The following is a 72,089-nucleotide window of genomic DNA, read 5'->3' on the forward strand; positions in this document are numbered from 1 at the left end:
GACCACTCCTTTCTATTCCCTCCAACCAATCTATCGAAAATTCTTTTTAATGCCCAATTTGTCACTTCAGTTTGTCCACTTGTTTGTGGATGATCATATGTCGAGAATCTATGGTGTACACCATATTTTTTTTAACACCTTAGCTAATTGATCATTTTCAAAGTGGGTACCCTGGTCACTAATAATAGCTTTAAGAACTCCAAACCTCGAGAATAATTTATTAAGAAAACGCACCACCACTCGAGCATCATTAATAGGTAATGCTTGTGCTTCTGCCCATTTAGATACGTAGTCAACTTCCACCAAGATATATTTATTCCCTTTCGACATTGGGAATGGTCCCATAAAGTCAATCCCCCAAATATCAAATATCTCACAAACTTGAATGCTATTTTGGGGCATCTCGTTTCGGGATGTTATGTTCCCCTTTCGTTAGCATGAATCGCATTATTTAACATATTGAGCAGCATCTTTAAAAATTCTAGGCCAATAAAACCCAATATCAAAAATCTTTTTAGCCGTATATTGTGCTCCATGATGTCCTCCAGTGGGCCCGCTATGGCAATGTTCCAAGATTTCCCGACTCTCTTTCCCGAACACACATATTCGTATCATCCTGTCTGCGTAGCTTCGAAAAAGGTATGACTCATCCCAAAAGTAATACTTGATTTCTGAAATGAATTTATTCTTTTGTTGTTGGGTTAAATCATTTCGAATGTATTTAGTTGCTAAGTAATTGGCTATATACGCAAACCATGGTACCTATCCTGCTATCACCAAAAGATATTCTTTGGGAAAATCATCTCCAATCTCGTTTTCCTCCAATTGTTCCAAATGCGGGTTCTCTAATCTTGATAAATGATCGGTAGCCACGTTCTCCATTCCCTTTTTATCTCTTATTTTAATATCAAATTCGTGTAGAAGTAAAACCCAATGTATCAATCTTGGTTTGGCATCTTGTTTAGCAAATAGATACTTTAGGGCAGAATGGTCGGTGAAAACAATTATCTTGGACAAAACTAAATATGGTCAGAATTTATCAAAAGCATAGACCACCACTAGCAACTCTTTCTCGGTAGTAGTATAGTTCTCTTGAGTCGGGTTCAAGGTTTTACTTGCATAATATCTAGGCTGAAAATGTTTGTCAATTCTTTGTCCCAAAACGGCTCCTACCGCGTAGTCACTAGCATCACACATTAGCTCGAAAGGAAGATTCCAATTAGGCCTATCATAATAGGAGTAGTGGTCAAACTTTCTTTTGACATCTGAAATGCTTAATGACATTCTTTAGAGAAATCGAATGGAGCCTCCTTCAAAAGAAGTTCAGTCAAAGGCCTAGTGATCTTTGAAAAGTATTTAATGAAACGACGATAGAATCCCGCATGGCCAAGAAAGCTCCTTACCCCTTTTGCATTTGTTGGAGGTGGTAATTTAGCTATCATGTCAACTTTTGCTCTATCTACCTCGATCCCCAAACTTGAAACCTTTTGTCCTAAGACAATCCCTTCCTTCACCATGAAGTGACACTTTTCCCAATTTAGTACTAGGTTTGTCTTCTCGCATCATGCTAACATTAGGTCTAAGTTGTAGAAGCAATATTCAAAAGAGGATTCGAAAACAGAGAAGTAATCCATGAAAACCTCAATAAATTTCTCGATCATGTCATGGAAGATAGCCATCATGCACCTTTGGAATGTAGCGGGTGCATTGCATAAACCAAAAGGCATGTGTATGTATGCAAACGTCCCACTTGAGCATGTAAAAGTGGTCTTTTCTTGATCTTGTGGGTCAATTGGAATTTGGAAGTACCCCGAGAAACCATCAAGAAAACAATATTATAGATGACCAGAAAGTCTTTCTAGCATTTGGGCAATAAATGGTAATGGGAAGTGATCCTTGCATGTAGCATCATTAAGCTTTTTGTAGTCGATGCAAATACGCCACCCGGTTATTGTTCTTGTTAGGATTAACTCGTTATCTTCATTGGTAAGCACTTTCATTCCTCCTTTCTTCGGTACCACGTGCACCGGACTTACCCATGGGCTATCGGATATTGAGTAAATGATACCAACATCTAAAAGTTTAACCACCTCCTTTATAACCACTTCTTGCATATTTGGATTAAGTCTTCTGTAACACCATAAATTTCAAAACAATTTTTTTCATTTAAATATAATGATTTAATTCTTAAAAACACTTTCCTTAAAATCTCATTCATAATCGAATTACAAAACATAACTCTATTTTCACTTGCATAATAAACCAGGATCCTCAAAACATGACTCTTTCTTTGGTGTGTACAATCAAGCCGGTGCCGTCCCGTGATCCTGAGAGAAACCTAAAACACATAACACAAAACACTGTAAGCACGAAGCTTAGTGAGTTCCCCAAAATACCACATATAACACATATTAGCCACTCTAGGCTATAACTCTATGGGTCCGTGGACCCTACTCTGTGAACCTTCCGATTCTAACTCTGTGAACCCTCCGGTTCAAACTCTAGGAACCTTCCGGTTCTAACTCTGTAAACACGCACAGCATAAATCACATAGAATTAATGCAGTACAACACATAATATACATAGCACACAAATACTCTGTCACATAACTCTGGTTACCTACTCAAGGTAAAGTATAGTGAGAAGACTCACCTGGCAAGCAGGAAGCAGATATCCTCACGCTTACATCTCGAACTCGCCAACATCTATCACATAAGGCAAATGCTCTCTTGAACATAACTCTCGAGACTAGACTCAATCCTCTCTTGGCACCCTCTTAAGGGTAAAAGACCATTTTACCCCCTTCTTGGCCCAAAGGCCACATTGCTGACCAAACCCTAAAAGTCAACAAAAGTCATTGGTCAAACTTTGACCCAACTAGCCGAGCGCACTCCGGTGACTCGGCGAGTACCCACATGTCCACTAAATCTTTGTCCCACTTGGTACATAGAGTCCCTCCCTATGTTCGATGAGTCATACTAGATAGGAATCGCGGGGCCACCCTGAATCAACTCGCCGAGTACCGCCTTGAACTCCAGTCCTCTAACCCCCTCCTAACTCACTGAGTCATCCCCCAACTCGGCAAGTCTATTCACTGAGCAATTTACGTGAAACCCTAACCCTACTCGCCGAGTCTCAAGAACAACTCGGCGAGTTCATGCCATGCACAAACTCTACTGACCTCCTGAGGTCAGATCTGTTTCCCCAAACCATAGATATGGCCTCCCCAAGCATGAATGTCACATAAAGTTCGAAACTTGATACTTGTACAACAACAACAAGGCATCAAAAGGAGATTTAGTCCCAAAAACGGCAACCTAAGGCCAATAACCCCAAACTGGTCCATAAAGCTCCAAGGGTCAAGGTCTCTAGACCTCTTTGAGTCCAGATCCAAGGCACAAACTCGAAGAGGGATCCTTTGCTCCACATAATCACTCTCCAAAGGGGTTAGAAAACCCTAAATCTAATGATCAACACCAAATCTAAAGGAGGTTCGAACCGTTACCTCAAAATGATGTCTCTGAACTCTAGAACTGCTGGAATTACACCTCCTCTTTGCTCTTGTCACCTTCTTCTTGCTAAACCAAGGGTTCAAGGATCAAAAAGTGACTTCTTCTCCCTCACAACGATTTGGCTCACTTAGGGTTCTCTCAAGGGACTGGTAGCCGCAATGGGAGGCTATAAGTGCCCTTAAATAGGTTCCAAACCCGGGGGATTAGGGTTTCATTAAATAGCGTGGACTCGCCGAGTCCGGACGTGAACCCGGATGAACATCCGCAACCCTACTCGGCGAGTCTTGGCTCCAACTCACCGATTTCCTCCTCAAACTCCAAAATAATTAAATAAAATAATATACTTGGGAAATCAGGATGTTACAATTCTCCCCCACTAGAATCAAACTTCCCCCTCGAAGTCTCACTCTGGAAACAACTCCGGATGCTGCTCACACATCTCGCGCCCGGCTCCCAAGTAAGCTCTGACCCCTTCCGGCATTGCCACTGGACCTGCACCAGAGGCACCTCTTTGTTCCTCAGAACCTTGATCTTTCGATCCCGAATAACCACCGATCTCTCAACGTAGTTCAGGCCCACATCCACCTGAATATCCTTTAATGGCACTACTGCCGACTCATCGGCTATACACTTTCGCAGCTGCGCCACATGGAAAGTGTCATGGATCTGACCTAGCTCTGCAGGTAGCTCCAACCAGTAGGTTACCATGCCTACCCTCGCGATCACCCGAAAAGGACCGATATAACGGGGCCCCAACTTGCCCCTCTTCCTGAATCGGATCACTCCTTCCAAGGAGAGACCTTCAGGAGTACAAAGTCACCGACCAAAAATTCGAGCTCGGACCGGTGTCTGTCCGCATAACTATTCTAGCAACTCTGAGCGGTCAATCAACCTCTGCCTGACCTGCTCTATCTGCTCTGACGTCTGAAGCACGATCTATGTACTTCCCATCACACGTTGCCCTACCTCTCCCCAGCAAATGGGGTCCGATACCTCCTTCCTTACAACAGCTCAAAGGGTGGCATACTGATGCACTAATGATGGCTGTTGTTGTAGGAAAACTCTGCCAAGGGAAAATACGGGCCACAATTTCCCCCCCCCCCCCCCCCCTCTCGAAATCTAGTACACATGCCCGAAGCATATCCTCGAGCATCTAAATCGTTCGCTCGCTCCGAAGTGTCCACAGACATCACCATGGAAAACTCTAGCTCATTTCTCATACTCATCTTCGATACCGAGCACCAGGTCAGCTTTTGGCCCCACAGTTGAACCCCCAAAGGTCACACATAACATGATCCAAAATATCTCACTAACTTCCTCCCCGTGACCACTATCACGGCCCAGTGACACGCAAGTCACGAAATTCCCTTTCCCTCATAAAAAAAATACAATCCAATCGAAGATCGACTCAGCTCTAACCTCTGGCGTCTGCTGCGCATATTCTCCCGCGCACCTCGCTGACCCTCCCGACAGAGACGGAGACCCCTGTCTCGCCCCGGTTTAACCACTAGGCTCCATAAACTCAACACTAGGGCTACTCAAGCCTAAAACTCTTCTGCATCATGCACTTATCGTAGAACACTCCATCATCATACTCTCTTGCCGTCTAGTGGGTACTATGGCTTCCCACAATATTACGACAGCCTCTGACTAGTGATAATACGGCTCCCCGTAGTATCACAACACCAACTAACTAGGGAGTACTACGGCTCCCCTTAGTACCACTACTCCCTCCCTCTGACGTGTGAGTACTATGGCTCCCCTTAGCATCACAACACCCTCTGACTGGCGAAAACTACGGCTCCCCGTAGCGTTACGACTCTCTCCCTCTCTCTCTGACTTGTGAGTACTACGGCTCCCCGTAGTATCACAACACCCTCTGACTGGTGAATACTACGGCTCCCTGTAGCTTCACCCTATACTCTCATTCTCATTACAACACCACACTATGTTCACTAACTCATGCACCAAAGACTATCATTGATAGTTACACACACACTTGCCCCGATATGCATTACAGACTCTGGCGGCAACCGCCATAACACAGAACCTACCTCTGCGGAGATCCACTTCCTTAAATAATCCCTATTGATGACAATACACGAAGGGCTCCCACTGGAACTGTAGATACATGATACATCACTAGTCATACTAAACCCAAGACTTTAAATAACTCTGAAATCGGGACGCTATACGCAGAAACCACGGAACACCATAACAGAGCATCACAATGTCCTGCCTCAACCACTAATTCCTTTACTCCCAGCACCATACACATACATCAATACATTTCCTCTGAATCCCATAATAATTTCCTATTTCACTCAATGCGCAACTTCAGTGCATCCAAACACTCAATTGGAATACAAGGAAGGCATTAACACTTCAGTACACACTGATGATCCTCCGAAACCTTTTCCACTACTGCTCAAAATCCAAGCAAGAATACACATCCCAGCCCGGGAGTTGGCTACTCGACAATCTTCTACCCATATTTCAACCCAGAAGTTCTCAACTGCCCATACCATCATTACGAGTCTTCCACTTGAAACGACTCTGACCACCACCAGATTCCTGACCATTGACCACCCGCCGTGGAGACACCCATCCTTCTCTCAGACATATACCACATGCATTATCTCGCCCTGCACCTTTCCTTGATCACCAATGACCCTGATCTCATGAATTCAAGCCGCAGGTTTCTGTATCCAACCCCTAACCGCTCTTGCACAAATCTCTGGTTCTCTCAATAAACCACCCGGTTCTCCCCCATTTAGGGTTCAAACCATCACTATCTGACACATCAACAATCTCACAAATTATTTTCACCAGCAATAACGCACCTGCCCCTGGAAAGTGCTACGCAACGCCCGATAATCCCCTTTAAGGAAATCAATCGATCTCATATACTCTGAACCTCAGATGAAATCATCAAGAACTTCTCGTCACGACTGCCTCTAGTCGTTCCAAGTCTCGTACCAATCCAATACCAAACAACTCAACTGTCCAATAACATCACTGACTCATTGAATGGACCACGAAATCATCATGCTCCCCCACCTCGACTGATCAATCGACGTTCCAACACATGGATAGTCCCAAGAACAGGGACCCACTCCCATATTCAATACCCAACATAGATAGAAAAACCATTGCACTGATTAACTCAACTGAACTCCCCAATGATGCCTCTACAATACGCCTTACTATACTCAAATAGGTGTAACTTGGTCTTCGACTATCTCAGTCCCAACTGACTATCTGCTCATGGTAAATTACTGCCTTGCGGCACACATGCTACCTGATACTCTGATGGAAAATCATCCTCAATGACAACCTGCAGTGTTTACCCCCAAACCCAAAACTTAAACATCATGCCTCTCATATTTCGCACACAAGCATAAATAGCACCACCCAGGTCATAGAAGGTGACATCTCCTCTATCGACTGATTGCTCAACTCAGACCGAAATTCTCCCCTCCCCCTGAATCCTTACCAAAATACTCTGAAAAGCTCTCGACCTCCCTCTCAAGGGATGCCTCTTCGAACTCAATCATGGCCCACTGGCCTAAAACCCATAGCGTCCAATCTCTACCTCATCAATCATGATCGGATAATCGGAGAACCACGAGCATCATTCACTATGAACCATGGTACTCATCCCATGACATCTCTTCTCAATATGCTCCGGTGTATGGTACACGAACCATAGCATCACTCCTCCATCTGCTCCGATGTATGGTACTCGAACCATAAAATCTCTCCTCCATCCGCTCCGATGTATGGTACTCAAACCATAACATCACTCCTCAATCCGCTCCGATGTATGGTACTCGAACCATAACATCACTCCTCCATCTGCTCCGATCTATGGTACTCGAACCATAACATCACTCCTCAATCCGCTCATTAGAACCTTCAAAATACTCCTTGTATCAAGTATGGGTCCTCTACTTTCAGTAGTACTGGCCCATACTACCTGCCACATCTACCCATACTTTCCGCACGGACTATCCCGGAGCTCCTAAGTAGCTGCTCGACCTTCTCGTTCACCAATTCCATCACGCGTGCTCGCTCCCCAACGAAAATCTCTACTCTGCCAGCGCACTCATCTGGCTAAGGTTACTCCCTAGGCTCTTCCTAGATTCCCACACTTCTCTGCCATCAGCTGCTGAAGAGCTCCTAATGATGCCAGCCATCTACCTCCTGAATATCGTCATATTCACTTGGTAGATGACTCCCATCATCGAGAGCTCCACGAAGCACGAAGCAAGCAACATTCGAGCATCGAAGAATACTTAGGACTCACTCTGGGTGATAACTTCACTTGCTCTGCTCATCCCCGAAAGTACCACCGAACTCGGCAACTCTTCCCCTCGCGGGTTCTAACTATTCTTCCGCTAAGTACCACAGTACTCATCTAGGTATCTCCCCTAGATTACTCCTCTACTCACATCCCCTAAAGGATTCCAACTAAATATTCTCACTCATCACATACTCGAAAGCACATCGCATATAACAGCAATTCCTAGGCTAAGGCATCATAAATCAGGCCACTCTAGTCCTAAGATATGAAATACCTAGCCTCTCTCTAGCATGCAATAATATCTCATAAAGTGCATCATAAATATCTCATAACACAAAAGTAAGGGTATTTTGGGAAATGACCGTTCGGGCTCTGGCTGATTGTACACACTGCTCTTTCTCGCTTTCTCTTTGAACTCTTATTCACTTTAGAAAATTATTTCTTTGAAAACTTTTCTTACTTCCTCAGTTTGAGTCCAGATTTACCCGAAGGTGCATCCGAATCCCTCAAACCAAGGCTCTGATACCAACTTGTAACACCATAAATTTCAAAACAATTTTTTTCATTTAAATATAATGGTTTAATTCTTTAAAAAACACTTTTCTTAAAATCTCATTCATAATCGAATTACAAAACATAAATCTATTTTCACTTGCATAATAAACCAGGATCCTCAAAACATGACTCTTTCTCTGGTGTGTACAATCAAGCCGGTGTCGTCCCGTGATCCTGAGAGAAACCTGAAACACATAACACAAAACACTGTAAGCAAGAAGCTTAGCGAGTTCCCCAAAATACCACACATAACACATATTAGCCACTCGAGGCTATAACTCTGTGGGTCCGTGGACCTTACTCTGTGAACCTTCCGGTTCTAACTCTGTGAACCCTCCGGTTCTAACTCTAGGAACCTTCCGGTTCTAACTCTGTAAACATGCACAACATAAATCACATAGAATTAATGCAGTACAACACATAACATACATAGCATAGAAATACTCTGTCACATAACTCTGGTTACCTACTCAAGGTAAAGTATAGTGAGAATACTCACCTGGCAAGCAGGAAGCAGATATCCTCACGCTTGCATCTCGAACTCGCCACCATCTATCACATAAGGCAAATGCTCTCTTGAACATAACTCTCGAGACTAGACTCAATCCTCTCTTGGCACCCTCTTAAGGGTAAAAGACCATTTTACCCCCTTCTTGGCCCAAAGGCCACATTGCTGACCAAACCCTAAAAGAAAACAAAAGTCATCGGTCAAACTTTGACCCAACTCACCGAGCGCACTTCGGTGACTCGGCGAGTACCCACATGTCCACTAACTCTTTGTCCCGCTTGGTACGTAGAGTCCCTCCCTATGCTCGAAGATTCATACTAGACAGGAATCGTGGGGCCACCCCGACTCAACTCGCCGAGTCTCAAGAACAACTCGGCGAGTACCGCCTTGAACTCCAATCCTCTAACCCCCTCCTGACTCACTGAGTCATCCCCCAACTCGGCAAGTCTATTCACTGAGCAATTTACATGAAACCCTAACACTACTCGCCGAGTCTCAAGAACAACTCGGCGAGTTCATCCCATGCACAAACTCTACTAACCTCCTGAGTTCAGGTCTGTTTCCCAAACCATAGATATGGCCTCCCCAAGCATGAATGTCACGTAAAGTTCGATACTTGATGCTTGTACAACCACAACAAGGCATCAAAAGGAGATTTAGTCCCAAAAATGGCAACCTAAGGCCAATAACCCCAAACTGGTACATAAAGTTCCAAGGGTCAAGGTCTCTGGACCTCTTTGAGTCCAGATCCAAGGCACAAACTCGAAGAGGGACCATTTGCTCCACATAATCACTCTCCAAAGGGGTTAGAAAACCCTAAATCCAATGATCAACACCAAAACTGAAGGAGGTTCGAACCATTACCTCAAAATTATGTCTCTGAACTCTGGAACTGCTTGAATCGCACTTTCTCTTTGCTATAAGTGCCCTTAAATAGGTTCCAAACCCAGGGGATTAGGGTTTCATTAAACAGCGTGGACTCGCCGAGTCCGGACGTGAACGCGGATGAACATCCGCGACCCTACTCGGCAAGTCTTGGCTCCAACTCGCCGAGTTCCCCCTCAAACTCCAAAATAATTAAATAAAATAATATACCTGGGAAATCAGGATGTTACATCTTCTTTGGCATTGAACTATAGGTTTCGCTCCATCTTCTAGGTTAATCTTATGAGAATAATAGGCTGGACTAATCCCCTTGATGTCGGTTATCTTCCATGCTGTGGCACCTTGTCTTTTCTTTAGTACTGCCACAAGGATTTATTTTTCATGTTTAGCTAGATCAGAAGCTAGAATTACCGGTTTTGTTGACCATCTGCAAGAAACGCATTTTCCAGATGATCATGTAGAATTTTTAGCTCTAATTCCGTGTTCTGTATGCTGAACACGTCGAGTCCAATGAAGGAACTCGTCGAGTCCCGTGCAAAATTGTCGTCTGATCGTGTTTTTTCAACGGACTCGTCGAGTCAGTGGATGCTACTCGGCGAGTCAGGATTTCATCACTTCTGATAAATTCATTATATTCAGCTTTCTTGAGCAGTCTCTCTCTCTCTCTCTCTCTCTCTCTCTCTTTCTCTCTCTCCCCCATCAGGTCTCTTTCAGCATCAAATTCATCTTCAAAGGCAATGGTGGACTTGCTTGGCTTGTCTTCTTTCCATTCTTCCATTACTTCTTCCAACATATCAACCGAGAATGTCGTGTCATCACTATACCTTGCATGCTTCATGGTTTGATCAACTCCAAATATAACTGAATCATCTCCCACCCAAAGGGTAAGTTTAGAATCTCACATGTCTACTATAGCACTTGCGGTATTGAGGAAAGGTCTTCCAATATGATCGGGACTTGAGGATCTGCTTCCATATTTAGTACTACGAAGTCCGCGGGGAACACAAACTTATTAACTTTCACCAATAGATCTTTGCATATTCCCCTTGGAAATGTCACCGTTTTATTTGCTAAGAGAATTGTTATTTGAATTGGTCTTGGCTACGAAAGATTTAATTTCTTGAAGAATCATTATGGCATGAGGTTAACACTTGCCCCCGAATCATCCAATGCATGTATAGTTGCTAAATTTTCGAATAGACAAGGCTAGGTCAAACTACCCGGATCACCCTTCTTCTTAGTTATTTTTTCAACATGGCAGCTAAAACAATTTTCATTTAGAACCACCTTCTTCACTTCTTCCATCTTCTTTCTATTTGTAAGAAGCTCCTTTAGGAATTTGGTATATTTAGGCATTTGTGCAACCGACTCTATGAATGGCATATTAATTTGAAGGGCTTTATATGTTCCAGGAACTTTTGCTAATCAATATCGTGCTTATCTTGTCTGGCTCAACCTGGAAATGGAAATGGAGGATAATATGGTTTTATATGAGGTTTATTTTTCTTTTCAAGTGGGGGACTCGTCGAGTCCGTGTCTTCGACTCGGCGAGTCACATCGGGATTTTTCGATTCTTCCTTTTCTGCATCTTCCTCTTGCCCCAATTTAGGATCTTCTTTCTGGATTGGGGCCAAAGGAGTAATTATCTTCCCACTCCTAGTTTTCACTATATTTATATGTATGCCTTTCGTATTATTCTCTCTATTACTAGGAAGTCCATGTCACACTCCCAAACCAGACAGCAGAAACGTTTGTTTTGAGTCATGCCTTCTGTCTTTTTCTATAAGTTTTTACATGTGTTCAGTCACTGTATATTGACACCAAAATAGTTATAGAAAAAGACAAAAGACATAAATCAAAACGGATCCGTCTTCTCAAAAGCTCGGGGAGTACCTACCTACTGATTCCTTGAGAATACAAGTAATTTGAAAAGAGAGTGTCAACATAAAGCTGAGTGAGTGCATAAGTATATTCGTTTGAAAGTATGTTTTCTATTCTTTGAATATGTAAACTGTTCCAGAAAATCCTATATGTTGTATATCAAAAGTAGTTTTACTCTCATAAAACCGTTCTGTTTGTAAACCATTGTTATGTATTTGTATTCCTTTGTACGTAAAACTTGTAAAAGTGAGTGTGCTTGGCTCCACCAACTGTTCTTGTAAACTGTAATCTAACCTTTAATTTGTATCTTTGTAAACTAGTACTTTGAAAATGTACTAATGTTTAGTTAATTATACATTAACCATATTGTTAATTTTTTTTAATGAGTTATTATAACCATACTATGACTAGATAACCTGAAACAACGCTTTGAAGGCATCAAAACTGTTGATAACAATTGTCACTCGTAGGCGTGTATGCCCGGCTGTAGCTAACAGTCTGAGTGTGGGGTTTTCAATCCCAATATAGATCTATACACAGTTATTTTGATCCCCGACTGGAGATTCTGGTTATAATATCGGGACTTTAACTGTGCTGTTTAAATGAATAAACAACTTGAATATATTGTCTCATAAAAAACATATAGACGTTACGAGTATAATAGTAATGAAAACCCAATCATTCTTAAATAAATTATTGATAGTATGCTCCTTTTTTAATATACTTGAAATGTATTTGTAAGTCGTATACACTTGTTTAGTTTTGAATCAAACCCTTGTTCTTGTAAAATAGTGCAAACCTATGTTCTTGTAAAATAGTGCAAACCTATGTTCTTGTAAAATAGTGCAAACCCTTGTTCTTGTAAAATAGTGTACTCTAGTAAATTTGACTTGTGAGCTAGTGTTCTTGAATCATAAATTATACCTATTATAATTTATATGTGCTTTCTGTATTGATACTAACTGTTCATGAATTCAACCCCTTGCTCAACATGTTACAAAGGATATTGAAACTGAATGAAATAACCTTTATACTTATATACATATACAAATATATATATATATATATATATATATATATATATATATATATATATATATATATATATAACTAAAATTTAAACGATATTCGGACAAATAACCAATACCCTAAGTCCACATCCAAACAAGGAAAAGGAAATAAAGCGAGTTATCAGTCCTAAACCCCTTAAATCTTATTTATATAAATATCTTTATATATATATATATATATATATATATATATATATATATATATGTGATTTTTAGGGAAAAATATAAGTTTATAAAATATTTTAAAGAGTTTAACAATTTGAAGTACTTTTGATGGCTTGATGTCATTTTAACACAATTTGAAACCATTTGATTTGAAGACAATGGAAATCCATTTTTGCAAGATGTTTTGAAACCATTTGTTAATAAAACAAAATCCTTGTGTTAGACTTATATCCCCCCCCCCCCCTTTAAAACTCTAAAAACTATGAAAATACGGGGTGTATGAACTCACCTTTTAGAAGGTGATTCTATTGATGATTTGATATAGGTTGTTTATTTCCATAAGTGAAATATCGTAGTAAAAAACAAGTCTTATATAGAAATTTGTATAGTATATATGCAACCAATTAGCGAATATAATCATAGGAATTATTGGAAATTAGACTAATTTGTAAGTATAACTTACAAATAGGAGTATTAGAAACTAAAATGGAAGCTACAATGAGTTCACGGCCATGAGGGGTGTTCACGGTCCAAGAACACTCGATGTTCTTGAATTCACAGCCCAATGATCTTGAAGATCTTGCATATTTGAAGGTGAAACAAGCGTAATAGGGCTAGAAATCACTAGAATGAAGATGAAATACCTTGAAGATTCAAGCAATATTCCAAGAAAATTGAAGATTGAAGGATGATACTTGAGAGAGAATTCTTGATGTTCATGGCCAGAAGTGTAGAATGAGGAATAAATCAGTCTCTTATATATATATATATATATATATATATATATATATATATATATATATATATATATATATATATATAGGGAAGAGATCACGACTGAAGGTTCACGATCTGAAGGAGGTTTGCGGCCTCGGTTCAAAGCCGAAGATGGTTCACGACCGAGAACAAGATCTAAAGCGATAAGGCTCCTTTCCCGAAGGTGATAGAATCAGAAGTGTTTGCGGCCCGAGAAGGTTTACGGTCCAAGGGTTTGTGGCCCTCGTTTGCGGTCCGAAGAGAAAAGAAGAACAGAGGTGTGAAGTTTCTCGGATCCAACTTGTTCCCTTCTTAAACACATAATATTCTTAGGGTTTTAACATGTAAAGGTTATAATTCTAACCTTAATAAAAATCCAAACAATAAAGAGGGATTTAGTTGACCCAAGTTTGACTTTACAAGTAGAAAAAAAAACAGGATGTTACAGTCCACCCAGTCGTCACTCATTTATTTGTAGTGCAAGTTCGCCCAGATGTTTTTCAATGTTAAGAATGGAAGCTTGTTGATTCCTAATTAATGTTGCTTGGTCTTTCATCATGATTTGGTGCTCTTTCATTAAGGTTTGTTGCTCCTTAATTGTAGCATCGGTATCATTATGCCTTTTCTTGGATGTAACTGCAAATCTCGTAAGCATATCTTAAAAGTCCAACTTCTTTTCTTGCACCGACTCCTCTTTTTGATAAAAAAAAAAACAAACAAAAAAAAAACAAAAAAAAACAAAAAAAAAAAAAAACAAAAAAAAAACAAAAAAAAAAACTCTTCCTTTTTGCTAATACTTTTCCTCCTTTGCCTTTTTGTACTCATCATATGGTAGCCATTATTTCTTGGGATTTCACTAATCATCAGCATATTTATCACCACTTGAGTAACACACTTAGGCTTTCTGGTTCCCGTTCTCATCAAGGTCTCAATCTTCAGTAAGGTGGAGCCATCTACAGTTTTCACATCCCACTCTAATGGCATGGATGGATTGGTCCATCTTAGTCATTCTTCGATCCTTGCTTTCCAATTTTACCATCATTGCTGCCATGTCATCCGAAATAGCATTCACCATCCCTTTAGTTGATTCATTTATTGGGTTATGATATTCTCTAGAGTGTTTAGAGAATTATTCAATTAGTTCTTTTATCACTAGGGGGATTCTTTCAGAGTGGTCCTTGTGAATCAAGGAGCTACCTAGTTGTCACATTCACTCCATCATAGAAAATGGAGACTTCTTGTTGATTGTTTAGATCATGGTGTGGGCAGTTCCTTAGTAAGCCTTTGTATCTCTCCCATACCTCATAAAGTGACTCTCCAGCTTGTTGATCAATAAATTCCTCATGCATTTTACCCTAAGTGGTGATGGATCCTGGAGGGAGTGATTTCAACCAATCTTTCACAGCTCCCTTAAATGTGACTGGTACCATACAAAGCAAAACAGTATCACGAGTCACATTAGGAACATTGAAGTAGTCAGCTATATCGTTGAATCGTCTAGATGCTTGTATGCGCCTTTGTGATCTTTCCCGAAAAATGGGATTTCATTAAGTTGGGTAAGTATGTGGCCCTTAAGTTAAAATTTGGCAGTTGCAGGAACTGCAGGTTGCACGAGTCATGGGCCGGTATCATCACGCATCCTTTTCTTCCATTCACCCATGGGAACTTCATCGATGTTAGCCATGGTGTTAGGGAGTTAGCCTCCAAAGTCACTTTCTTCTTCGTATTCGGGCTCATATTCGTTTACTTTTGGAATTGGCTTTTCTTCAAAGTTTTCAAACTTGCTTTCCTCGCTCTTTTGACTACTAGAATCACCCGCTTTCTTGCTTATCTTCTTCCTAAAGACTGATTTAAGGTCCTTGAAAGGTGATTTCCTTGGCGATTTAGTGTCTTCAACGGCTTTGTCTTTGTTCTTTCTAAGAGCGGATTCTGGATCTTCATATGGAGGAACCAAATGTGTGTTAGAACCTCAGGTCATAAAATACTTGTAAGAAAACAAGAAACACGTGTAAAAATAGCAAAAATGAAATAAAAGAAGAAACTGGAAATTTGCCTTAGACTTTCGAATACCTGCGAATGGACTCAATGAGTTCGAAGGTAAAACAGAAAAAAAAAAAAAAAAAAAAAAAAAAAAAAAAAAAAGTATCAAAAATCCTAAAAACTTAAAACTTATACCTAATAACTTGATTACTAAAACATTAACTTTGTGCAAGATAGATCTCACACAAAGTATCGATAACACTATCAATTAAAATTAATTTTTGAACCGCTCTTCGGCAACGGCACCAAAAACTTGATGTGTATAAAATGCACTAGTTTTAGTCCTACTTCTTAAATATAATTTAGACACACAAAAGGTAGTGTACCTGTCTATTGGTGGTATAGTTAATCAAGCAGGGTATCAAACACATGCAACGGCAATTAAGCTAATTACTAGAATTATATAAAACAAGTAATAAAAGGTAAAGGTTTTCTCTAGTTTTGCAAGACTAGAAACTTAAACAATTAAATAAAACTCAAACTAAGCAACTAACAGCTAAAGCAAATAAACAGTCAACTAAATTCAATTATAAGAAGACTTCTATTTAGGTTCGATTCATTTACTCCTATGGTTGATTTTATGGCAAGCGCAATGGATTAATTGTTATTAGCTATCGATTAATGCAATTAGGTTCACGTTCGCTATTACTAATGCTTAGAACACAAATCAATTCAAGCAGTGATCAAGTGATTAAACTAATAAATTTCCTAGTTTATTGATTCGGGTTAAGTAAGACTTGTAGTTAGCTAATCAAATCACTAATTTAATTAACCTCTTGTTGATGGTTCGTCACACAAGCTCACAGATTAACTTACTTATTTTCTAGTTAACCCTAGTTTCACATTCACTATTCCTAGGCACAAAGCAATGTTTTCACATAACTCATATGAGATAAGTAATTAAGAGATGTTCATGCAGCTTAATATACTTGTTAATTAACAGAAAATAGTTATTGTTAACACATAAGGTTCGTCAACAAGCTTAACGAAACAAAACTCACCAAATTCAATTAATCCAACCACAAAATCAAACCCTAGTCATAAATTCATCTACCCTAAACAGAAGATATGAGTTTTAGCTCATAATTACAGCATAAAGTAGCTCAAAAAGGAGATCTAATAGTTCACACATAGTTCAAACAAAAGATTAAATAAAGAGTAAACTTAGATTGCCTTTGATCTTCTCAAAATTGAAAGCTAGGGTTGTTCCACAAGTTCCAGAGCTCCAACTGCACCTTTAGTCATACTTTAATCCCCAAGGGTTCGATAGAAGGGTTTCGTTTTAGGAAATTGACTTCTATTTATAGATTTCTGAAAACAAAGGCTACTCGTCGAGTCCAGTAACCGACTTGCCGAGTCCCTCATTAAAAATCCATGTATGGCAAGGACTTCTATTGCTTCGCGAATGTTCGTTTCTATTTGTCGAGTAGGCACCCAACTCGACGAGTAGATATGGTTTTTGACTCTTTTAACTTCTTTCTTTAACTCCTGAGCTTCTAATTGCATTTCTCACTTCCTTTTGCTTCCAAGCACATCTTTTAGGCTGAAAATACAATTTAAACATAATTAAGTACCTTTTGTCCTTAAATTGCAATAAATTAGCCAAAAAGTATTAAAATTCTATGCGAAATATATAGCTAAATATGCACATATCAGTCGTAGTCCTTTATATTTTTTTTATGCTTTCTTTATCACTATATATATGGGATGAGTAACACATTTAGAGAGTAGCATCATCATTCGCATTGTATTTTCTTAATATTCTTTATACTCCAAAAAGCTTAATCGAGCCAAACAGACTTTATTTAGTCATAATTCTTGCATAAATATGATCTCATAGATCATACTCAATTAAATCGCAACTAACAGTTTCAACCCCATTGATGATCCAATAAAAAAAACATTTTAGATCAAACCCCCAAAATCAAAATCATGTTCTTAAATTATTTTACTATTCATCAATTCAAGCCGATATGATTTTCGTTTTTGTTCATTCTTTAAGTGGGTGTTTGGGAGATCTTTTTCAGGCTAAAAGTCCTTTTCTAAAAAGAACTTTTTATAAAAGATCTTTTCTCAAAAGTATAAGTTTAAAATGTGTTTGGATGTAAAAAAGACAAAAATTGCTTTTCAAAGGGCAAAAGTTTCAAAAGTCAGAAATTGTGGCTTTTTGAATCAAGTTTCTTTTCCCTTTATCAAAAGTTGTTTTCAAAAGATCTTTTTCCCTATCCAAACAACTTTTCAAGCCCACACATCGATTGTAAGTCGGTAAATCAACTCGATATCTTCTATCTCGCATAATCAAGTATTTTGAAATTCTCAATCAAAGTCAACCACAATTTCTAATTTGAAAATCATGTGGAATCAATTTTGACAACAATCAAACTTAGCTTGAGTCAATAAAACCTATTATCGAACTCGATTTTGATCATATTTGATGATTAAGTCTTAGTCAAAGTTGATTTCGTTGATTTTCGTTGTTAGTTCGAATCGAAAGTTTGGATTCGACTGATGTTTGTTCTTGAAGTCAAAATCTATTTCGATTTCGACTAGTATGACTTGATGTCATTCAAAAGAGAATTTTATTGGAGTTGATTGAAATTGAAGTCAACTGTGTTCATTTAAAGTCAAAATCAATATAGTTGTTCAAGTCGAATGTCTACTAGCATGAATTAAGAATTGTAAGTTGAGTTCGTCGTTCTCATTCTATAATTCAATTTAGAGTAGAAGTCGTATCCAGTTGTTGTTGTGGTTAGAATAGATTTCACATCGAATCGAAAGCATGGTTGACTATTAGTTCTTGGAGTCGAAAGATGTTAAATTGAGGTCAAAAATTCATTCACTGGAGTCGATTTCGTCCATTCACATTTGATGTCAAGTTAGGATCGAGTTTCGCATTGATTGTGTTTGTAGGAAGAATTCAAATCATACTTTGCAATTTCGATTGATTTCATATCTACAGGGATGGTCGAATTGGATTTCGATGTGTATGTGTTTCTTTGAGTTGAACGACTTGGAGTTCAATATTTTTATATGTAGGAAGATTGTGAATTCGTTTGGGTTAATAGTCGATTTTGGAAGTGACTTGATAGAACTTGACCTGGGGACAAAAACAGATGGAGCGTTGGGGTCATTTGCATCTAGAATTGATTTGGGGTCCAATGCTTTCACAGTTTCATTTTAGGGTAGAAATCATTCGATGTGTGCATGATAATATTGATATGTGAAAATTTCAATTGGATTGAGTTTGCATATAAGGTTATGTTTTGGTTTTGGGTAGAGTTTCGCATTTGAGGTTTTTTTGATACAACAGGTCTTCGAAGAATTACAAAATTGACAATTTATACCCAGATTTTTAAATTCTTGCAACTGTCACCCAAAAGTCGGAAATTTTCACAAATTTTGGAATTTTTTTCTTGCCTTTTCGTGATTGTTTTATAATAACTTGTGGATCGCGCAAGCTCGTTTGGAAACTAAAGCCGGGACATCTAATCCTAACTTTGAGGGTAAGAATGTTAGGGTGAAATGTTCTCCTTGGATGGGGCTTGCTCTTTTGTATGTGTAAATGGATTGAGTCTTTCCTATAAATAGAAAGTAAGTGACTCCCATTACGATATACCCATTTGGAGAGTGAGTTTAGTGAAAGAATATTCAAACCCCACTCGTACTCTTACTATTCTCATGGAGCTTAAATGATTTTATTTGCTCCTTGTGTTCTTGATGTTTGTATGATTCTCTAGATCTTTTTAATTCTGCATGTGTCATCATAATCAGGGTCACTACATTTCCCTTCAAAGTTCTCAACCTGTCACAGTTGACCAAAAGTCAAACTAGTCAAAAATTCCATGTTCAACCTGTAGTTGACTTACACATGGCATACCCATGGCTTCTACACAGGGCGTAGAGCCTTATCCAGAAAATAGGTGAAACCCAGGCTACGTTGGGTGTAGCCCAAATTACGCCCCGAATACAACGCTATTAAGCCAATCTAAAACTTAGCTCTTAATCCGTAAATACTAATCATCTGCTACTCAGATCTGGTCCTAATAAACATCTTAAGTGATAAAGCCGAAAACTTTATTCTTTTGCATGGCTATATGGAACTCAAAATCAGTCCTTAGTCCCATAACACTCACTAATGATCAAATAATTGCATGGTTGAATGATGACAACCAAGATCCCATTTTTATGACTTTTTAACCTAATAAACAACAAGAAATGACAACCAAAAGGTCTGAAGTAGCTCATACTCACAATACTTAAGATTATAGGACAAAAGAATATGGAAACCAAGTAGATAATAAGATCTAACTCAAAGAACCATCAAGTTGAAAGCTTTATACCTTCTAGAGTTGGAAAATGAAATTGAAACTTTGGATCTACAATGAGCAGCACCAAACTTCCAAGATGAACTTCCTTTTCTTTAAAATGCACCAAAAACACATAAAAGGATAATGTAATACTCAAGAGGATTAGGGTTTCGAGTTGAGTGTCAAGGAGGGTGGGCTAAAGATAAGGAAGGATTAGAACTCCAAAAATTAAGGTTTACACCTTGTACAGTTACGTCCTGCGTAACTTGGGTTACGCCCTGCATATCACAAGAAACCCACATTCCTGATTAATGAAATACACTATACATAGTTTGCTATCTACCCCTACATAGATCCTTTATTCCTATAATTACAATTTTAAAAAGCAAAAGGAAATGTACCTAAGGAACGGGTGTTACTTTGTTATCCATGAATCATCTACTATTGTTCTAGGGATGGTTAGAGACATTAATGTCAGTGAGAATCTTTATAGTATTTCCTATAAATAAGGATTCCCTAACTTGAAAATTGCGTATCTTGGTGGTGAATGGGTTTTGATTGAATTCATAAAAATAAAGGCGTGTGATAAGTTCAAACAGAGTGATCAAATGAAACTTTATTTTCATGAGATTAAGCCCTTGTAAAAGAATTTTGTTTTAGATTATGTAACGTCCCGAAATTTGATGGCGAATTTCTCATTTTTATTTATTCAAAATATTCAATTACATATGAGTACAATGCGGAAAAAATTATTGCAAATTTGCATGAGTACAATCGAACTTTGCCCTTCTCATGAACCAATGAAATGCCTTAATAAACATTTATAACAATTGGGTAAGTGTTAGGCTTAGTGAGTTTCCCCCAATATATCATATACCACAATATGCATACATGCTTAAAAATAATATACGTATTTTAGACCTACAGCCTACATGTCATTTTCTCTTCAACACAGGTCTACGTGTAATTACATCCTACATACCATTTTGTTAACATGTATCAATTTGTACTTACGACCTACATGACATATCCTTAACACGTGGGCCTATAGGCTCCCTACCTCTTTGTCGTTCTATCATCATCCCCTAACTAATTTGCAATAAATTATAAGCATATCAACAATCATGCACATAGATACTACATATTTAGCTCTACATGCACATAGAAAACTATAGTATTGGCCCTATATCCTAACATACATGGGTATATACTAGGATACATAATATAATGATATAAACTCAACTGGATAGTTACTTAGACGATTGACAAGATCTGGGCAGTCCGATTGGTGATCCAATAGAAGTGTAACACACCTAACGAGTATTAACCTATAATACTATAACTTATTAATTTATACGATTAATCAGTTGGAGGCAGGATCATTTCTGCATATAGCTTTTTTAAAATCCAACAACCAAGCCAATGTGAGCATTCTAGAAACCTCTCCCGTAAGTAGATTACTCAGTATTATTACATGGAATTACTGATAAATCTTAATTATAGGTTCATAATAATGACTATGACTTTAATTATAAGTTACAGTAAAAGCAAAAGAGTGTAGCTTAACTTACAAAGATTTCCTAGACAAAATCTGGAAATTGCACTAGCAGAACTCCGACTTGATAGCTACTAGTTGCCAGGCTGTATGGGGCCTCAAAGTTTCACCAAACTATCCTAAATACTAACAATATTTCAAAAGTATAACTCGGAATTTCGAGAGAGAGAGAGAGAGAGAGAGAGAGAGAGAGAGAGAGAGAAATTTGGAGGGTGTGGGGGAGAGAATGAGGATTGATTCCCTTTTATAGGCAATTTTTGGGGTGTATGTCGTGCATTTTAGGGCTACGTCTCCCCATCCATTGTGTACCACGTGTCAGGATGTCTGTGGACCGCATTTTCACCTTCTAGAAGTGTGTGTCGCACACATGGTTCGTGTGGTGCGAAACATATATTTTGTAAATTCCGTAACTTCTTCATACAAACTCTGATTTTAACGTTCTTTATATCCCCGGAAAGCTCTCGACAAGATCTACAACTTTCATTCATACGGAGTCGGATTTCTATGAAAGTTAGATTTTCAGGATCAGGACGATGTGTACTTTCTATATATATATATATATATATATATATATATATATATATATATATATATATATATATATATATATATATATATATATATATTGGCGCACTCATTTTTACGATGCACAGACGATTCGGTTTATTTTTCCTCTAGTTTCCTGGGCTAACGAGTAATATATTTCTACTTAGAAATATATAAACATTTTTTTATATTGAATCCTGTGGAACGGTAAAAAGGGGTGTTAAAAGATTCAAGAATAATTTGGATTGAAGTAATTGGTTTGCCTTTGCATGCATAGACTCCTTCAGCTTTTAAAAAAGTTGCATCGTGTTCCTGAGGCATTTTCCATTGATGATGATGAGAATGAACCCGCAGGCTCTGGTAGGGTGTACATTAAAATAAAAAAATATGAACATGATAGAGGGTACTATTAATATGAAGACTGAAGGTTTCATATATGCTTATACGATAAGAAATTAGGAATTACGTGTCTTATTTATCCTATGAATCAAAGAATGATGATGAATAAAGTGATGCAAGCTCGGTGCAGGTCAGGTGGAAGATATTGAATGTGAGGAGGGTGAAATAAACAATTTGAAATTGAATAATAATGAGTAATTACCTAAGAAGGATCAAAATTTAAATCTTAATGATACTATGGTGAATGGATTTGAAAATTATACCAAGGAGGATGTAGTCCAAGATAATATGGTGGATGGATTACCGGAGGAGATTGGTTCGGATGATGATGTTGTAAAAAATGCAAAAGAAAAATGTTGAAATGAACCTGGTAACAATGATTTTGTGTTAGAATAGATTGCTAAATCTAGCTCGTCTACGTCTAAACCTCCAGGTTTTAGCTCGTTTATACAAGGTGGAGGTAGAGTTTTGCACTCTCTTAATGGGGGTGGTGCTGGTTTGGATATGCATGGTTCGAAATCAGGTAACTCAATTTCAAAAAATTAAAAGTTATCGAGAATTGGAATAATAAGGAATGTAAATGTGGATGGCGTATCTCTTGTTGAAGCAATGGCAAAATTTATCGAGGTTGGAACTACTCTTGGGTATAAGATGAAAAGATGTAATAAATATGGAATCAATTATAAAAGAGATGGGTTTAAGTTAGTTGATAAATGAATATTTTATCAATTAATATGTGTAGTGTTGAAAGCTTAATGAAGAGGGGAAAGATTGCAACTTTGTGTTATAGTTTGAGGGTCTCGTTTATGGGAATTCAAGAAACAAGACTTACTTATGTTGATCATTTTATTTTTCGAAGCATGTATGTAGGAAGACTTCACTTTTGATTTTGCAACTAGTTCATCTCAAGGTAGACCTGGATGTATCAATTCCGTTTGAGATCTTGCAGTTTTTACTAAAACCATGGTGTTCTCGAATGAAAATGCTCTTATTGTTCATGGAAAAAGGGTTGGTTACAATTTTAATTGTTATAAGGTTAATGTGTATACACCTCGGGATGATCGAAGTAAGAGGGGGTTGCGGTTGTTTTTGCAACAGTTCATGAATAACAATAAAGGTCCTTCTTTCTTTTTTAGTGATGTTAATGTCGCGATATCTTCGCTTGAAAGATTGGGGATGTGTGTTTTCTCAAAGGGAGACGGATGCTTTTAATTTGTTTATAAACTCTAGTGATATTTGTGATATTCCGTTGGGTGGTTTCTATTACACTCGAGTTAGTAACAATAGTTCTAAATCAAGAAAGTTGGATCGGTTTCAAGTGACTCGTGATGTGTTGACGAGGTTTCCTGATCCTAATGCTTTAGTGTTGGATCGCACTATTTTTTTTATCACAAACCTATCTTCCTTGCGCATGAGAAGTTAGACTATGGTCCTTCACCATTTAAGTTCTTTAATCCGTGGATGCTTGAAGAGGATTTTGATATTGTTGTCCGTTCATTTTAGGGCAAAAAGGGGGACAATGTGGGTGATAGTGCTCCTATATTTTTTTAAAGAAAAACTTAAAGGCCTCATAATAGAGTTGTGGTAGTGGTGGAACAAGGTAAATCAACACCATGTAGGGTCAAAATTAAAAAAATAAGCTTCTCAAAAGATTGCATGATATTGATTTAAAGATTGATGTAGGGATGGTCGTGTTGGAAGAAACAGAAGAAAGTGTAACCATTAAGACTCAACTTTTTGAGTGGAAAAAAAAGAGCTAGAAGATTTATCTCAGAAGGCAAAAATAAAATGGAGTGTTGAGGGGGACGAAAACTCAACATTTTATCATGGTATTATAAAAAAAGACGTCAAATGGCTATTCGTGGGATCAAGGTAGATGGAGGTTGGCTAGTTGATCCTACCATTGTTAAAAAAAGTATTTTTTGAATTTTTTAAAGCTAAATTCAAAATTTTCCATTCTATCGAGATTACTAGAAAAAGTCCAAAATTTCACAGCCTTGCTAGTGTTCATGCTCTCGGTTTGGAGGTGAAGGGGATCACGGATGAAAGAAAGAATGTTGAGTAGTCTTGCGGAGCAGAAAAAGCATCAGAGATCCTGATGGGTTTATGTTTTCTTTTGTTAAAAAGTATTGGTATTTGTTAAAAGAATATATTTTTGCATCGGTGGATGATTTTATTAAAGCGAGAATACCATGAGGTTGTAATTCCTTGTTTATTACTCTTATTCCTAAGATTAATAACCCGGTTGTCATAAATGATTTTCGTCCAATTAGTCTTATTGGAATCCAATATAAAAATTTTGCAAAAATTCTAGCTCTTAGATTGGCGAAGGTGATTCATTTGGTTGTTAGTAGTGAGCAAACGACGTTTATTAAAAATCGACATATTCTTGATGGCCCTCTTATGGTGAATGAAGTTGTTGAATGGTATAAGAAGAAAAGGAAAAAAAGGATGCTTCTTAAAATTGATTTTGAGAACGCGTATTATACGGTTAGTTGGTCCTATCTTGTTTGATGAAATTTATGATATTTGGAGATAAAAGGTGTGCTTGGATAAGGGCATGTTTGATATTGGTTAAATCGTCAGTTCTTGTTAATGGAAGTCCAATTGATGAGTTTCAATTGTTTAGAGCCATTCGTCAAGATGATCATTTGTCTCTTTTTATGTTCATCCTATTTATGGAAGGTCTTCATGCTGTTATGGAAATTGAAAAGGATGCTAATCTTTTTTCTAGTGTGCAGGTTGGAAGTGGTAGTCTTCGGTTATCATATTTTTTTTACGTTGATGATGTCATCTTTCTTGGAGATTGGTTTAAAAGTGATATCAACAATATTGCTATAATTTTGAGATGCTTTTTATCTAATTTCGGGTTTGAAGATAAGTATGCAAAAATCAAACATTTATAGGGTAAGTGTACCTTTTCAAGAAGTTGAGCAATTGGCTTTATTGGTTGGCTGCAAAGCAGATAGATTTCTTTTCATTTCTTTGGGACTTCCAGTGGAGAAGAATATATCTAGAGTTGTTGGGTGGAGTTCAATAAATGAGAAGTTTATGAAAAAACTTTCTAGTTGGAAAGTGTCTACTCTTAAGTCGGTATTGGGATCCCTCGGTATTTTTTATGTCTATGTTCTTAATGCGTGTGCATTGCTAAACAGTTGGAATCTTTATGAAGTCAATTCTTTTAGGGTGGTACTAAGGATAATTGAAAAACACATTGGATCAATTGGGATCAAGTGTTGGCGGATAAGAAACAAGGGGTGGTGGATATTGTTAACTTGGTCTCTTAACTTTTTGCTACTACAGAAATGGAGATGGCGGTTCCATACTGAAGGAAATGTTATTTGGGTTCAAGTTATTAAGCACTTACATGGAGATGGTGTCGGTTTTGATCAGAGTAGATGTAACCGGATAAGTGATGGTTCGTGGGCTAGAATTGCTACATCTAATGTTTGGTTACATAATAAAGGTGTGGTATTGGATTCGGTTTTAAAAAGACAAGTGGGAAACAAAATGTATACTCTATTTTGGAAGCAAGTTTGGGTTGGAGAAAACACTCTAGCTAAATGTTTTCCTAGATTGTTCCAACTTGATCTTGAAAAAAGATTGTACTATTGCTAGTCGTAGAAGATAGGATGGTTGAAATTGGAATTGGAGGCGTCCAATTAGAGGTGGTATTAAAACTTCTCAATATACGGGGTTGCTCAATTGCTTAAGGGAAGTTATTATCAATGATCGTAGTGATAGATGGGTTTGGATTATTGGAGATGACAATATTTTTACGGTTAACGATACTAGAAGATGAATTGACGATACTATCCTTCCACACTCAAGTATGGAAACTAGATGGAATTCTTTTATTCCTTGGAAGGTTAACATTTTAATTTGGAGAGTGTTGAGAAATAGAATTCCAACATCTTTCAACCTTTTGGAATTGAGGTTGGATGTATCTTCTATTATGTGTCTTTTATACGAGCTAGAGGTTGAACAATTAGATCATATTTTTCTTCATTGTGAGGTTGTTGCGAGAACATGGAATGTCGTGTTTAAGTGGTTGGATATTTCTCCGCCTCACTTCCCCTCGATTGTTGATTTGTTTGCGTGAATTGACCAAGTGTCTATCTTTACGAAAAAGAAAGTGTTGGTGGAATTGGTTGTGTGTATTGCTATTTAGTGTATATCTGTAGATTCAGGAACGATAAAGTTTTTGCGGGTACTACGATCAGTCAAAGTGATATATTGGATTATATTCGTCAATTTTCTTTTATTTGGTTTGCAAATAGAAATACAAAGTGTAATGTAGATAGGCTTAGTTAGTTTAAAAATCATTTGAACTCTGTAATTTTCTTGTTCTAGCTTCTTGCTAGTTCGTGATTTTGGTTTTGTTTCAATATATGGTTGGTTTCTTCTAAAAAAATATATGTAACCCTAATTAATAGGTTTCCGCACAATATATGTAACCCTAATTAATAGGTTTCCGCACAATATATGTAACCCTAATTAATAGGTTTCCGCACAATATCAAATATAAGTCTATAATATGAGTTACAACAAATTTATTATCAATTTAACGGTTGAACACTAATGGTCTTCACCTAAGAGACCAAAATGATGACAAAAGCAATTCAAGAGCATTAAATGTTAACATTGAAAAAATCGGGCTTGATTAAAAAACATATAACCACAAAAACTCTAATTTACTCAATAAATTAATAAAAAGAAATTTCCTTTATGAAGATAGAATATATTATTCAATAAAACCAAATGAAAATAAGAATTACGTAACCAAGTCACATGCAATTCATACCTTATTGACTGAATTCCATTTTTTAAAATTTAAAAATAAAGCTATTCGATATCCTAATTCTAATAAATAAGTAGAACTCGGTCACGTGGCATTTTCCCAACCCCCGAAAATAGAGTTTTCCCGCTCATTTTTTCTTCTATATTTACGTAAATGCCATTGAATCCGAAAATTGAATAAAAATTCAAACTGATGCAATATATCAGGAAATTTTAGCTGTCAACTGCATTCAAAATATTCATGCATTAATTTTAAATGAATAAAGATTATGGAAATAATTTGAAAAAATATGTTAATGAATAATCAGATTCGAAAATCACAATTAAATTTGAAAGTTTGTTTATTTTGATTGCAAATTCAATATATTGCAATCATTAAATCCCTAAAAATCTGCAGTATTTTTCAGCAAACGTAAATATCATTTATACGGTTATTTTGTTTTTACCATTCTGCTCCATAACAATTCTGCTCTATAGAAACCACAGCAAACGTATTCTTCTTCATTCTTTGTTATTCTGCAACGCTTCAAGAATTAAATATCAGGTTAGTGTATTCAAAAATCAGAATTACCAATATTTCTATTTCCTCCATGTTCTTATTTATCTGTATCTATCACGTTCTCATTGTATGATTTCTATTCTTCTTCTTTTTTGTAATTCTTCTTAATCGTCTACTTCTTCTACCTTTTCAGTTTAAAATACGAAAAAACTAATGAACATTACAAGTTCATTTTCTTTAAAAAAAATTAAAAATAGTCTTTTTCAGATGTGCACAGTAACTTTTTTTTATGGTATGAAATTTTAAAATTTGTTTGTTTTTATCTAAATACAATCTCAAAAAAAATTTAGAATTTTAAAATTTATGAGTACATTAAGTCAGTTGTTATTGTCATGTGTTGATTTTTAATTTTTCTGTTTTACTCATTGTTATGTTATCTGTTAGTGTTAGTATGTTGCAGGGGCATTTTCGGTATAATTATCGTTTTCATGTTTATTATATATTTGTGTTCCATCTTATTATATAAACTTTTATTCAATCTAAGACATTATTTCATATGAATTATTTGTTTTTGTTTGTATTCCATTTTATTATAAAATGAATTATTCAATTTAAAAATTTATGAGTACATTAAGTCAGTTGTTATTGTCATGTGTTGATTTATAATTTTTCTGTTTTACTTATTGGTTAGGATGTTTTGTACATTTTAAAAGGTTGCTAATTTTCCTTACAATTCTATAATGATTAAATTTATTGCAGAAAATGGAAATAGGAAATAAGGTTTACCTAAATAACATTGACCAGATAGATGAAAAATCGCATATCAAGGTTCGGGTGCTTAAAATTTGGAACTTTGTCAAAAATAATAAAGTTTGTTCCATTGAAATGATCATCATGGATGAGGAGGTTTGTTGTATTTAATATATTTTTTATTCATCATTCAATATTAGACATGTTTCATGAACATAATAATTTTTAATTTTTTTTTAAACAGGGTACACAATACCAAGCTCGTGTCTTCAATCAAAATTTCTCCAGATTTCGTCATCTTTTAAAGGAAGATGAAAGTTATATAGTTATAAAACCCAATATGGCTGCTGTTACTAATGGTTTTAGTTATACAGGTCATAAACAGACCTTAACTTTGGATTGGAAAAGCATCCTAAAAAAATGTGATGATTTCTCGGGGCCGGTCAATGGATTTATGTTTGTTGACTTTAATTCTATCATAGAACAAACATGCCCAAAAGACACATTCTTTGGTTAGTCATAAAATATTAATAAAATCATTTTTTATCATTTGTTTTTTTGGTTATACATTTTATTATTTAAATATTACGAATTTAATCCTAAACTTTTATTTTTTTGTGGTATCTGTTGTGTAGATGTTATTGGACATATCGTGTCATTTAGGCCTCTTGAAACTTCAAATCCAGTACCATCCAAGCATTATATAAAAGTCACTCTTAGCAACCTAGAGTGAGATTATATTGTATTATTTATTTATTATTTATTATCTTTAATTAATCACAAATTAATATTAATATACTATTTTATGGTTTATTTAGTTCTGTACATCTGAAGGTTACTATTTTTGGAAGTCACGCATATCAAATTTCAGAATACCTAAAAAATAACCCGACTATTAATTTTGTTGTTATCGTGATGCAGTTTTTGAAGCTAAACATTTGGAATGGTTTGTATTCAGTCTTTATATATAGATGTTTATAATTACTGTTTTTATATAAATTTTAATAATTGGATATACATTTTTTACAGGTCTTGGTGAAGCTAAAAGTCATTTTGAAGTAACGAAATTGTTCATAAATTCTGACATTTATGAAATAAATGAGTTTAAAAATAAGTTAGTTTCCAATTGTTTTTTATTTTTTTATAATGTATTTTAACTTAAAAAAAAACACAAAACCTAATATTCATGAATCTAAATTAAACATTACAGGTTGAAATGTCATGACAATTTCGGTATAACTGAAAAAAGCATAACTACACTTCAAAGCTACTCTTCTTCATATACAGATGACTTTAAGGGCAATTTTCCATTAAAAACAATCTGTGAGATCACCGAACCAATTAAGGTATATTGCATTATTTTATATGTTTTACATTTTATTTTTGAATAATTTATTTTAATAATTTTTGCATTTGATATGATACAGGAAATGAAGTTTTTATTAGTTGCTTCCATTGTTAATATAAGGCAGAATCTACCATGGTATTATGAAGCATGCAAAAAATGTGGAAAAAAAATTATCCCTGTTCCCAAAACCAATCATTCGTATACCAACCCTGAGGGAATTTCAGAAACTATGGTTGTCGAGTGTACAAATGCACAATGCAAAAAATCTGAATTTCAGTCAGTTATAAAGTATAGACATATTTATTTCTATTAATTTTGTCAATCTTAAAACAACACTAACAATGACATAATTATTTTTTGTTTTAGGTATATAATTCCAATTAACGTACAAGATTGTACTGGAACCATTGGATTGACTCTTTTTGATAGGGAAGCAAGGAGGTTGTTAAATATAAGTGCCTACGAGTTGAAAAAGATACATGATGCGGTATATTATTCATACCTTTAAAATCAGAAAACATTTACTTAATTTTTTTAATTTATTAAAATATATCTTACAGGCCGGAGACAGTGATGCCCTATTTCCAATGCAACTTAACGTGTTGAAAAACCGCAAGTTTGGTTTTGTTGTAGATATTACAGAATACAATGTCAACAACTATAATAACATCTACACAGTTCTCAGAGTTACAGAAGATATGTCCATTGTTTGTGAATTGGAAAGTAAATAGAACTTATGGTATGTAATTTTTTATTGTTGAAAATTTACAATTCTTTAATGTTAAAGTACATAACGATTAACATATTTCCATTTTATTTTTTAGAGTATTCAATCTGTCTCCTTAAATCAAGTTGCTTTGGAATCCGATGATGTTGTACAGCCTGTTCAAAAGGTTTTTCATTTTATTTTATAAACTTTTAATTATATTAGTTATTTTTTTTAGGAATCAAACATTTTTTTTTAAATTAGGATGTGATCTCACAAACAGACGAAAGTTTTACACCCTCAACAGTTGATAAGTCAACCGCAACAAGTCCTTGCAAAATATCAGGTGATTTGAAGCGCAACCTCCAAGAAATTTATGATGTTGATTCTGGATATGATTTAAGTTCAACTAAGGCTAAAAGAAAGTCAACCGCAGAGGAAACTCCACTCTTGATTCCAAAAATTGAAAAGTGAGTTTCTATCGGTTATAAGACACATTTAATATATTTTGATCATTTGTTTTGGTTATAAAGATATTTTAATTGCTTGGTATGATTTTTATTTTGGGGTATTTAGGATGTCAAATATTATTGGTTTTGAATATTTTTGGATACTTTTATTGTTTTAAATTGGACAAGTTAGTTGATTTTGGTTATAACTCAAATAAAATATATTGCCCCTAACTTGATAAGTATTTCATATATCGCAATTAACAATTAAGACAAATCAATCAATCAATCAATTTGTATAATAAAAATGCGAAATTCTTAGCTTTCTTCCCCAATTCCTATTCTACTGTAAAATTCGCATTCTTCATTCACCCTCTTTCTTCGCATGTTCTAGTCATTTTTTTTTTTAGTTCATTCGCATTTGAGTTGTTTGTCTCACCAAATGCGAAATGAATATTAACCATAATCACCTTCGCATCTTTAACCCCAATCCATACAACCTCATATGCGAAACCCAATTTTGATTTGTATTACCAAATGCGAACATTTTTGCTTTTACACGTGAACTGCATTTGACTCCAATATTGAACAAATCACATTTCACAGTCCTTCTTGACTTCGCATTTTTCTTCACGAATCGTCCCTCAATCAATAACCCAATTAACCCAATTGCGAATCCAAAATCAAAACTTATTTGTTTTCATATGCGAACCCAACTGATTGGCTTTTCAAAATCAAATTCGCAACTCCAAATCGTTCGATTATTCTCCCCAATTCCAAAATCAAATAACAGATCCTTCGTATGATTCATTTAATAACCAAGGCTTCGTTCCAGAAAACATCGAATTTAACAGTTATTCGTTCCCACAATCTTTAACCTCCGTTTAAAATCGATCCCTGTATACAAACCCAATAACCAATCGAACACATACCATTCGAAAACAATAATCATTACACCCTTCAACAGATTTGACATCGCATTTCAAAACAATCGATCTTACTTCATCTGCTTGATATATCGCAATTAACAATTAAGACAAATCAATCAATCAATCAATTTGTATAATAAAAATATTGCTATATATGTAAAGACCATATTGCCCCTAACTTGATAAGTATTTGATATATCGCAGTTAACAATTAAGACAGATAAATAAATCAATCAATTTGTATAATAAAAATTCTACTATATATGTATTCTGAATAATAAAATCTGCTATTTATGTATTCTGAATAATAAATCTGCTATATCAATCAATCTATGCCCTTAATTTGAAAACAAATAACTGAATGTATATTGCTATTTCTACTTTTTTTTTATGTATTCTGAATAAAAAAAATTTTACTATAGTGTATGATATACTTTTTTATTTTTTATAACTGTCATCTTACTCTTTTCCATTTCTTTTACTTCAAAAAGACCATATTGCCCTTAACTTGATAAGTATTTGATATATCGCAGTTAAGAATTAAGACAAATAAATCAATCAATCAATTTGTATAATAAAATTATGCTATTTATGTATTCTGAATAATAAAATCTGCTATTTATGTATTCTGAATAATAAAATCTGACCTATAATAATCAATCAATCTATTTGGTTTTTTATGTATTCTGCTATTTATGTATTCTGAATAACAAAAAATTCAATGTGTATTGCTATTTCTACTTTTTTTTTATGTATTTTGAATAATAAAACTTCTACTATAGTCTATGATATAGTTTTTTATTTTTTATAACTGTCATGTTACCCTTTTCCACTTCGTTTACTCCAAAACGACCATATTGCCCCTAACTTGAAAATGTTTTGATAAATGCCAATTAACAATTAAGACAAATAAATAAATAAATCAATCAATGGCTTTCGATTTTTCTTTTTATATTTTAACATTTTTGTTAACAAAACAATTATTTTTTAATTGCAAGGTACAATGGAACATATTACTCCTATAAAGGAAATTGACTCAATCAAGGATGATTTCACAATTAAAGTTCGAATCATACATCTTTGGACTCAAAAGTCGAAAACTAAGTATATTGCTATTTAAGTATTCTGAATAATAAAATCTGCTACTTATGTATTGTGAATAATAAAATGTAAACAAAATTTATATCTTTGATTCTCTAAAATTAATTCATACATTTTTGTAATGGTTGCAGCATATTTACTTATCTTCTGTAAATAACCTATATTCAACCAACTATTTCCTAATATTCTATACTCCCTTTTTAGATGAAATTTGAATATTAAACTAATTTTTAGTTGTAATCTTTTAAATTCCAAAAAATCAGGAAGAAAATTATATCTAATAAAGATCCAACAACAATAAAATCATATAATCGTAATCTTTTTCCAATATTCAAACATATAACTTTACCTCAAAACGTGAAATCCAAAATTTTGAAACACCTCATTCGTCTTCTTAATGTTCAATTGTTTCTGCGATTTTTTTTTCATTAAGCTTACATCAAACTGCTTCATTAAAGTTGTAATCCCCATTCCAGTTCTACCTGCAAGATTTCCATATCCATATGTCAGGTTAGTATTATCAGTTTAGATCACTTTGTTTTCTCTATGAATTTATGGTTGAAATTTACAACAATAATCAATATGCTGGAATAGATGTTTTTCTAATTGTAAAAAAATAATCTTGAATAGATACATAAGATCAATAAGCAATTTATAATCATCACGATTATCGTGTATCACACAATTTTACCTTCATTGATTCCATTGAGATCTAGGGTTTTAACCCCTGATATCATCCGAACCCACGATTGGTTGAAATTGGGGAAACAGTAGATTTAAATCGAATAAACCCTAGGTTGGAAATGAGGATGATGAGTCATGATGCTCATCAGGGAAATAATTGATATCAGGTAACTTTTTAAAATCTTCAATTTACTAATTTTTTTAAAATATATTATAAAAGAGTAAATTAATATTTGCAAATTTTGTTAAACATTTTAATAAACAAATTAATAAAGGTAACTTTTTAAATACATTTACTTTATTATCATTATTTATTTAATTCTAACTAACTTCAATTGTATTATATAAACATATTAGGTAATTTTTTTTTTTTTAAATATTTATTTATTTAGTTAACTATTTTATTTTTATTTACTTTATTATCATTATTTATTTAATTCTAACTAACTTCAATTTTATTTTTTTAAAACATATTAGGTAACTTTTTAAATACATTTACTTTATTATCATTATTTAGTTAACTATTTTTTTTTTAAATATTTATTTATGGTTTTTAAAATATACTATTATCCATTATGTAAATATTTATTTATCTAGTTAACTATTTTATTTTTATTTTATTCAGATAACATTGGTTTCGATAAATATATCACTTCCAAGTTAGCAAATAAAAGACAGTATCATGTACTTTCAAATGATATGACATCAAAAAATGCATCTACAGTGACAACTTCTTCATCATCAATCAAGTTAAATCCAGGATGTCATAAATTAAAAACAAAGACAAGACATTTATCCCCTATCCCATTGATTGATTTGACAGAAGATGTAGAAAATATACATCAAGTGAACAATGAAAATCGTATAGTTGGTATCTCAAATGGTAATGAAAAAATAAAATCCATTTTACATTTCAGATACTATGTTCTATATAATTATAAAATTCATTGATATTTTATTCAACGCTTTTATTTTACAGAATATTTGGATCATGGTGATCAAGATGTTGTATGTCAAACATGTCGTGCAAAGTTATGGAGAAATGAATCCATTAGAGGTAAAGAAAATGGGAACACGGATTATTCATTATGTTGTGGTTACGGCAAAGTTCAACTTCCAGACTTAAAGAATGCACCCCCTACTTATGAAAGAATGTTTCGAAATATGGATTCAAAAAGCAAACATTTCATGAAAAACATTCGACGTTACAATTCAATGTTTTCTTTCACGTCGATGGGTGGTAAAATTGACTCTTCAATCAATAGAGGAAACGCTCCTTACATTTTCAGATTGGGTGGTCAAAATTATCATAGTATTGGAAGTCTTTTGCCAGCAAAAGGATCGGAACCAAAATTCTCTCAGTTATACATTTATGACACTGACAACGAAATTACAAATAGACAAAGATGTTTTCGGTATTTTCTCAAACTTCTTATTCATAATCTATTATTATTATTATTATTATTATTATTATTGTTATTATTATTGTTATTATTATTATTATTATTATATATATATTATGTATATATTACTAATATTATGTATAAATTTATTTATTTTAGTGGTGAAAAAGATCAATCAACATCAACTGATAGTGATATTGTTAAAGATATTAAGGTGATGTTGGATTCAAATAATGTCTTGGTTAGATCTTATAAAATGGTAAGAGATACTTTTCAAAAAAATCCAGAAGTTGATATGAAATTACGACTTATCGGGAGAAGGGAGCAAGATGGAAGAACATATAACCTACCGACTGCTTCTGAGGTTGCTGCTTTAATAATTGGTGACATTTCGGATTCAATCGAAAAGAGGGATATCGTCGTTCAAACAAAAAATGGTTGTCTACAACGTATCAGTGAATTGCATCCTTCGTACCTTCCTCTCCAATATCCATTGCTATTTCCATATGGGGATGATGGTTATAGTGTTGACATTCTTCATAGAGGTGTGTCATTTACGACCAACAGCAAGCGTGCGAAATGTACAATGAGAGAATATTTCGCTTATAGGATTCAAGACAGAGATCATTCGTTCTCTCTCATACTTAATTCAAGAAGGTTGTTTCAACAATTTCTGGTAGATGCCTATACTATGATGGAAACGGAGAGAATGTACTACATACGTAGGCAACAACATGTTCTTAGATGTGATTCTTATGAAAATTTACGTAACCAAAAAGCTCAAGGAACGACTGATATCTCGAATGTCGACCAACGTGTCATATTACCTTCATCCTTTACTGGAGGTGCACGCTATATGCTGCAAAACTATTTGGATGCCATGTCACTATGTAAATGGTTTGGATATCCTGATTTCTTCATAACCTTTACGTGTAATCCCAAATGGCCTGAGATTAAAAGGTTTCTTAAGGATACTTCACTTCAACCAGAAGACAGACCTGATATACTATGTAGGTTGTTTAAGATCAAGCTTGATGCATTCATTAAAGACTTAAGGGAGAATCAAATTTTCGGCAAAGTTCAAGCATGTAATTAAAACTATATTTTTAATTTTTTTATAAAACATTGGTCTTATTATTATATTTTAAATATGTTTTGATATCTAATCAAATTCTCTTTTATTTTTTGTCAAATTCTTTTACAGATGTTTATACCATTGAATTTCAAAAAAGAGGTTTGCCGCATAGTCATATATGTCTATTTATGCATTCTGACAACAAGCTACCAACTGTTGAACTTATCGATCTAATAATTTCAGCAGAGATACCAGACAGAATTGAAGATCCTGAATTGTATTCACTTGTAAATGAGTTTATGATTCATGGTCCATGTGGAGCTGAAAATATGAATTGTCCATGCATGGTGGATAAAAAGTGCTCTAAAAACTTTCCAAAACAATTCATTAATCATTCGTCTGTTGATCAGAATGGTTTTCCGTTATATAGGCGAAGAAACGATGGTCATCTTGTAGAAAAATCAGGTGTAAGGTTGGATAATAGAAATGTTGTTCCATACAACAAATATCTATTGAAAAGATATCAGGCACATGAATGGTGCAATCAGGGATCTTCTATAAAGTATTTGTTTAAATACATAAATAAGGGTCCTGATAGAGCTACAGTTGCTGTTGTACCAACCAACAATGAATGTGAAAATAATGATGCGGTCGATGAAATAGCTGAATATTACGATTGTAGATATTTATCAGCAAGTGAAGCATCATGGCGAATTTTTAGATATGATGTTCATTGCAGATATCCTTCTGTTGTTAGACTACCATTTCATCTTCCTAATCAACAACAGATTGTATATGGCGAAGATGATGATATTGATGATGTTCTTGACAAACCTTCTGTTGCCGCTTCAAAGTTCACAGCTTGGATGGAGTGTAATGCAATCGACAGTGAAGCACGAAAACTCACATATGTTGAATTCCCTACAAAGTTTGTTTGGATATTAAATGGTCGGTTTTGGAAGCGAAGGAAAGTAGGAAAAGCCATCGGTAGAATTCATTCAGTTTCACCTAAACTAGGTGAAGCATATTTCTTAAGGATTCTTTTAAATAAAGTAAAAGGACCAACATCATTTGATGAAATTAGCACGGTAAATGGAGAAACACATTCTTCTTTTAGAGATGCCTGTTATGCACTCGGGCTATTAGATGATGACAAGGAATACATTGATGCAATTAAAGAAGCAAGTCATTCTGGATCTGGTTTTTATCTACGCTTTTTATTTGCTACATTGTTGATGTGTAATAGTATGTCTAAACCAGAGATCGTTTGGGAAAATACATGGGAATATTTGGCAGATGGAATTCTATATAGCCAACGACGAAGATTTAAGTCAGCAGGTATTACATTTTTTCTTATTTTTTAAAATTAATTTATTTTTATTTTTCAACACCCATTAAATAATTAGTAATGAAATTATTAAATATCAACCACGTATTTTATTAATTATTTAATATTTTCGTGCAGAATTGTCTCTCGGAGTAGATGAACTTAAGAACTTAACTTTGTTCGAAATACAACAAATTTTACTTCGAAACAACTCTACTTTCAAAAACTTCAAAAACATGTCATACCCAGATGTTGAATCCGTTTCTTCTTCAAACAATCGACTTATCACCGAGGAACTAGATTACGACATTCCCGTGATAAAGAATGACTATGATCGTATGTTTCTTGCATTAACAAATGAGCAATGGAACATTTTCCTAAACATCAAGAGTGTTATTCAACAAAATAAAGGAGGTGTCTTCTTTGTTTACGGGTATGGTGGAACGGGTAAAACTTTTTTATGGAAAACAATATCTGCAGCAATTAGATCTGAAGGAAATATTGTATTAAATGTTGCTTCAAGTGGTATTGCTTCCTTATTATTGCCCGGTGGTAGAACAGCACACTCTCGATTTATAATTCCATTTGAGCTTACAGAGGATTCTTTTTGTAACATAAATCCAGACGGTGAGTTGGCAAGCTTAATAAGGAAAACCTCTTTGATAATTTGGGATGAAGCACCTATGGTCCATAATGAAGCTTTAGATCGAACTTTGAAGGATTTATTAAGGTGCGTAAATTCAACCATCTCAAATATTCCATTTGGAGGGAAAGTTATTGTCTTTGGAGGAGATTTTAGACAAATTCTACCTGTTGTGCCGGGTGGCAGTAGACAGAACATTGTAAATGCTTCTTTGAGTCTTCATATTTATGGGAACATTGCAAAGTCCATAGATTAACAAAAAACATGAGGCTAACTGTTGGAAGGGATCAATCAGATATAGGAAAAATAAGAGATTTTGCAAATTGGTTGTTGGATATAGGAGAAGGAAAACTTGGTGGTCCGAACGACGGTGAAACGATTATCGATATTCCGGATGATATTCTCATTAATGATTCACATGATCCTATAGGTTCCTTAATTGAGTTTGTATATCCTTCAATTTTAGAGTACTATAGCGATATAAATTATTTCCAAGAAAGAGCGATACTTGCTCCAAAAAATGAAGTTGTCCAGGAAATAAACGACCGTTTACTTAAGAAGTTTCCAGGAGATCAAGTTGAATATTTAAGTTCAGACTGCATATGTGAATCCGAATTTCTCCATGATCAATTTGATGCAAATCTATACTCTCCTGATGTATTAAATGGACTCAAAGTATCCGGTTTACCAAATCATAAATTAGTTTTAAAAATTGGTGTTCCAGTAATGTTACTGAGAAATATTGATCAGAAAAACGGCTTATGTAATGGCACAAGACTACAGGTGTTATCATTGGGCAAACGTGTTATTGAGGCACGTATAATAACTGGAACTAATATTGGAAATCGGACTTTTATTCCAAGAATGTCTTTAACTCCATCAGAAAAAAAAGATTCCCTTCAAATCCACAAGAAGACAGTTTCCTTTGGCTGTATGTTTTGCAATGACTATTAACAAAAGTCAAGGACAATCATTGTCAAAGGTTGGTCTGTTTCTGAAAGATCCAGTTTTTTCACATGGACAATTGTATGTTGCCTTATCTAGAGTTCAGAATAGAGAGGGATTAAAATTATTAATTTTAGATAAAGATGGCAAACTCACAAATAAAACTTCCAATGTTGTTTATAAGGAAGTTTTTCGAAATTTGTAGCCAACTTTTTTGTAACGTCGTTTTATTCAATTTTAGGAAATCACACTTAATCCATCATATTACTGTATTTTTTTATAATTACGTATTGTTGTATTTTATGTTAATTTCATTACACACATTGGTATTGTATCATCTGCATATGTCCAATTAGAATGATGAATAAAAAAAAATAGTTTTCAAAAATCTTCATTCCTAATTAAATACTTCCCATTTAGTTAGTAATTAAATAATTACCAATAAAAAAATTATTTAAATATTCAATATTACAATTTATAAGTTATCAGAATTATTGATATAATATTTTATTAAATAATTAATTTTTAAATTCAATTCAAAAACAGCACCCGTGGGTTCCACGGGTTTTAACCTAGTCCACTAATATATAGCTATTGTCTCTAAGTATGAAGAAAATTAGAGAAAAAGAAATAGGGATGGTAATCGTATCAAATTGGTACCGACCCAATCATATGAATATAAAAATGATCAATCAAACCGAACCGAGCTAACTTTATAAATAATTATTCAAATTATGTCCAAATATTCTTCATACTCTACGTGAAGTTCCAGTCTAACTTTGTTGGTATTGTTTTAATCTAGTTGAATTCATAATATAAATAGCGTTTTTTTTTTTGTGTCATTTTTTATTGCGTTTAGACCAATTCCACCGAATCCTTATTCTAATAAATGAATAGTTTTAATCTCCATTTGACATGTGTCACTCTAATATAATTTCTCATTAATATCATGTCATATGTTAAAAAGATATATTAGACAACCCTTCAAAATTCAAATTTACTTTTTCTAATTATATTTAAATTTGAAGTTATAATAACTTTAAATTTTTGATATATTTTATAATTAATAATTTATTTAAAGTAATTGATAAATAATTTATGAATTTTTACTATGAAAATTTATTTATTGTAACCGTAGTTCCCACGGGTTATAAACTAATTTATATATCAACGAAACATAGGTCATCAAAGGCTTCTAGGCCACTAAATATCAAGAGGTGTTTTTCCTCTTTGATATCGAGTGTTCAAATTTTGTCGTAGACATAAATTAAATGATATTGAGTGTTCAAATTTTGTCGTAGACATAAATTAAGCTACATTACCCCGTTAAAATAGCGGCATTCTTTTCATCTTCTAATGTCTAGATAAATTATATATTATTTCTTGTTTTGTATTTTGCTTTATTTTATATATTGTTTCGATATTATAATCAAGATTTTTGTATTTTTTTAATCTTTTAACTAGATTATGACCCGCGTTATACGTGGGGAACATAAATTAAATACATATCACATTAATATGTGATTTTGTCTTAGGTTGAATTTTAATAAAAAAAAATGTTAGTTAGATTCAATTTTAGAGTTTTTGAACCAAACTTCTAAAATAAAAATATTTAATATTTATATTCGAGCAATTTGGTTTTTTAATACAGTAATTTCTAACATCAATGATCTATGTGATCTTTGTTTTATCACAACATAATGCGACTTCTTGATTAAAACATGTTGTGTAATAGTTTTATGAATTGACTTTGTTCGGTGTACCAACCCTCATGGAGGCTCATATGGCTCTTTTCATATTAGCCCTGTAAAAACAAAAGCAATAATAAGTTGTTACAAGTACCAACAACATTAAATTCTGTAAAGAAATTCGATAAACATTACAAATAAAGTGAATTGCCATAACCATAAATATCGAATTCAGACATTGTAATTTGGTGGATTTCAAAGTATTTTGTTCCTTATAAAAAATAAAATATGAATTTAGGCTACACCCAATCACATATACATATCTTCCGATCAAATAAATTATTACAAAAAAAAAAAAAAAAAAAAAAAAAAAAAAAAAAAAACATGTTATGAACAAAAATATAATATTAGTTTCATAATTTGCTACAGGTTAACACTAATAAATAATAATGAACTTTTACAAATCTTGCATTTTGGTCACTACATCTAACTAATAAATGAAATATGGTTCAGAGGATTGATTCAAAAAGTGCATCCATGATTTCTTGGAGCTGAATTTTGGGAAATGTTAAGACCTACTGAGATATGAGGGAATGATTTGTGAGACTACGGTTGGTTTCTATAGGGCAATACAAATTCAAAATCGTTAGTATATATATTTCCTACCTGCTTCAATTATCAAATTTAGATCAAACTTGTCAAAATCAAATTATAAAAATAATAATAAAAAAAAATAACCAGATACGTAACCTAACAATCAAACAACATATTTTTCATTAAAATAAATATCATAAATCTACAGTTTACACTTTATATATTATTCTTAAATTATATATTGTATTTTCATCTTTAATGGTCACTAACACCTCTTTCTGCTTTATAAGAGAAATAACTATAAAGAACAATGTTGACAGAGTGATACTTCATTGAAAACGCAGCAAAATACTTCATAAAGCCGCTACGATTCTTCTATAGACCGCTAAAAGGTCTATATAATGATAATCGGTGTGGCATCCATGAGAACGCACCACTTAAAATAACAGTTTTGATTAATGTAAGTGAAAAAATCATTTAGAATGCTTACCAGTTGTAATTGTTTCCACTTGGATGTGAACATTAACATTCCTATAGAGAAATGGAACTTCAAATGAACCATACATAGTCAAATCAGCAAATATGACAACACAAAAAGAAGCCTAACTTGACATATAACAAAATTTCCAACAAATTTCAAAATTTTATGATTTAGCTGAACAATTTTTTCATTTTATCAGAATTTTATTTTATTACAATCTTATATTAGTAATCAAGAATCTAAATCAAGTGAAAGAAGTAATTGTTCATCTAAATCCAGTAAATAAAATTACAATATTGTGAAATTGCATATAATTTACATGTTTCCTTATTGTCTTGGAGGTACCCGACCACTTGAATATGTACTATTATTTGATTAATTAGTGCATAAATTACATTATAAAATATGAAATTTAACGATTGTTCAAATTCATTTACACTTTATATAAAAATAGAAAATGGATAAATTTATAATCATAAAAGTATGCTTAATTCAACGAATTTGTTATCAAAATTAATAGAAAACTGAATTTCATGAAGAAACAAATCAAATACACAAAAACAAATAAAAAACAAAGAACATTTGAAGATCATATCAGAAAGTTATGACCAATAAGATTTTTTTGACACTTTTCAGTATAGACATGGTTAATCTTTTCTCATCATCAAGATGACAAGTACAAGTGAGTAGAGAAAACAAATTTATAAACATAAAAATATGCTTAATTCAAAAAATTTGTTATCAAAGTTAATGGAAAGTATTTTTTTTTTTTTTGAAATAATCAATTATTAAGTGTATAGGATATTATCACTAAGGGATTTTAAGTTTTGCATCATCCTCAAACTTCAATAAAAACATCAACTAATGATCATCACTTTCAAGTAAAAACCTCTGCAATTTAAACTTAATTATAGTAAATCTAATCAATAATGTTATAGAAAAAGGTAAGGTATAGAGAAAGGTAAGGTTAAGAATAATTAAATAAAGTTATTGGGTTAAATAGTTTTTTTTTTTTTTTTTTTTTTGAAAGGGAACTTCCCTAACGAGGGTTTCCGGGCCAGCTTTCGCGCACCGACTAATCCCCCGCTGCAAACATAAAGCTTTGCTTCATGCCCTGGAGTCACTGCAGACGAACCTCCATGGCCACAAGGGCTGAGTGGTGCCAGGATTTGAACATGGGTCAATAGGTTATCCACCATATCTTCCACATGCCTTACCAAGTCACCACAACCCAAGTGGTTGGGTTAAATAGTTGGAAATCGAGCAATTGTAATTTAACATGTATGAGATCGATTATTATCTTCAAAATTGGAAGTATTTACTATATTAATAAGAATTAAATAAAAGGTGATTGTTTTGCCCTTGATGAATTTTGCTATCATCGATGTACATTGAGAAATAAAAAGAATAATTAAGAAGATATATCATGTTGATTTGCAAACATATAGGATGGTCAGTGCATAAGTTATGGCTTAAAATTTGGGGAGGATTTGAAATTTACTTTAGAGATAACATAAATTGGTGAACGTTTGAGCAGAAACATTGATGGACAACGTGTTTGACCAAACATTTGTGACATCCCCAATTTCACGTCTAGAAAAGACCGATTTGTTTATGCTTTGTTTTATAAATCAAAGTATCTGTTTAAAGAAAACAGTTGTGGAATTTGTTCCCAAACCAAAATATGATAATAATTTATCAAAACATGTCTTTAAAGAAATGTATTTTCATTAATGTGACATCCCCAAAATCTCGGCCAGAAAAGACCGATTTTCATTTATGCTTTTAAAATAAATTCAGAGCAAATCCTTTTGATTTGAAAGAGTTGCGGAATTTGTTCCCAAAAACAAAACATGATAAAACAATGTTTACCAAAGCATTTCAAAAAAGAAATGTATTTTTTCATTATAAAATCAAAACTCGGGGTGTCATGTTCCGATATAGACCAACAAGCATAAACGATAACATTACAAGTCATTCAACAAATATTTACATATACAGACTTGTAAACAAAACAACTTGATGGTTCATCCATCTTACGCCCTTGCGCCACTTCCTGTAATACAAACAAAACTGAGTGGGTCAGGCTTGGGAGCCTGGTGAGCATATAGGGTTTTCAACCCACAATAAATAATTAAATTAATTATTATCAACCAACAATAACCCAGTTACCCATTCCCGTTATTCTCACTTTACGTCCCTAAAAGAACTAACATAAGGGACTTAATCTAAGAATATTTTCATCGGGGTGACAACACATGCTGCGCGGGTTCCTCAGCAATATAAGTCAAATAAGGCAACCATGAGGGGGATGGAATACAACGAATGAACACCCAAGTTCATTAACACCTACAGGTTATGAGCCTGCTAGCGTTCCACTGGACTGTCTAGAAAAGTCTGTGGTCGTCATCTAAATTCCGCTAGATGACTGGATCAAAACAACAACGAGGCCTCTCATCTGTTTATTACACACCAACTATCTACTCATGTTCTACCCAACATATTAGTAGATAAAAACATACATTTTTTATACATATTTTCAAAACCTGTATAGCATGCTTGATCAATACATTTTCCATATAACAGATGAGGCACACACACATAACACGTATTTCATATAGAAATAATCACATCTGTAAGATAGAAGAAAGTGAATATACATTCACACACATAACAACAAAATATACACATAACACGTATCTCGTATAAAATACTTCATAGTTATACGTTAGGAGAAAGTAACAACGCATTCACACGTATAAACGACAATAAACTTAATACACTCAAACCATACTTGTATTATTATTGCGTTTATGAAAGGTAGTATACACTCACTTGATCAGAAGATGATCGGACAGCACTACGGCTTGCAGAATTCGTAATCCTCAGTAGATCTGGAAGATCTCTACGAAAATCGAACTTCTTGCGGGTAGAGCTTCGGCTCGGAAACCGCACTTCTCGGGATTTTCGGGATCTCGGGACTCGCTTCGGGACTCGGGAATATTACCGGGGCTTCGGGGTGGCTTCGGGGGTAAAAACGCAGAGCTTGGGCACAAAAACGAGAGGAAATTAGCAAATAAACCCGGACCCCTCGCATCCTATTTATAGGAGGCTGGAAGCCTCTCGTACGCAGGGCGTACGCCAGTACGCGGGGGGTACTAGTCCGAGAAACGTCATCGATTACGTATCCGAAGCCACTTGCTGCGATGCCGACACCTTCGGAGTACGCGGGGCGTACTCACTTACGCGGCGCGTAAGTCGGATCAGATATGTGACTCGCCTTCGGATAAGGCTTCCGAATTTTGATTTAAAAATAAATACAAATTAATTAATAAACTTCGAAAATTCATATCTTCTCCATACGAACTCCGTTTTCGACGTTCTTTATATCCACGGAAACGTGAGACTACGCTCTACAACATTCGTTTAGACTCCATCGGCTAATTTTGAATTTATTTTTATTATTTATTTTTAATAGGCCGGGACAGAAAATTTCGTTATAAATTCATAACTTCTTCGTTTGACGTCCGTTCTCGCCTAACTTTTTATCGCTTTGATACTAACAACGAGATCTTCAATTCTCGTTTAGATCACTAAGGCTAAATATCGCTCTAACGTAAATTTCACTTTTTACGTCATTCAGCGTTGTCGGTTCTGTCGCGAAACTTCGACAGGTCATAACTTCCTCGTTATAACTCGGATTTCGGCATTCTTTATATCTTCGGAAACCTTGTTTCAACTACTACAACATTATTTAAAGATATAAAGTTTATTTTACACTTAAATTTTGACGCTTATTTTTATTCTTAATTAATCAAACAACATAATTAAGCAATTAAGCACAAAACACATAATACTAAAATAATACAAACTTATTATTTCAAAACGGGTTACAAAGGTTAACCTAGACTATCACATTGCTAAAAATGGAAAGCCCAAAAACACAGGCGTTACAATTCTCTCCACCTTAGAATGATTCCGTCCCCGGAATCACACCTCAACAAACAAATGCGGATAGCGACCCATCATGTCACTCTCCGTCTCCCAGGTGAGATTCGGCCCATTCGTGTGTTTCCATCGGACAAGCACTAATTCAACCATCTTGCGTCGTAACTTCTTAGTCTTTCGGTCAACAATTGCCTCTGGTTCTTCAATCAACCTTTTGTTCTCATCGATTCTCAACTCCGAAAGTGGAATCATGTCGGGAACTTCCCCCGTGAACTTCCGTAAATAACACACATGAAAAGTGTTATGAATTCCATTCAGTTCTTCTGGTAGTTCGAGCTTGTAAGCTTGGTTCCCAATCTTCTGAAGAACTTTAAACGGTCCAATAAACCTTGGACTTAATTTCCCCCTTTTTCCAAATCTTATAAGTCCCTTCCACGGCGATACTTTAAGCAAAACCAAATCCCCAACTTCAAAAGTCATCGGTCTTTGCTTTTTGTCAGCGTAGCTCGTTTGACGATCCTGAGCCGCTAACATTCTTTCCCTAATTATTTTCAACTTTTCAGCAGTTTGATGAACCATCTCCGGTCCCATAAACTGCTTTTCCCCAGCCTCAAGCCAACAAGACGGCGTACGACACTTTTGTCCATACAAAGCTTGGTAAGGTGCCATCTTAATGCTCGAGTGAAAACTATTGTTTTAGGAAAATTCTACCAATGGTAATTGTTCATCCCAATTACCTAGGAATTCCAAGGTACATGCTCTCATCATATCTTCAAGTGTTTGTATCGTTCTTTCACTCTGACCATCAGTCTGTGGATGGTAAGCTGTACTTAAAAATAACTTGGTACCCATTTCCTCTTGTAGACATTTCCAAAACCTTGAGGTGAAACGACTATCACGATCCGACACAATTGTTAGTGGAACACCGTGAAGTCTCACAATTTCCTTCACATAAGAATTCGCAAGCTTTTCCATAGACCATTTCTCCCTGGCTGCTATGAAATGCGCACTCTTAGTGAACCGATCGACGACCACCCAAATCATGTCGTGACCATTCTTCGTTCTGGGTAGTTTAGTGACAAAATCCATAGCAATGTCTTCCCACTTACCCATAGGCACAGGTAAAGGTTCTAAACCCCCATACGGTTTCTGATGTTGTGTTTTGACTCTCGCACAAGTCACACACTCGGCCACATACTTTGCAATATCAAGCTTCATCGTCGGCCACCAGTAGTAGGGTTTCAGGTCCCTATACATTTTAGTGCTACCGGGATGAATCGAATACATGGTCTTGTGAGCTTCTTCCATCAGAAGATCTCTGATTCCTCCTGACTTAGGTATCCAAATCCGATCTTGGAACACCTTCAGTCCATGACTGTTTACCCCAAACACCAATGTTTTACCCAAACGTTCCTCCTTCCGGTCATTCTTCTCAGAAGCTTCCTCTTGAGCTTTCTTTATACTTTCCACAATGGTCGAGACAACTTCAATTCTCAACGCTCTTGGCCTTTTCCTTTCAAGATTGACTTTTCGACTGAGAGCATCAGCAACTACATTAGCTTTACCGGGGTGGTAAAGTATCTCACAGTCGTAGTCCTTGAGTAATTCCAGCCAGCGTCGTTGCCTCATATTTAACTCTTTCTTATTGAAGAGATATTGGAGACTCTTATGATCAGTGAAAAGTTTGCACTTCGTGCCATAGAGGTAATGCCTCCATATTTTCAGAGCGAAAACTACCGCTGCCAACTCTAAATCATGAGTCGGGTAGTTCTTTTCATGCTCCTTCAGCTGTCGAGACGCATATGCTATCACCTTTTCTCTTTGGGTTAAAACACAACCCAATCCAACCCCAGACGCATCGCTATAAACAGCGAAGTCTTCAACTCCATCGGGTAAAGAAAGTATCGGTGCCTCGCATAGTTTCTTCTGTAGCTTCTCGAATGCTTCTTTATGCTTCTCACTCCAAGCATAAGTAGCTCCTTTGTGGGTCAAAGCTGTCAATGGAGTAGCAATCGAAGAAAAGCCTTGGATAAACCTTCGGTAATATCCGGCTAATCCTAAAAAGCTTCGGATCTCCGTGGGACTTTTCGGTTGTTCCCACTTCATTACAGCTTCAATCTTTGCTGGATCAACCATTATTCCTTCTTGGTTGACCACGTGACCCAAGATTTGGACTTCACGAATCCAAAAATCACATTTGGAGAACTTAGCATACAGCTTCTCCTTCTTCAAGACTTCTAACACTTCTCGCAAGTATCTGCCATGCTCCTCCTGGCTTTTTGAGTAAATCAGAATGTCGTCTATGAACACTATCACGGATTTATCAAGGAACGGATTACAAACCCTATTCATTAAATCCATGAATGCTTCCGGAGCATTGGTTAGTCCAAACGACATAACCAAGAACTCGTAGTGTCCATATCTGGTTCTGAATGCAGTCTTCTCTATATCCTGTTCTCTTACTTTCAGCTGATGATATCCTGACCTAAGATCGATCTTCGAGAAATAGCTCGAACCTTGTAATTGATCGAATAGGTCATCAATCCTTGGCAACGGATATCTATTCTTTATTGTCGCCTTATTCAGCTCTTTGTAATCGATGCACATTCTCATACTTCCATCTTTCTTCTTCACGAATAACACCGGAGCTCCCCAGGGTGATGAACTAGGTCTAATGAAACCTTTGTCCAACAACTCCTGAAGTTGCATCATTAGCTCCTTCATCTCCGTCGGTGCTAATCGATAAGGTGCTTTTGCTATTGGCGTGGTTCCTGGTAACAAGTCTATTCTGAACTCTACTTGTCTATCAGGTGGTAATCTAGGAAGATCTTCGGGAAATACTTCCGGATAATCACACACCACAGGAATACTATGCATCACCTTCTTCTCCTTCTTAGCATCAATCACGAATGCTAAATATGATGTACATCCCTTGGTCAAACACTTTCTGGCTTTCATTAGGGAAATGATTCCAGAATTCACTCGACGTTTGTCCCCATACACCATAAATGAATCTTTTCCAGGCGGGTTTACCTTCACTATCTTCTTCTTGCATAAAATTTCGGCATCATTGGCACTAAGCCAATCCATTCCCAACACGATGTCGAAACCATTAAGTTCGATAGGCAATAATTCCTCGCGGAACTTATTCCCATTCAAGTCGATTAAGATGTTTTTCATGCGATGGCTAACAGGTACAAACTTGCCACTAGCAACTTCGACTAATAAAGCATTATCTAGTCTATCAACAGGCAAAGCTAGTTATCTACCAAATTCATGCGATATAAAGGAGTAGTTGGCTCCAGAATCAAATAAAATTTGGGCAGGCAAATTGTTAACGAGAAAGGTACCTGAAGCGACATTAGCTTCATCCTTAGCAGCTTCCAGTGTTATCTGGAATGCTCTCGCCTTTGGCTTTGGTGGAATGTTGGGCTTAGCTGCCTCCTTCTTCTTCGGACAGTCTTTCAAAATGTGTCCCTCTTCATTACAACCAAAACACATCCTTTTGTTGTTCGGACATTCATTGGCAAAATGTCCAACCTTTCCACACTTGTAGCAAGTTACATCCTCGCTACATTTCCCGAAGTGCTTTTTCTTACACTTATCACACCACTTCGCTTCTCCTCCTTTTCCCCCACCAAACCTTTTCGAATCAGATTTCGAAAATTTACTTTTCTTACCGGAACCAGATGTTCCCTCAAACTTCCTCTTCTCACCAACCTCAACCTTGTTGGTGGTTCTCCCCTTTATCATGTTCTCAACAGACTTGGCAGCCCAGATAGCTGCCTCTAGAGTAAGTGCCTGACGTACTGGCACCTCGTACTCCCATGGAAGTCCCTTCGCATACCGATCCACCTTTGTCAGCTCGTCTGGAACGATACGCAAGGCAAACTCCATCTTATCGGTGAAGTTGTTGGTGTATTCATCAACTGACATGCTGCCCTTAGTTAATGTCAGGAACTTGTTCTCCAACAGATTTTGAGCCGAGCAGAACTTGCGCTTAAACTGCACCAAGAACTCTACCCATGACAATTGCAGTGGCTCATTAGGGCTCAAAGTCTTCCCTAGAGTGTTCCACCAACGAACGGCTCCACCTCGGAACTGTCGCACTGCATAGATAGTTTGCAACTTACCTTTGCAGCCACAAGTCATGAAGGCTAACTCCATTTCGGAGATCCAATCCATCACTCCTATCAGATCCTCCTTTCCATTGAAGGTCGATGGTTTGCAAGTTAGAAAGTCCTTGTACTTGCATCCCATTCCATCATTCCTTCCATCACGGTTGTCTTGTCTAACTATCGGTGGGTTGGCTTGACCAACAGACCCACTAAAGTTTCCACCTTCCGAGTGCCCTTCATTTAATTCAGGCTCTTCCACACAAATTGACAGTTCTTTACGATTTTGTTGAAGCAACCGTCTAGTTTCATCCATTTGACAATCCAACATCATCTGAATCATCAATTGTACACCGGCCATTGTTATCGGCTTAGGTGTTGCTGCTATGATAGGTCTTTGCTCAATCACTGGTGGTTGATTCCTGTTTTCATCAGCATTTCCAACTCCACTTCTTGTTCTCACCATTTTTGATCTACACACCGAATACGGTGAAATTAGATCCTTATTCAAGATAGATATTCAAATCATCCTTATCACTCCGAAACGTTTACATGCTAGTTCTAATATCGTAGACGTACGCTTAGAATCCTACACACATAAAGTTTCTAGATCCGGTCGGCAACAGACCATAGATCCGAACAAATAATATCATATATGGCAACATATAACATTTAGCACATAAAGCATTTTAGGCAACTTTCCTAAAATAAACTAGTGCTTGTGTCTAAAATATAACAGACACACATCTCAAAATTTCACTTAGCATTCTAAGTTTAAGTCTAGAAATCCTAAAAATTCCTAGTTCGCTTAAACTAATGCTCTGATACCAACTGTGACATCCCCAAAATCTCGGCCAGAAAAGACCGATTTTCATTTATTCTTTTAAAATAAATTCAGAGTAAATCCTTTTGATTTGAAAGAGTTGCGGAATTTGTTCCCAAAAACAAAACATGATAAAACAATGTTTACCAAAGCATTTCAAAAAAGAAATGTATTTTTTCATTATAAAATCAAAACTCGGGGTGTCATGTTCCGATATAGACCAACAAGCATAAACGATAACATTACAAGTCATTCAACAAATATTTACATATACAGACTTGTAAACAAAACAACTTGATGGTTCATCCATCTTACGCCCTTGCGCCACTTCCTGTAATACAAATAAAACTGAGTGGGTCAGGCTTGGGAGCCTGGTGAGCATATAGGGTTTTCAACCCACAATAAATAATTAAATTAATTATTATCAACCAACAATAACCCAGTTACCCATTCCCGTTATTCTCACTTTACGTCCCTAAAAGAACTAACACAAGGGACCTAATCTAAGAATATTTTCATCGTGGTGACAACACATGCTGCGGGGGTTCCTCAGCAATATAAGTCAAATAAGGCAACCATGAGGGGGATGGAATACAGCGAATGAACACCCAAGTTCATTAACACCTACAGGTTATGAGCCTGCTAGCGTTCCACTGGACTGTCTAGAAAAGTCTGTGGTCGTCATCTAAATTCCGCTAGATGACTGGATCAAAACAACAACGAGGCCTCTCATCTGTTTATTACACACCAACTATCTACTCATGTTCTACCCAACATATTAGTAGATAAAAACATACATTTTTTATACATATTTTCAAAACCTGTATAGCATGCTTGATCAATACATTTTCCATATAACAGATGAGGCACACACACATAACACGTATTTCATATAGAAATAATCACATCTGTAAGATAGAAGAAAGTGAATATACATTCACACACATAACAACAAAATATACACATAACACGTATCTCGTATAAAATACTTCATAGTTATACGTTAGGAGAAAGTAACAACGCATTCACACGTATAAACGACAATAAACTTAATACACTCAAACCATACTTGTATTATTATTGCGTTTATGAAAGGTAGTATACACTCACTTGATCAGAAGATGATCGGACAGCACTACGGCTTGCAGAAGTCATAATCCTCAGCAGATCTGGAAGATCTCTACGAAAATCGAACTTCTCGCGGGCAGAGCTTCGGCTCGGAAACCGCACTTCTCGGGATCTTCGGGATCTCGGGACTCGCTTCGGGACTCGGGAATATTACCGGGGCTTCGGTGTGTCTTCGGGGGTAAAAACGCAGAGCTTCGGCACAAAAACGAGAGGAAATTAGCAAATAAACCCGGACCCCTCGCATCCTATTTATAGGAGGCTGGAAGCCTCTTGTACGCGGGGCGTACGCCAGTACACGGGGCGTACTGGTCCGAGAAACGTCATCGCTTACGTATCCGAAGCCACTTGCTGCGATGTCGACACCTTCGGAGTACGCGGGGCGTACTCACTTACGTGGCGCGTAAGTCGGATCAGATCTGTGACTCGCCTTCGGATAAGGCTTCCGAATTTTGATTTAAAAATAAATACAAATTAATTAATAAACTTCGGAAATTCATATCTTCTCCATACGAACTCCGTTTTCGACTACGCTCTACAACTTTCATTTAGACTCCGTCGGCTAATTTTGAATTTATTTTTATTATTTATTTTTAATAGGCCGGGACAAAAAATTTCGTTATAAATTCATAACTTCTTCGTTTGACGTCCGTTCTCGCCTAACTTTTTATCGCTTTGATACTAACAACGAGATCTTCAATTCTCGTTTAGATCACTAAGGCTAAATATCGCTCTAACGTAAATTTCACTTTTTACGTCATTCAGCGTTGTCGGTTCTGTCGCGAAACTTCGACATGTCATAACTTCCTCGTTATAACTCGGATTTCGGCATTCTTTATATCTTCGGAAACCTTGTTTCAACTACTACAACATTATCTAAAGATATCAAGTTTATTTTACACTTAAATTTTGACGCTTATTTTTATTCTTAATTAATCAAACCACATAATTAAGCAATTAAGCACAAAACACATAATACTAAAATAATACAAACTTATTATTTCAAAACGGGTTACAAAGGTTAACCTAGACTATCACATTGCTAAAAATGGCAAGCCCAGAAACACAGGCGTTACAATTAAATAACAAAATCTCGGGATCTCATGTTCCGATACAGACCAAAACCATAAATAATATAAAATAGACCTTACAACAGTTATTTATAACTACTGATCTATAATCCAAAATCTCTCGTCAAATCCACCAACTTATACTCTGGTGTCATTACCTGTAATGCAAAGAAAACTGAGTGGGTCAGGCTTGGGAGCCTGGTGAGCATATAGGGTTTTCGACCCACAATAATATAAATATTATATTCAATCATCAAATAATCAATCCAATTACCCATCCCCATTATCTTCTTTATTTCTCAAGGTTTTATTAATCAACTATCCTTCCTTCATTCATTCCTAAGGATTGACCTAAGGAATTAGCACAAACTTACATTGCTACAGAATGCGCATCTGTCAACATTATCCTTTAAGCGTCTCTGCCAGGATTACGACATTCACTATTAGGTGCATCTGCCAATATTATTCTTAAGCGCATATGCCAATATTATCCTTAAGCGCATCAGCTAGTATTATGGCATTCTCTATTTGGTGCATCTACCAATATTATGCTTAAGCGCATCTGCTAGCATATGTCATTCTCTATTTGGTGCATCTACCAATATTATGCTTAATCATCTTTCATACCTCATCATTTTATCACATACCAACTATCTCATCTACCCATTTTCTACCCAACATATTTGTAGATATAAAATACATATACAGTTTAACTCATTTAAAAAAACTATATAAAACATCCATTCCACACTTATCTCAAATAAACAACAATATATAAACACATAGCATGTATTTCATAGAAAATACTTCATATTTATGTGTTAGAAGAGAGTGACTACACACTCACCCAAAAAGTATACTTAATACATTCGAACAATACTTGTATTAATATTGTGTTTATGAAAGGGACGATACACTCACACATATAAACAACAATATATATAAACGTATAACACGTATTTCATAGCAAATACTTAATATTTATGTGTTAGAAGAAAGTGATCACACACTCACTTGATCAGAAGATGATCGGACAACACTACGGCTTGTAGAAGTAGTATTCTTCAGTAGATCTGGAAGGTCTTTACAAAAACCGGGCTTCTCACGGGCAGAGCTTCGGCTCGGGAATCTCACTTCTCGGGATCTTCGGGATTTAGGACTTGATTCGTGTCTCGGTATGAAACTGGGGCTTTGGGGGTACTTTGGGATGACTATAGAGAGTATCGGGAGTGAGAGAGAGGAGTTGGAGCAACCCAAACTCGGCTGGCCCTTCAAATCTATTTATAGGGCAAAATTTGCCCTTGCCACGTCGTGGAGGCTGGGTTGTCACTGCATGCGTCATTGCAAGTGGGTCTGACAGACTCCAGAGCTCCTGCCACGTCGTGGCACTTTTACCACGTCGTGGTGGCTGACAGTTTTGGGGTTTCGCGCCCTGAACTTCAGAAATTTATAACTTTCGTATACGAACTCCATTTTCAACGTTCTTTATATCGACACGTAGGTGAGAATATGCTCTACAACTCTCGTTTAGACTCCGTTGGCTAATTTTGAATTTATTTTTAATATATTATAAATATATTACTTTTATATTATTTTTAGTAGGCCGAGACATGACAACTCTCGTTTAGACTCCGTTGGCTCATGTGATGTCGCGTCTTTTTCTAAGTGAAGAGGTAAAAGTATAAATCTTCAAAATAATTTTTTTATTAAAAAAAATGAAAGTAAGTTGCTATTTCATGGCTATTTGTGAACATGTGATGCTTTCTAGAGCAACTGCTAACGTTCAGAAGTTACATGACTCTGTTAGAGAGATTACAACATATTGGCAAAAACCGGAGGTATTTAAAAAGAAAAATGTTATAATATATTTAAAAAATATTTTTTTAACAAATGTTGCTAATTGAATAATAGAATGAATAAAGGTAAATTAGCATTTAAACTTTTTTTTATGGAATTAGTGCTGAATGAATAAATAGTTTTTTTATAAATGTTTGTGAAACGAAATTGTAATTGGGTTTAAGATTAACAATTAGTTAATTATTTAAATGAAAATATCTGATATAACAAAGTTATATAAATTCACGGATACTTACATGATGAAATCAGTAATCAACTTCTATCAAATATTTCTACAATGAGTTATTTTATAATAATTAATAATAGTTGTTTTATAATTTTGTTTTATAAGTTCAGTGATAAAGATTGATAGAAATACCTTTGGCTTAATTTTTTGACGCTTTGTCTTTGTAATTTTATAGCGATGTGTTTGGCTTTTTTCATATTTTTTTGTAAGTTTTAGCTGGTGAATTGATGTTTTTGGATATGCGAAACTTTGTGGTTTACGTTGTTAATTACTGGCATGTTTTTTCCATGAGAATTGTGCATATGGTATTGGGAATGTGGTTGTTTTTTTTTTCCTTAATGAAAAAGAAAAGTACATTGTTATTATCAGAGTTTTTAATGTTGTCATGCATAACCGATATATAAAAGACTAAAACTATGGTCTTAACTGAACCCCGCGGAGCGGGGTTTCATACCTAAGTGATATTAAAATGATTTATCTCGTTTTTTATGATTAAAATATTAAATTTATGTTTTTTGATATGATTTTTTGGTGTGCCGTTGGAGACAAAAAATTATATGGTGTTAACATTATAACATTTTTTTTTTGTGTCATGGTGCTTATTGATGGTAATAGTGACTTAGCGAGTTAAATGATTAAAAAGGACGACCATTGGGCTCTTGTCATTAAGTAGGCTCCAAGTTGCCTAAACCTTTGTGCCAGCCATCCTTTTCGCCTTATCTCATATATATATATATATATATATATATATATATATATATATATATATATATATATATATATATATATATATATATATATGTATGAAAAGTGAATATACCCTTATCTCATATATATATATATATATATATATATATATATATATATAGGAAAAGTGAATATACCCTTAAGGTATATAAACTTAGGTACCCAAACACACCATAATATATCGTTTTGTTTGATATATTCATTATAATATTGTTAAACTTCAATCCTAACTTGATTTTCTTTTAATATATTCAAAATTTCACTATTATCATTATCTTACATCACATATTTTTGTCAAACACCTACTCGGCTATATATATTGTAGTTGAAAATGAAAATTATATAAGAGGAAGATAAATGTGTAAATTATAGAAATATTGGAAGTAAATCAAGTTATAAGTTAAATTATAAGAACATTGGACAATTAGAATGTATTATATGATACAAAACAAGGTAGTATGGTGAGTTTGGGTACCTAAGCTTATATACCCTTAAGGGTATATTCACTTTTCCATATATATATATATATATATATATATATATATATATATATATATATATATATATATATATATATATATATATATATAGAAAATGGAAAATTATTATCAGTCATTCATTTAATCTAAGCATAAAAATACACGATGGCAAACTTATAAATATGATAATAAACTTCAATCTCAAATACGTAACATCAATTTCTTTGTTGAATACTCCAAATTGGAATTTTCCCAGATTCGCAAACGAACTCAGTTGAAATCGGAATTTGGTCGTCGTTCATGAATTTGGAATCGGAGTTCTAGACTCATAGTCACAGTCGACATTGAAGGACTCAGAATCGGTACTCACAAGTTCCCAATCAGATTTTCGGAAATCAAAATTAAAATGTGAAATTGATCAGACATAGGATGTCGCATCTGAAGTTAGAAACTTTTGAAATTGGAACATATATTCTAATCAGAACAGTTCGCATCTTGATTATCAGTATCACAAAGAAATCTGGATCGGGATTTCAAGGTTTCAAAATTGAAATCAGAATTTTTGTTGGAATGAAATCAAAATCGGAATTGCACGCTTCAAAGTCGAAATCGGAAGTATTTGTGAAACCACCTTATAATATTCATATGTGAATATATTGTGTAATATTCATAAGTGAATATATCATCTAATATTTACAAATGAATATACTATGTAATATTCAAATGTGATATACCATGTAATACTATGTAATATTTACATATAAAAATATCATTTAATATTCATAAGTTAATATACTATCTAATATTCATAAGTGAATATATTATATTAATACTCACAAAAGAATGCATCGTGTAATATTTAAATATGAATATACTATGTTTATTATATGTTATATTCATATATTAATGATATTTAAATTGTAAAAAAAAATAATCTTACTTTTTATTAATAAGTTAATAACGAATGTACTGTAATGAAACCTGATGCATTTTTATTCATTTATGAATAACGATAGCTGAAAATATAATAAAAAAATTATTTTATCTTAAAACTATATCAATATGGACGTCTATTTGTAGAGATTAAAAAATCATGAGTTTTAGTATATTTAAAATCGTTTTTCGATAAAAATAGCTTCTTAAAAATTAAAAGAAATGAAAAAAACTATGTTTTTGTATATATTAATGTAATGATTAGCATAGTTTAAGGAAACATGTTTTGTTGGAAAACACTTGTTTATTCATTTCTCATTTCCGCTAATACGATGGCGGCTTTTGCAGCAAAAATAAATTAGTGGCTTTTGCGGCAAAAATAAATTAGTGGCTTTTGCGGCAAAAATAAATGAGTGGCTGAGAATGTTTTTGCGGCAAAAACCACATGGACTATTTGTCATTTCCTCTCTCTCTCTCTCTCTCTCTCTCTATATATATATATATATATATATATATATATATATATATATATATATATATATATATATATATATATATATATATATATATATATATATATATATATATATATATGTTCAAAGCTAGAAATAATAAAGCATCATGTTTTGTTTGTCAATTTTGTCTGGTGTTTTTTAGCCATTTTGATACTTTTGGTCCTTGCAATCAAAATTTTTACATTTTTTTTGGAACCTTTTAATAATCAAAGTTTGGCCACAAAACTTTAAGGAATTAACAACTTTGGTTCTTTTTCTAAAAATTTGTTAATTCTAACCCCTTTAATTCTTTAGCCATTTTGAATTTTTTGTCCTTGCAGTCAAAACTTTTACATCATATTTTTTTTACTTTGCCCCTTATTCTTTATCCATTTTGACACTTTTGGTCCTTGCAATCAAAAGTTTTATATTTTTTTCGAACATTTTAATATTTAAATTTTGGTCACAATTTGAAAATTATGGTCCCTTAAAAACTTGCTAAATACAATCCATTTAATTCTTTAACAACATTTAATTCTTTAGCAATTTTGACACTTTTCGTCCGTACTGTCAAAATTGTTACATTTTTTCATAAAAAACACAAAAAATGGTCCGAGGCAAAGCCCGAATTTTTATGCTAAAAGAGTCAACTACGAGTTAGGAATAGTGAAACTCACGTTTTTTGACTGTTTTCATCATTGCACTTTCTGTGTCTGTCAATTTTTTCTTTTTGTATATTTTTTCTATATTGGTCCTCATATTTAACTTTTTTGTTTTTTTCCTGCCCTCTATCTATCCATCTCCGACTTTTTATCCGTATGAAAATAATCTAAAATCAACTAAAAGAATCAACAACGATGTTTATTAATCTATAAACAAAAATGACACTCAAATCAGACGCACACGGCCCATGTGGAGCATAGGCAACATATATAATTATTAATAAAAAGATTAAATCAAGTAGTTTTTCTACACCAAATGAGATTCACTAAAAAAAGATTAACAATAATACGATATTTATATATGCTAATTGTACTATATATATATATATATATATATATATATATATATATATATATATATATATATATATGTTTTATTTTCACTTTAGTACTTCATAAATATTTTTAAATGTGTTGTTGATGTTGGTTATATTATCGTGTTGAGCATTAGATTATATTTTTCTATTCGACTTTTGTATTAGGGTGCAAAGTCACGTTTGGATGTGGATTGTTATGGCTTAGTGGCTTACCTTCTTGTATGTGTAAATGAGTTGAGTTTTTCCTATAAATAGGAAGTGAGTGACTCTCATTATAAAAAAAAATTGGGAGAGCATTAGTTTTAGAGAGAGTTTTCATTACAAACTCATTTGTACTCTTTCTAACAAAACTAATGAGAGATTAAAATATTTATTTACTTCACGTGTTCTTGATTTGTATGATGTTTCACTAGATCTTTCATATTCTGCATATGTCATCATAATCAACACAACTACAATTGGTATCAAAGCGGGTGTTCTTGATTTGATCAAGAATTGATCCATGATGGCATTCTAGATTTCGTGATTCTTCATTTGTTTTTTGATCTTCATGTTTAGAGAACGTTTTATGTTTTAGAAATCAAAATTTTCCTTGATTTGATTCATAATTCGGTTTTCTTCACTAGAATTCAAGTGATTTTTGCTTTCTCTCTTTAGAAACCCATTCAAAATCACTTTCTCTTTCTAGAAAAACCCAAGATCTTATCGATTGATCAAAGATGGTGTACTTGTGTTATGATTCATGGATTGTGATCATTGAAAATGTCAAATACAAAGTCAATGAAAATCAATTTTATAGATCATTGTTGAAAGGTGGGTTGATTTCATGGGATACTTTGGTTTCTTATGGAGGTTTGAATGATGATCGTGGAAGATTGATATTTAACCATTTTCGAAGATTGAATGCTTGGTTAAAATTTCCATGAATATGTTATCTTGGAGTGGAAATCAAAAGGAAGGAAAAGAAAGAGATTTGTTTGATAAGAAATATATTTCTCTTATTGAAAACCCAAATGATCTTTATGCTCTTAAGTATGCTGAATTTCAAGACTATGGAGTTCAATGTGATGTTCTTGAAGTTCATGATAAGAAGATTTAAGTTGATTCTCATGAAGATGCAAAAGTTTTTTACTCGATTGGAGTTCAAACCGATGATATTTTATGTTCTTGTGATTCGTTTGAATGAATGATTCCTTATCGAAAGCCACACGAATATATAAAAAAAATTACATAAATAAAAAATATTAAAAATAAATAAATTAATAAGCGCACAATAGTATTTTTTTTTTTAGGTAAGATAATGTCAAGTGTGCAACAAAAATAAACAATAGAAACCATCCGAGTTAGAAAAATAAGTTAGGGACCAAACACACAAATTCCCCCAAACCACAGGGACCATCCATGTAATTTACTCTTATTTTTGTACACTAGGTAACGAACTTGTTGAAAGTGTTCAGATATGACTATTATGATCTGTTGTAGCCGGATGTAACCTGCTACAGCAGATCATAATGGTCATATGTGAACATTTACAATAAGTTTGTTACCTAGATGTGTACAAAAAAAAAAAAAAAAAGATAATTATGTAGATATGAATAAACTGAAAAGTTAATTACGTTAATAAGTTGTATTCCTATTAATTTATTCAATCTTGTTTTTCATGATTACCTCTAAAACACTAAATTAAAGTGTGAAATAAAATACATTCAAGATATAACTTCCCCTAACTTGTCAATGCATAACTCCAAACAAGATACACTAAAAAATATGTTATGTGTGATCACATTTAACGTAACTAATTTTTTTTATACAGAAGAAACCGTATATATCTTTATAATAATTTGAAGATTTGAAGATAAATAGATAATAATCATATGACTATCGTTGGAAAAGAGAACCCAAAAATGAACACAAGAAAAGAAACAAAACGAAAGCGTATACGCCAAAAAGAAAAATCATATGACGGCTGATGATGTACGGACAAACACCGAGTATTACGAAATTATACGTCCACTACAAGGGTAATAAAGTAAAACTAACTATGGCGTCTGCCTATCTTGAGGTATATAAAAAAAATACATATTTCTCCGTTAAACTCTTCAACAATCAAGAATCTAGAACAAGAACCAATATTTTCCCCAAATTTTTATATACCCAGATTAACCCATTGCTTCTCGAGGTGGAACTCATTAGTAAAAATGTGTGGCGGTGCGATCATATCCGATTTCATAGCACCTACGGCGAACCGGTCTCGCCGGCTGACTACCGACCTTTTGCGGAAGACTGAGTTTGTAAAGAACCCTAGCAAATGCTACTCGAAGCCCATACGATCTGAGATCTTTGATGTTGAAGATGAATTTGAGGCTGCTTTTCAAGGATTTAAGGACGAAATCGATGCCGAAGTTGTTGAGCATTTTGTTAGCCCTTCAAATTTGTCTGTCTCCAAAGGCTCTGGTAATACTTCTCTATCTCTTAGCAAATGATTTATAACTATACTACTTTAATCTGTTTCATAAAAAAATTTGATTTCCCTGTAGCTCAAAATCGAAAGATAATGTTTTTAATTCAGTAGATTTGGCGTTGATTTAATTAATGTTAAAATCGTTAGATGATGATCACTAAAGCTTTTCCATGCATCCTTGAACATCATATACCATTACTTTCCTTTTCATGTCTTTTATAAACAAAAAAAGTTTACTTTTTTTTTTTTTTTTCATTCCGATTCAGGCTCAAAACCTGTGAAGTCCGATAATGAACCGGAGAAATCAAGTTCAAGGAAAAGGAAAAACCAGTACAGAGGGATCCGTCAACGCCCATGGGGCAAATGGGCGGCAGAGATCCGTGACCCGAGGAAAGGCGTTCGTGTGTGGCTTGGAACTTTTAATACTGCTGAAGAAGCTGCTAGGGCTTATGATGAAGAGGCAAGAAGGATCCGAGGGAAGAAGGCAAAGGTGAACTTCCCATTAGAAGAGAAACCACAAGTTAACCCTATTGCTGCTGCTACTACTATGGGGATTAAACCCAAACCATCTACTCCATCTGAGAGTGCAGCTGCTGTCTTTCACTTCAATTCTGATCAGGGGAGCAACTCTTTTGGTTGTTCTGACTTTGGTTGGGGGGAGCATTGTGTAATGACTCCTGATATTACATCTGTTTTCTCAGAGGTTGATGATGTGAATCCTGCTAAAAAACCTGAAAAGGTTGATGAGTCACTTTTTCAGATGCCGTGTTTTGAAGGGAACTGGGATGCTTTCCTGAATGGAGATGCAGCTCAAGATGATGGAAATGCAGTGGATCTTTGGAGCTTTAATGATCTTCCTGTCATTATGGATGGATCTTTCTAATCAACTGTAAAAATTTCGGCTTGTTATTTGTTGTTTTTAGTCTGGTAGATGGTGGTTGAACATATATTCATCTATTAATCTATTTGTTTTTTTGGTTCCAGATGTATTTGTTGGCGAATGGATAAGCATGCTTAAGCCTTTGAATGGTGTATCAGTTTGCTTCGGTTCTATGCAGAGTATATAGCATAACAGTGAGGTTTATTGAGATTGTAAGACCTTAATCCAATATTTCTATTGCTTATATCTGTATGGATGTAATCTGTTAAACACTGACGCTTGTTTTGCTTCAAAATGGTGTGGATTTTCCTGATGATCTTGAGGTTATCAGCATATCGTGTTTGCGTGTTTCATTGATTTTGTTATGCGTGGATAACATGGGTCGATTTAAAAGCATAAAGTAGTGGAGTGAAACTGATGAAAACTTGTTTAAATGGACAACAAGGCCAAGAACATGCTCATAATGGATTATCTTAATGAGGTTTACCAAAAACCAATCAATATGTGATTGTAAATCTGCCAAGGATATATAGGAGACTTTATTTGGCCAAATAATACGAATATATATTAAGGTGATATGAAAGAACAAATTTTCGGTATCTGTCCTACAATATGAGATTTTTGAATCTAAATGTTAGGAGTCTTTAACAGATTCAATCTCGTGAACTAACTAAACTACATATCAGAAAACTATCGATGCTTAAGGGAGTGGGCGTGGCTTTTCACCTTGGATGGGGCACACACCGACATTAGTGTGCGGCTTGTACCGAGCTCGGCTATAATAGTTTATTCCTCTCTCTCTCTCTCTCTCTCTCTCTCTCTCTCTCTCTCTCTCCTATATAAATATGGGATATTGTCATAAAAAGCCTTAAGTTTTCATGAAATTATCGACTTTATCTATTGATGGGATTTAGGTTCGTTTATACCACATGCTTGTCTCACTTTTCGCATTTTTCCCAAATAACTAGTTGCAAGGGTGTTTACCGGTTACCCCTCAACTATAGCCACGTTAATGAGAAGGCTACATGGCCTTTTTGTTGACTAGGTTAACTAAACGAATGGGAAGCTGTTAGATAGAGCTTGACACCCTGTCACTCCAACATCAATTATCTTGTAGTGAATCCTACCTTCTATCAAGAAAATCTCGGGATATTATGAGGGATTCATTAGGAAATTCTGGTATTTAAAGAAAATTAGGTGTACACTGTTAGTAACGTTGTTCAAGCATAAAGAAATTTGGATGATTGTTGCGTTGAGTTGTTCAACTAGTAAGTCTATCAAATCCATGATTAAAGTAGTTATCTACTTATAATTCTTCAAGTTTGTTTGTAAAATATGTTTGATTTTGCAAGTAGCTGTAACGGCTTCATCAGATGATGTTTACAAAGACACATTTTGCTGGTATATACGAGCCCTTCTCTGCACTAAATGAGATGGATCTTGAGCTTCATGGCATTTATATGGATCATTAACCAAAGCATGAGTTTGTGACTTCACTTGATAAATGTAGGGACGTCTTTCTTAATGTTCTACTTGGTGATGAAAACTTAAGAAATTCAAGCATGGCTGATGAAATCAGAGCACAAGTATATCATGCTAATGAATGGCAAAGTAATGAAGTTGAAGAAGAGGTGGTGAAAAATAAGAACAAAATTCATGATCCAAATACACCATATGATAAGATAGAACCTAAGGTATGTGATATGGTTGAGTCTCCTGCATAACTTTAGTTTTGTATTCAAAATTATGGGTGTCAAATGGATATCATATATACTCTGAAAAATGTTATAGAACAAGATTAGTTGCAAGAAGTGGAAAGAGGACAGAGATGAATGTTTTCCTTTTTAGATTATATGTCGTATGGGTGTACAATGAAAGATCATTTCAAGTTAAAAGCTTGGTTGGAGAGCATCATTGTAATACTCGTTCCTGGTACGCATCAATTCATTTTAATATTTATTTTGTAAGAGCTACTCGATGAGTTGGTAGCCCTAACTCGTCGAGGATGCCAGATTGGACATGGGGATTAAATGATCTACCCGGCGAGTCGAGAGCCCGACTCGACGAGTAGGGCCACCAGGAGGAAACCCTATTTTCGGGGTTTTTGCACCCTATTTAAGCCACTTAACCCCTTTTTGGGCCTCCCTTACCAGCCTGCCTGTCCTTCAGAACCCTAATTCGTTGTGAGCTTCATTTTCGAGAGATTTTTGAACTTTTGAGTGTGTTTTTGTGATATAAAAAGAAGTTGGAAGAGCTTGGAGCCATCAAGCTTGTAGAGAAGATCAAGATCCGAGGTTTCCTTCATCTTTGGCAACCTCTTGAGGTAAAAAGCTCCTAGCTTGGAACTCTATGACTTAGATCTCTTCTAGTTCTGATTTATGGGTCTTTTGACCCCTTTGAGAAGGATAAGTTATCCTCCATGGGTTGTATGCTAAGCCAATCCCTTTTCCCTGTGATACTTGGCCTCTAGAATCATAAAAGAAGTCTTGAACCCGTTGTTGTCCAAGTTATGGTCATGTTCATGGAAGTAGGTTGCTATAACTTGAGTTTGGGTCCATTTGAGGTGTGTAAAGCCATCAAGTCTCCAACTTTATAGAAATGGACCATGGAAACGATTTGGATCTGTAATTTGGAGCTCTGGATTATTGAAATCAGTTGTTTAGGTTAGATCTACAAGGGACTTGATGAGTTCATATGGGGACTCGTCGAGTTCGATCGATGATCCCTGATATTGTTCATGAAATTCGACGAGTTATCAAGGAACTCAACGAGTTTGATCATCTTGTCCCCTTTCTATTTATGCTAGGACTCGGCGAGTCTGAGGACGAATCGACGAGTTAGTCCGTCCAATCGCGAGGATAGGTAGCCTGGGAACTCGACGAGTCTTTGGGTGGCTCGGCGAGTTGAGTCATTCAGTTTGACCCTGAGTAAGATTGCCAGATTTTGACTAAGTATTATTATATAGTGGTAGCCAAGGAGTCGTGGGAGCAGCCAACAGAGATTCCTCGCGCACGAGTTCAACATTCAGTTTGAGAGGTGAGTTTCCTTTCAGTAGGAACAGGTCGAAGGCACCAAGGCTGGCCTGTTTATGTGATATGTTAGTAGTTGAGTGTGGGCGTGACCCAAATCTCGTAGCAGTCTAGTGTAGGCGAGGCTCGGATCTCATAATGTTAGTTGAGTATAGTTATGTGATTGTTTGATAGATATACTTGTTGTTTGTGTGATACTTATATGCATGTTAGTAGCGGAGTGTGGGCGGGGCCTGAATCTCCTAGACATTGGAGTGTGTGTGTGTGTGTGTGTGGGGGGGGGGGGGGGGGGGGGCTGAATCTCCATGAGAGTGGGCGGGGCTCGTATCTTCTAGTTTCATGATATTTGTATGGTATGTGGTAATTTGGGGAACTCATTAAGCTTCGTGCTTACAATTTTCAGTTTTAGTTTTAGGTACTTCCACTAGCAAGGGGAATGCTCGGGATGATCGCATGGCACACACCGCATTTTTGGCCTGGGATGTCTTAGACTCTGATATCACATGATTTGGCACAGTATTTGATATGATGTTTTGAGATATATGATACATGATTTTCTTTATGACTATGGTAGATTTGTGGTTTTATATTAATTTTTATAACGAAATTTTTGGACCGTATTTTTGGGATGTTTCAAGTTCGTATCAGAGCTTTAATTTGAGGGATTCAGGCACACTTTCGGGTGTGTTTGAACTGAACCAAAGGCTCGGTCTATTTCAACCGAAATAAACCGAACGCTTTTTCTCTCTTAAATTTGAGGGATTCAGGCTTTTGCCAGATTTGAGGGATTTGAGGGATTCGGGCACACTTTCGCTTTTTCTCTCTTAAATTTTCTTTACAACCGAAATAAACCGAATGCTCGGTCTATTTCGGCTCTTGATTTTTCAAGAACTGAAATGAACCAAAAGCTCGGTCTATTTCACCTCATTTAATTTTTTAAAGCAAGCAACTGTTCTATCTTGTGCTTTGGTTCTTATATATCATTTGTACACTTTATATGTCTTTCTCTTCCTATACTTTTTGTTTCCCTTTAAATTCCGAAAACATTTCTCTTTTCTGTTTTTATTATTTTTGAGAAAAAATTAAATTCCGAAAACATTTTTCTTTTCTGTTTTTATTATTTTTCAGAAAAATTAAAATTCCAAAAATAGTTTTCTTTTCTGTTTTTATTGTTTTTCAGACACATTAAACATCCAAAAATATTATTGTGAAGTATCACAGATGTTCTTTCATGATGGAGTTGGGGCAGGTATTTCACACTCTCTCTTTTAACTAAGTGTCCTTAGAAGCATGCAGTTACATGTTGACCAAAGCCTCACAGATTGCAAGTGAAGTCTTAATGATTCGATATACACAAATCGTTTCTTCCCAATAAGGCTGTCAAATTCACTTGAGTCATGAGCTACCTTACACTTCTCATATTGAGTAAATAGTTAATTGCTTGGTCATTTTCGTATAGTAGAGGTACTTTCGGTTCTTTAGCCATCTATTCACTATTCTTCATCTCATTTCGGTTCATCATCGTAACCCTTGAGACTCTCAAACTTTACCACTGAGGTTTATGGTTACACAAGATCTCTATTAATGATCTTAGTTTCATTTACCACGTGCTAAGTGAGACCCAAAATCCAACACCCATAATGCATTGACGGCGAACAATAAAATGTTCTAGTTTTTCACCCTAGTTTTAACGAATTCCCTTAATGGAATGTACCAAGAAATCTCATTTTTCATTTTTGAGAGATCTTTATGAAATTGTCTAAATACCAAGACTTTTCTTCCCAAAAGATTCAGCTTGTTTTGTTTTTGATATTTCTTCAAAAATCACCAAGTCACTGAAAATAATTCAAACCTACTTGTTTAATAGGCCACATCGGTCTCACAGGTACTTCGACCAACTTTTGGTCTTATGTCAAGTGTCGAAGTTCGATTGAAGCTAAGCCGCCCCTTGTAGCCAAAATTTGAAAAGAAGTCTTTCAATGTTTCTTAATAAACAATTGATCGTAATTCAACAGAAAACCACACAGACACTTCTAGGTCTCTCTTGACCTTGAAGGATGCAATTCGTGCCCAGGATCCATAGTTTCGTGTCTATCTACACATTACTTAAATCCCACAAATAATTTGATTTGTTTCTTTTCTATTGGAACACTCTTGCACGGACATCTTTTTGATTTTCTCAATTCTTGTTCATGATACAGATGGGCAAATTTGCAGAATTGATGGTCCGGTTGTTACTTTCTGCAGGTACACAAAATTAAGGAGCGAACCTCGACAGCTATTTGAAGCGAAAGGATCATTGTCCACTGGTAACAGAATTTGAATCATTTTTGGAAATGATAAGGCGGTATCTAGATAAGATTTCAAGCCGAATCATTGGATAAGAATTGCAACGGGTGCGTGAATTTGAAACGGTTCCTAAACCCACACCTGGTGACATATATCTAAGGAAACCAAGTTGTCAAATCGCGCTTTTTCAGGCGCCGTTTCAGAGGATCGTATCGTTATCACAACAAATTCTTTCTCTCTCCTGGAAACGGTATAAAAGGGCCTCCCACACCTCCTGTACCTCCTGTACCTCCTTACCACCTCCAAACTCTCTCACTTATACAGCAGGTGATTTCTAACTGTTCATCTTCTTCCTTTCTCCAACAATGGCAGAATCATCATCCGTCCAAGAACAATGTGCTACCTCATCTCTTCTGATCATCAAACCAAATCAGAATCTTATTATCGAACCGAATCCCTTCGTGTATGATCCGTACATGCTTCACGTGGTCGAGTGTCTCAAGTATTCCCCACTGGTGATTGCTCTCACGTAGGTTGAATCTATTCCCATGTCCTTACTCTCGCAGGTCTATTCATCTAAGTCTTACGATAAATGCAAGGAACGGATCTTCTTTGATATCTTCAATCACAAAACCTCTTTCTCAAAAGCTTGTTTCTATTCTCTACTAGGGCTTGCTTCAGATGCCTCTATCATCTCTCCTGATTTCATCACCACTACCCAGTTATTCACTATGTTTTATGACATGGGGTACACTGATGTCCTTACAATGATGACAAAGTTCAAGAAATCATGCTTTCCACCTCAGTGGAATGGTCATTTCACCCTCATCTTCAAGGGATTAGTCGAACGAGTTGCTGGGTCGGATGGTGCCAACAAAGGCTTCATGACCATTTCTTTATGGTCTCTATCACGGAATCAATCTAGACTATGGCTCCCTTATATGGTCCCAAATGGTGCAGTGCCTCAGCTCATCGTCCAAACACTCTGAAATCTCGCGTGGACGCTTCTGGAAACTGGTGACTTGCAGAGCAATTGAGCATTTTTAGATTCCCATCACGGCGGATGTGATGCAGTCTTCAATCGCCAATTTCCACACCACCAAAATCATCGTCTCTGACCCCACGAAGTTCATGTTCATCGGGTCAATTCCATAAACAATGTATCGATGTGTTTCTAGCAAAAGCAATGTTATGGCTGATTATAGAAAACTAACACCATCAGGGCCACGACAACTTACTCCAGAAACGCAGAGTACATTGGAGGTTGTTGACAAACCGACAAAGAGGGGCAAGAAACCAGAACAAAAGAAGAAGGAAGCCGAAGGCCCATTAGCCCAAGTGTCCATGCCTAAAAAGCGCTAACAAGAAAAAGAATCTTCTCCTGCCCATAAAAAGCGAAAGATTAAGAAGATAGACAAGAAGCCGAAGGCTGCCTCTTCCACTAATTCGGATTATGTTCCGTCAGATCAAGATCAACCGAAGTCCCCTGAAGCCGAAACCGTTCATCTTGAAAGCTCACCAAGAGGAAATTCACATCCTCGGTCCCCATCTCCTGAGGTACATGTAACCGAAACTGTTCCAACTCCTCCTCCTTCACTACCTTATACAACTATGCCTATTGTGATTGCACCACTTCCACCACTGGTTGCTTCTCATCCTATTTCCACAACACCAACTGCTTCAAATATTCCTCTTCCACCTTTGGTCATTACACTAGCTACCACCATAACCACTACAACCGACCCTTTAGTTATTGTCAACGTATCTGATACGGGGGCAACTACCGAAGGTCTCACATCGAGCAAGGGAAAGACTCAACGAGTTGAGTCGGGGTGGCCCCGCGATTCAAGCCAGGTGTCACACGTCGAGCAAGGGAAAGACTCGACGTGTTAAGCGGGACTAGACGGGTACGGGTGGACACGGATGAACTCGCTGAGTTGCCCTAGGCACTCGACGAGTCGGGTCAAAGGTTGACCGTTGATCAGCGTTGATAGGGTTGACTAGTGTTGAATTGATAGTGTTAGTCAAACAAAGTCAGGAAAGTATTAATGAGAGTTGTACTTATGATATAGGAGGACGATAGGTCGGGAGATTGGGCACGAGTGATTATCCGACATCAGCGAGGTGAGTCTTCTCACTATGCCTTACCCGATGGGGTAATTATGAGTGACCGAAAGGTCTTATGTGTATGATGTATATGTGCTTTAGACTATATGTGATATGTTATGTGATATAAGTACAATGATGTGGACCGGAAGGTCAAGATGATATGGATTGGAAGGTCAACAGAGTCTGGGATGGAAATCCCCTGAGACACTTGGATCGAAAGATCATATGGCCTGGAAAGGCGTATGTGCAGTATGTGGTATTTTGGGGAACTCACTAAGCAATCGCGCTTATAGTGTTATGTGTTATGTGTTTCAGGTACTAGCGATGATCGCGGGAAGGCGCCAGCTTGATCAGTACACACTTGTAGATGTCATGTTTTTGAGATCTTGGGTTATGGATTATGTTATGTATTTGGTGGAAGCGTTGACTTTTGGAAGATTTAATAATGAAATGTTTTATTAAAAATTAAAAGAAAATTTGTTTTAAATTTTACGGTGTTACACCATTGAAAGTGGTCTCAAAGGAAAATTTTTTGTAACCACTCCTACTGCTAATGCCCCTGTTCTGGAAATTAGGCAACGTAAGGGGATGAAGAGGAAGGCTCCTTCCAAGAGTCGTAAGGGAAAGTCTTTTGATGGATCCTCTTCAAGTGGAACCAAAAGGAAGTTCTACTACTCCTTCGACCATCCCAAAAGAAGCAAAGTGTTTCTATTGCCATGAAAAAGGGCATTGGAGGATGTTAAGGATGGGAAGGTTAAACCCACCCATGCAGGTATTTATACTATTCTATCTAAAAACTCATCACATACTAACTCTTGGGGTGCTTGAAACAGGTTATGGATTTCATATTTGTTTTGATGTGCTGGCCTAAAAAGAAGTAAGGATGTGGAGCACGGGAAGATAAACTTGATCTTGGGGAATAGGAAGACCTCACCTGTCACCAAGATTGGAGTTTACTCTTTATTGCATAGTAGTGGGTTAGAAATAGATTTGGATAAGTGTTGCTACTCATCTGATATGGCGAGAAATAATATTCATTTCATGGTTTGTACAAACAAGGTTTCACATTTCGTTTGATAATGAAATTGGTGCAATAAATGCTTACCTAATGGTGTTTTTTTATTTTAGAGCATTACCTTGTAATGGTGTATATGAAACTGTGATGGTTGTAGACAAATTAGGAAATAATGTGTTGCATATTGATTCTTCTAATGATTTGGATAAGGCATCCTTGTGGCATTGTCGTTTTGGACATGTCAACAAGAAGCGCATAGGCCAACTCTAAAAGGCTGGACTTTTGGAGTCATTTGACTTAAGATCGGATGACACTTGCGAGTCTTGTTTGCTTGGAAAAATGACTAAGTCACCCTTCAGTGGTTCTTGTGAAAGGGGTGAGGGTTTGTTGGATCTCATACACACCGATGTGTGTGGGCGCTTTAGAACTGCCACAAGGGATGCTAACTGCTTCTATGTGACTTTTACTGATGATTACAGCAGATATGGCTATCTATACTTAATCAAGCATAAGTCGGAACCCTTTGAGAAATTCAAAGAGTTTAATCAAGAAGTGGAGAATCAACTAGGCTGGAAGATAAATACGCTCAGATCCGACCGGGGTGGTGAGTATCTTAGTATCGAATTCCTAGACGAACTTAAGGAGTGTGGAATTGTTTCACAGTTGACGCCTCCTAGGACACCACAACTTAATGGTGTGGTTGAGGTGCGCAACCGAACCTTGTTAGACATGGTTTGTTCGATGATGAGTCAAGCTTCATTACCAATCTCATTCTGGGGTATGCCTTGGAGACTGCTGCCCATATCCTTAATCGAGTCCCAACTAAAAAGGTTACCAAAACACCTCATGAGATGTGGACAGGGAAGGTTCCCTCATTGGCACACATCAAGGTTTGGGGTTGTGAGGCTTTTGTGAGGCGCGAGACTTACGACAAGCTCGAACCTTGGAGTAAGCGGTGTATTTTCATCGGCTATCCGCAAAAGTCCTTTAGTTATCTCTTCTACAGACCGGGTGATAATGTCGTCTTCGTTGCAAGGAGAAGGGTTTTCCGAGAGAGTGAACTCATATTTCAAGGGGACAGTGGGAAGAAAATTGACCTTGAAGAACTTGCAAGAGTTAACCGATGAAGGAACCTCAAACACTAGCGATCAACCTGAGGAGGAAACTCCTGTTGAGCCAATTGACCAGTCTGTACCTCTAAGGCGTTCCAGTAGACTTAGTGTTCCACCTATGTTGTATGGTTTTTATATAACATATGAGGGGGATAAATTTATAAGTGATAGCACACTGATAAATCTGGATGAACCTAACAACTACAAGGAAGACATGGCAGGCCCCAAGTCTGCTAAATGGAAAGAGGCTATGGACAGCGAGATTCAGTCCATGTATGACAATCAAGTTTGGAACTTGGTTGACAATGTACCGGGTCGTAACACAGTCGGGTGCAAATGGATCTTAAAGAAGAATATTGACATGGATGGGAAAGTATACACTTATAAGGTGCAACTGGTTGCGAAGGGCTTTACTCAAACTCCGGGAGTTG

At 35.3% G+C, this 72,089-nt stretch overlaps 4 protein-coding genes across 4 annotated transcripts; all 4 read left to right on the plus strand.

Annotated features, from left to right (window-relative positions):
- The first annotated feature begins 24,336 nt into the window (after positions 1–24,336).
- Positions 24,337–25,897, plus strand: LOC145046298 (uncharacterized). Its single transcript, XM_078994587.1, has 4 exons — positions 24,337–24,400; positions 24,800–24,911; positions 25,028–25,366; positions 25,789–25,897. The coding sequence occupies exons 1-4, from the start codon at positions 24,337–24,339 to the stop codon at positions 25,895–25,897; spliced, it is 624 nt and encodes a 207-aa protein (XP_078850713.1).
- Positions 25,898–33,570: 7,673 nt separating this feature from the next.
- Positions 33,571–38,455, plus strand: LOC145046299 (uncharacterized). The gene is made up of 6 exons (XM_078994588.1): positions 33,571–33,577; positions 34,377–34,634; positions 34,731–35,166; positions 35,314–36,242; positions 36,359–37,567; positions 37,695–38,455. The coding sequence occupies exons 1-6, from the start codon at positions 33,571–33,573 to the stop codon at positions 38,453–38,455; spliced, it is 3,600 nt and encodes a 1,199-aa protein (XP_078850714.1).
- An 8-nt stretch (positions 38,456–38,463) lies between these two features.
- Positions 38,464–39,153, plus strand: LOC145046300 (uncharacterized). The gene has a single exon (XM_078994589.1). The coding sequence runs from the start codon at positions 38,464–38,466 to the stop codon at positions 39,151–39,153; it is 690 nt and encodes a 229-aa protein (XP_078850715.1).
- A 21,688-nt stretch (positions 39,154–60,841) lies between these two features.
- LOC145045302 (ethylene-responsive transcription factor RAP2-12-like) lies at positions 60,842–62,437 on the plus strand. Its single transcript, XM_078993637.1, has 3 exons — positions 60,842–61,217; positions 61,491–62,113; positions 62,209–62,437. The coding sequence occupies exons 1-2, from the start codon at positions 60,962–60,964 to the stop codon at positions 62,105–62,107; spliced, it is 873 nt and encodes a 290-aa protein (XP_078849763.1). The 5' UTR covers positions 60,842–60,961; the 3' UTR covers positions 62,108–62,113; positions 62,209–62,437.
- Positions 62,438–72,089: the final 9,652 nt, after the last annotated feature.

The sequence above is a fragment of the Lactuca saligna genome, chromosome 5 (genome assembly GCF_052625555.1).
Source record: "Lactuca saligna cultivar CGN05327 chromosome 5, ASM5262555v1, whole genome shotgun sequence".
Lineage (NCBI taxonomy): Eukaryota > Viridiplantae > Streptophyta > Magnoliopsida > Asterales > Asteraceae > Lactuca > Lactuca saligna.

Excerpts from the sequence above, each read along its gene's own strand:
- LOC145046298 (XM_078994587.1), top strand. The coding sequence starts at position 24,337 with ATGGCTATTCGTGGGATCAAGGTAGATGGAGGTTGGCTAGTTGATCCT. Across the intron at positions 24,912-25,027 it reads GTGAATGAAGTTGTTGAATG|GTGTGCTTGGATAAGGGCAT; the intron begins GTATAAGAAGAA and ends TGGAGATAAAAG. Across the intron at positions 25,367-25,788 it reads AATTTCGGGTTTGAAGATAA|AAATGGAGATGGCGGTTCCA; the intron begins GTATGCAAAAAT and ends TTGCTACTACAG.
- LOC145046299 (XM_078994588.1), top strand. Across the intron at positions 34,635-34,730 it reads TATAGTTGGTATCTCAAATG|AATATTTGGATCATGGTGAT; the intron begins GTAATGAAAAAA and ends TTTATTTTACAG. Across the intron at positions 37,568-37,694 it reads ACGAAGATTTAAGTCAGCAG|AATTGTCTCTCGGAGTAGAT; the intron begins GTATTACATTTT and ends ATTTTCGTGCAG.
- LOC145046300 (XM_078994589.1), top strand. The coding sequence starts at position 38,464 with ATGAGGCTAACTGTTGGAAGGGATCAATCAGATATAGGAAAAATAAGA.
- LOC145045302 (XM_078993637.1), top strand. The coding sequence starts at position 60,962 with ATGTGTGGCGGTGCGATCATATCCGATTTCATAGCACCTACGGCGAAC. Across the intron at positions 61,218-61,490 it reads GTCTGTCTCCAAAGGCTCTG|GCTCAAAACCTGTGAAGTCC; the intron begins GTAATACTTCTC and ends ATTCCGATTCAG.